The sequence below is a fragment of the Salmo salar genome, unplaced genomic scaffold (assembly GCF_965601325.2).
Source record: "Salmo salar unplaced genomic scaffold, fSalSal1 ptg000129l, whole genome shotgun sequence".
NCBI lineage: Eukaryota > Metazoa > Chordata > Actinopteri > Salmoniformes > Salmonidae > Salmo > Salmo salar.
In genome coordinates this window covers 1,523,753-1,595,841 of record NW_027675318.1, presented here as the reverse complement: position 1 = coordinate 1,595,841, position 72,089 = coordinate 1,523,753, and the positions used below count along the sequence as shown (strand labels likewise).

The 72,089-nt window shown below is 40.8% G+C and overlaps 1 protein-coding gene and 1 pseudogene across 1 annotated transcript; both read left to right on the top strand.

Moving 5' to 3' along the window:
• The first annotated feature begins 52,691 nt into the window (after positions 1-52,691).
• Positions 52,692-60,367, top strand: LOC145866117 (uncharacterized). The gene is made up of 2 exons (XM_082970973.1): positions 52,692-53,278; positions 56,504-60,367. Exons 1-2 carry the CDS (start codon positions 53,191-53,193, stop codon positions 57,829-57,831), a joined length of 1,416 nt encoding a protein of 471 aa, XP_082827099.1. The 5' UTR covers positions 52,692-53,190; the 3' UTR covers positions 57,832-60,367.
• Positions 60,368-71,615: 11,248 nt separating this feature from the next.
• The window catches only part of LOC145866081 (uncharacterized), a 3,747-nt pseudogene continuing 3,273 nt past the window's right edge, over positions 71,616-72,089 (top strand).

Genomic DNA, 72,089 nt, shown 5'->3' with positions numbered 1-72,089 from the left:
CCGTGCTGCTGCTCCAGTTTCAACTGTTCTGCCTGCGGCTATGGAACCCTGACCTGTTCACCGGACGTGCTTGTTGCACCCTCGACAACTACTATGATTATTATTATTTTATTATTATTTGACCATGCGGGTCATTTATGAACATTTTAACATCTTGACCATGTTCTGTTATAATATCCACACGGCACAGCCAGAAGAGGACTGGCCACCCCTCATATCCTGGTTCCTCTCTAGGTTTCTTCCTAGGTTTTTGACTTTCTTGGGAGTTTTTCCTAGGGAGTTTTTCCTAGCCACCGTGCTTCTTTCACATGCATTGCTTGCTGTTTGGGGTTTTAGGCTGGGTTTCTGTACAGCACTTTGAGATATCAGCTGATGTACGAAGGGCTATATAAATACATTTGATTTGATTTGATTTAAAATGCAGCCGTCGACACAGCAGTTCTTAACCTCTCTAGGGTAGGGGGCAGTATTTTCACATCCGGATAAAAAACGTACCCGATTTAATCTGGTTATTACTACTGCCCAGAAACTAGAATATGCATATAATTGTTTGATTTGGATAGAAAACACCCTAAAGTTTCTAAAACTGAATGGTGTCTGTGAGTATAACAGAACTCATATGGCAGGCCAAAACCTGAGAAGATTGTGTACAGGAAGTGCCCTCTCTGACCATTTCTTGGCCTTCTACACCCTCTTTATTGAAAACAGAGGATTATTTCATATTATTTCCATTACAATCCACCCTATTGGCAAAATATTTCACATACACTATAACACATCTATTTTTATTGGATTCGGAAATGTCACACAAAATCAAACTAGATCAAAGAAAACGAATACATGTATTTTCATTACATAATTATCAATGACTGTTCTAAGCCTATGTCCAGTCATAACTCTTCAGATTAGGATTTTTGCTATGACCTTCATTTAGAGAAACAGTCTTCCTAAACATTAAAGATGGTCTCGTCTAACATGGGCTCCTCATAATTGAATGACTCCTCCACCAGGCTCGGCGGTAGGTATTTGTCATCCCACTGGTCTGAACTTGGAATCGGTCCATATCTCACCATCTGCTCCGTCATCGATCTCTCCAGAACCCTGGAAATGAGACCTCTCGCACAAGGGACCAAACAACAACCACATAATATCAACACAGTCATACAGGTAAAAGCAGCCCACAACACCGTGATTACAACCTTTTTCCATTTTCCGAACGTACTATCAAACCATCCCGTGAGTGCCATGTCCACCCCGGAATTTTCTGCTAACTCCTGAGCTAAATTGTTTATACCGGCCAGGGCCTTGGTCATTGATCCATCTGGAGCTGTTTTCTCAGGGATGAAAGTACAGCATTCAGATCCGAACATCACACACACACCACCCTTTTCAGCCAAAATACATATCCAAAGCTATTCTATTCTGCAATACCATCAAAGTGGTCGCAGCTGTCTGTTCAGCTAACCCTTGAATTGCCTCTCTGGTATAGTTGATGAAACGCTGTTGGTTATAATAAATGTAATTTATCCAATCCACATTTTTATTGAGAGTCGACCACCAAAAAAGACTTGATTCCAATCCAGCCCATATCTGATTCCTAGCTTTAAACTCATCAGGCACCCCCCTTGGAACCCCAATGCTATCAATGTAAATTCTATCATCAAAGGACCCTGACGGAGCACTCCTCCCCTCTCTTTCACCTGGCACTAGGTCTTTGTGTTGTATAAGGGTGAAGGGCATGCCTAACTGTACCAATGCACAAATACCAGTCCAATTTGCAGGCAGGTTTGGCCACAGCTTCATACCTCCACACAACCACCAGACATCCGCTCTCGGCCTTTTTATCTTACTAAAGTCCTCGGAACTCAACCACCCAGTCAGGTCCCTCATTGTCTTGTCAGTTGTAACATTCTCTGTCCTATTGCATGTTCTTACTTCCCCAACGTTCCATCCGTGTGTGTTGTGTCGAGCCACACAATAATAGTCTCCTCCTGCGACTGTGAAAGGGGGAAGTCTGGATCTAATGGGCACATAGGATACAGATAATGCAGATCAGTGCAACTGTCTGGCTTCCTTGCCTTCATGAACAGCTTTACCATACAGGCCATTCCCCTTGGTAAATTAATTCCATCGGGTAGAAAGGGGATGGTTGTCAACTGAAGTTTGGCTGTTGCGCAGGCATAACCTTCTTCTTTAGCTACTGATCTAGCTGTATACTGAATCCATTCCAGCCATAGGTTGGAATCCCCAAACCAAGTCTCCACCTCAATCACTTCCTTAAGATCTTTCGTCTGAACTATCCTCACCGGTCCTTGGCTCTGGATGACTACACGGGTAATGTCCGTTTTATCAGGGGTACTACTGGTATTCTGGCTGCGGTAGAACTATCTCCTGTCCTAACCTCTACTACTCAGAATGGTACCGCAGTGTCGACAATGGTCTGGTCAAGGCCAACATACCATAACCCTAAATCCTCTTTCTTTATGCTTTTAATGGTCAAAACCGATAATATTCCGACAGGGTATCTCCTTTTCGGCAAACAGAGGAAAAAATCACAAAGGCGGGGGCGGTCGGGTCACGCGCATAAGCCCAGAGTCCCTTGATCGGCCACTTGAGAAAGGCGATAATGTGTTTCAGCCTGGGGCTGGGATGACGACATTCTGTTTTTTCCCGGGCTCTGAGCGCCTATGGAAGACGTGGGAAGTGTCACGTTAGAGCAGAGATCCTTAGTAAAAGATAGAGATGGAAAAGAAGTTCAAGAAATGGTCAGACAGACCACTTCCTGTAAAGGAATCTCTCAGGTTTTGACCTGCCATTTGAGTTCTGTTATACTCACAGACACCATTCAAACAGTTTTAGAAACTTTAGGGTGTTTTCTATCCATATGTAATAAGTATATGCATATTCTAGTTACTGGGTAGGAGTGGTAACCAGATTAAATCGGGTATGTTTTTTATCCAGCCGTGTCAATACTGCCCCCTAGCCCTAACAGGTTAATGGTCATTCCTATCTTCAAGCAATACTTCCCTTGCTCTGGATTGCAGTCAAAAACCCTGGCCTTCACTATACTCCATCTGTTTCTATATTGGGTGTGTGGATTGACATAGCCTTATCTCTGTGTGTGAGCTATGACCTGATTCCATGAGTTACACCGGGATCTTCACAGATATCTTCCCCATGAAGTCCGAGTCCTAGACTGCCAGGAGGTTAGGGACCCCATTTGGTCTGCATAGAACTCTATTGAGACATCCTTCCCTAACTCTACTCTCACTTCCTTTTTATCCAGATCGAGTGACCTTTTGTACCTAGGCCATAAAAACTCCTCATCTTCTACACTATGGGTCAAGTTACCACTTTCTGCCTTCTCGAGTGGTTCATGGTGTATTAGGAATATGGCTCCCACAATCAGACAGCTCAGACTGACCAGTACCCCTGTAAAGCCCCACCCCCTCCCGGAGAATATATCACTGGCTAGAGGCCAACCCACACTTTCACTTCTATGAACGCACACAGTGAGGATCGGGCGCGTTAGGGAATCTTCGTTAGAGAGGTAACCCCCGAAACTTATTGGTATTCGGTTCTTCTCCTAACTCTGTGATTGTTCGACAGTGTCAGTGTGTCTTACCCTCCCGCAATGTGTGATATGAACCCAGGTAGCTCTTTCAGCTATTCTCACCGCGAAGGCTATTACCAGGAACACTTGGTATGGGCCCTCCCACCGTGGCTGCTTCCAGTTCTTTTCTCCTCAGGGACTGGATCCACACCCAGTCTCCTGGTTGGATTGAGTGAATCATCTTCTCCTGTAATTCACCTGTTGGACACAAAGTTTCGGACATACGGGTTTGGTTAACCATGTGTTCTGTTAGTATATCTTCAACTTCTATGTCTACCTGTTCTGGCCTCCCTAACTCTGGCATTCTATATGGTTTACCTGATCAGCTAAAATGTAATCCATTATTTAAAGAGATAGATCCTAGTAAACCAACTACCCTAATCGTGTCCACCCAGTAAGTTGGGACCACTTCTTCCCATTTAATATACTTATCTATTATAAAAAATGTTTTTTTAAGTAGTTCGTTTTCCAATAGGCCACAAAGTGTTTCCGAACATGCTCTACTATCCCCCCCTGTTGACACATGGCTCTGCCCATGTGTCGATCTTGCCGCATCTCTAAACAATGACTTAGGTAGTATTGGTAACTTATCATGATACCAAATACCGTCCTTATATAAATTGCTCCTAACTTCTTCCATTTCGAAATCCCTTTCACTGGTGCTCTAGACTGACAATTTTAATATAGATTTGTCTATGTTTACTTCCTCTTTTAAGAACTGCTGTGTCGACGGCTGCGGTTTAAGACCTGCCTTTTTCGTTTCCGCATCTGCTTTTCTGTTGTTGTTACTGACACTATCTGTCCAATCTAATGTGGGCCTCACATTTACAAATAGCTAACTTTTCTGGCAAAAGTACAGCATCTAATAGATTCAAAATCAACTGAGCGTGTGTAATAGGTTTCCCAGAAGTGGTTACCATTCCCCTGTTTCTCCATTGGGCTGCAAATATGTGTACTGTGTTAACCTGTTAGGGCTAGGGGGCAGTATTTACACCGCCGGATAAAAAACGTACCCGATTTAATCTGGTTACCACTCCTACCCAGTAACTAGAATATGCATATACTTATTACATATGGATAGAAAACACCCTAAAGTTTCTAAAACTGTTTGAATGGTGTCTGTGAGTATAACAGAACTCATTTGGCAGGCAAAAATGTGAGAAGGTTTCATTCAGGAAGTGGCCTGTCTGACAAGGTGTCGTTCTTCTTGTCTCTGTTTATTGAAGAGTGAGGATCTTAGCTGTCCCGTGACACTTCCTACGGCTGCCATACGGTCTCAGAAGGCGGTAAAAAGCTGAATCGTGGCTTTGCAGGCTCTGGCTGAAAAAAAGTAGCGGGTTTGGGAAGTGGCTGGTTACAGTACTGTGAGACTCAGGTTCGTGCCCGCGTCGACCGAAAGCTTTGTTTACTTTCCTCTGTTTAGCTAAATGGACATTCCCGGTCGAAATATTATCGCTTTTTTACGAGAAAAATGGCATAAAAATGGATTTTAAACAGCGGTTGACATGCTTCGAAGTACAGTAATGGAATATTTAGATTTTTTTTGTCACGAATTGCGCCATGCGCGTGACCCTGATTTACCATTTCAGATAGTGTCTGGGACGCACGAACAAAACGCCGCTATTCGGATATAACGATGGATTATTTTGGACCAAACCAACATTTGTTATTGAAGTAGCAGTCCTGGGAGTGCATTCTGACGAAGACAACAAAAGGTAATCAAACTTTTATAATAGTAAATATGATTATGGTGAGTGCTAAACTTGCCGGGTGTCTAAATAGCTAGGCCGTGATGCCTGGGCTATGTACTTAGAATATTGCAAAATGTGCTTTCACCAAAAAGCTATTTTAAAATCGGACATATCGAGTGCATAGAGGAGGTCTGTATCTATAATTCTTAAAATAATTGTTATGCTTTTTGTGAACGTTTATCGTGAGTAATTTAGTAAATTGTTAGCGAATTCCCCGGAAGTTTGCGGGGGGTATGCTAGTTCTGAACGTCACATGCTAATGTAAAAAGCTGGTTTTTGATATAAATATGAACTTGATTGAACAAAACATGCATGTATTGTATAACATAATGTCCTAGGGTTGTCATCTGATGAAGATCATCAAAGGTTAGTGCTGCATTTAGCTGTCTTCTGGGTTTTTGTGACATTATATGCTAGCTTGAAAAATGGGTGTCTGATTATTTCTGGCTTGGTACTCTGCTGACATAATCTAATGTTTTGCTTTCGTTGTAAAGCCTTTTTGAAATCGGACAGTGTGGTTAGATTAACCTCTTGGGGCTAGGTGGGACGCTAGCGTGCCACCCGTGGTGCACTCCATCAACAGCAGGTGCATTTCAAGAGCGGCAAATTTGAATCCAAATAAATGTCAAAATTCAAATTTTTCAAAAATACAACTATGTTACACCATTTGAAAGATAAACATCTCCTTAATCTAACCACGTTTTACGATTTCAAAAAGGTTTTACGGCGAAAGCATAAATTTAGAGTATGTTAGGACAGTACATTTACAAGAGTTGTGTGTAATGTTTTGTCAAGTCAAAGACAGGGTCACCAAAACCATAAAACCAGCTAAAATGATGCACTAACCTTTTACAATCTCCATCAGATGACACTCCTAGGACATTATGTTAGACAATGCATGCATTTTTAGTTCTATCAAGTTCATTTTTATATCCAAAAACAGCGTTTTACTATGGCATTGATGTTGAGGAAATCGTTTCCCTCCAATAACCGGCAGTCAAGTCAGCGTCACAAATTAAATAATTAAAATTAGAAAACATTGTTAAAATATTATATTGTCATTTAAAGAATTATAGATTTACATCTCTTGAACGCAATCAACTTGCCAGATTTAAAAATAACCTTACTGGGAAATCACACTTTGCAATAATCTGAGCACTGCGCCCAGAAATATACGCGTTGCGATACAGACTAGACGTCATGTTGGGGAGATCTAAAATCGAAAATACTATGTAAATAATCCATTACCTTTGATTCTCTTCATCAGATGTCACTTCCAGGTATCACAGGTCCATAACGAATGTAGTTTTGTTCAAAAAAGCTCATCATTTATGTCCAAAAATCTCCGTCTCGTTAGCACATGATGTAAGCCAGCCGGACTTCTCGTCATGAACGAGGGGAAAAAATATATTTCCGTTCGTTCAAACATGTCAAACGTTGTATAGCATAAATCATTAGGGCCTTTTTTAACCAGAACATGAATAATATTCAAGGTGGACGAATGCATACTCTTTCATAACGTATTGGAACGAGGGTACCCAACATGAAGTAGCGCGCCAGGTGTCTAATGGGACATCACCGTTCCATGGCTCTTGTTCGGTCAGATCTCCCTCCAGAAGACTCAAAACACTTTGTAAAGGCTGGTGACATCTAGTGGAAGCAATAGGAAGTGCCAAAATATTCCTAAACCCCTGTGTTTTTCAATGGGATAGGTTTAAAGTCAATACAACACATCAGGTATCCACTTCCTGTCAGAAAATGTCTCAGGGTTTTGCCTGCCAAATGAGTTCTGTTATACTCACAGACACCGTTCAAACAGTTTTGGAAACTTTAGAGTGTTTTCTATCCATATATAATAAGTATATGCATATTGTAGTTACTGGGTAGGATTAGTAACCAGATTAAATCGGGTACATTTTTTTTATCCAGACGTGCAAATGCTGCCCCCTAGACCCAACAGGTTAACGAGAGTCTTGTCTTTAAATAGCTGTAAAATAGTCATATGTTTGAGAAATTGAAGTAATAGGATTTTTAAGGTTTTGAAAATCGCGCCACAGGCTTCAACTGGCTGTTACGTAGGTGGGACGAATTCGTCCCGCCTAGCCCAGAGAGGTTAAATGCATAGGCACTGTCTGTGTAAATAGTAATATGTTTTCCTGTCCCTAACTGACACACACAGGTAAGTGCTACTATTTGTGCTGATTGTGCTGAATAGTTTCTCGGTAACGGCTCTGCTTCCAAGACCTCTGTGTCTGTAACTATAGCATATCCTGTCGCATTAGTGCCATCATGGTTCTTTCTTGATGATCCATCTACAAACATAGTCAGTTCCCCATCAGGTAAAGCTAGATAAGTCAAATCGGATCTTGGTAGGACAACTTTCTCAGTTTCTGTTACACAATCATGTGGGCTGCCAACTGTTGCAATAGGAACTAATGTTGAGGGGTTCAGAGTAGTACAACATCCTATTGTCAAATTAGGCATGTTCAAAAGAATTATCATACGAGACAAATGTCTAGCTGGTGACATGTAAGCCATCTTATGTTCTAACAACATTATGGATACGGCATGAGGAATTTTTAAAGTCAAATCATGATAGAGCACAACAGATGCCGAGTCCTCACCTGCCTAAGCTGCTGCCACCACAGACTGCAAACATAGTGGCATGGCTTGGGCTACTTCATCTAATCGGGAGGAATAGTAAGCAATAGGCCTATTTTTTTCCCCCCGTGTCTCTGGGTCAGTACTGATTTACATTTACATTTAAGTCATTTAGCAGACGCTCTTATCCAGAGTGACTTACAAATTGGTGGATTCACCTTATGATATCCAGTGGAACAACCACTTTACAATAGTGCATCTAAATCTTTTTTTTGGTTGGGGGGGTTAGAAGGATTACTTTATCCTATCCCAGGTATTCCTTAGAGGTGGGGTTTCAGGTGTCTCCGGAAGGTGGTGATTGACTCCGCTGTCCTGGCGTCGTGAGGGAGCTTGTTCCACCATTGGGGTGCCAGAGCAGCGAACAGTTTTGACTGGGCTGAGTGGGAACTGTGCTTCCTCAGAGGTAGGGAGGCGAGCAGGCCAGAGGTGGATGAACGCAGTGCCCTTGTTTGGGTGTAGGGCCTGATCAGAGCCTGAAGGTACGGAGGTGCCGTTCCCCTCACAGCTCCGTAGGCAAGCACCATGGTCTTGTAGCGGATGCGAGCTTCAACAGGAAGCCAGTGGAGAGAGCGGAGGAGCGGGGGGACATGAGAGAACTTGGGAAGGTTGAACACCAGATGGGCTGCGGCATTCTGGATGAGTTGTAGGGGTTTAATGGCACAGGCAGGGAGCCCAGCCAACAGCGAGTTGCAGTAATCCAGACAGGAGATGACAAGTGCCTGGATTAGGACCTGCGCCGCTTCCTGTGTGAGGCAGGGTCGTACTCTGCGAATGTTGTAGAGCATGAACCTACAGGATCGGGTCACCACCTTGATGTTAGTAGAGAACGACAGGGTGTTGTCCAGGGTCACTACAAGGTTCTTAGCACTCTGGGAGGAGGACACAATGGAGTTGTCAAACGTAATGGCGAGATCATGGAACGGGCAGTCCTTCCCCGGGAGGAAGAGCAGCTCCGTCTTGCCGAGGTTCAGCTTGAGGTGGTGATCCGTCATCCACACTGATATGTCTTCCAGACATGCAGAGATGCGATTCGCCACCTGGTTATCAGAAGGGGGAAAGGAGAAGATTAATTGTGTGTCGTCTGCATAGTAGTGGTAGGAGAGACCATGTGAGGATATGACAGAGCCAAGTGACTTGGTGTATAGCGAGAATAGGAGAGGGCCTAGAACAGAGCCCTGGGGGACACCAGTGGTGAGAGCACGTGGTGCGGAGACAGATTCTCGCCATGCCACCTGGTAGGAGCGACCTGTCAGGTAGGACACAATCCAAGCGTGGGCCGCGCCGGAGATGCCCAACTCGGAGAGGGTGGAGAGGAGGATCTGATGGTTCACCGTATCAAAGGCAGCAGATAGGTCTAGGAGGATGAGAGCAGAGGAGAGAGAGTTAGCTTTAGCAGTGCGGAGAGCCTCCGTGACACAGAGAAGAGCAGTCTCAGTTGAATGACCAGTCTTGAAACCTGACTGATTTGGATCAAGAAGGTCATTCTGAGAGAGATAGCAGGAGAGCTGGCCAAGGACGGCACGTTCAAGAGTTTTGGAGAGAAAAGAAAGAAGGGATACTGGTCTGTAGTTGTTGACATCGGAGGGATCGAGTGTAGGTTTTTTCAGAAGGGGTGCAACTCTCGCTCTCTTGAAGACGGAAGGGACGTAGCCAGCGGTCAAGGATGAGTTGATTAGCGAGGTGAGGTAAGGGAGAAGGTCTCCGGAAATGGTCTGGAGAAGAGAGGAGGGGATAGGGTCAAGCGGACAGGTTGTTGGGCGGCCGGCCGTCACAAGACGCGAGATTTCATCTGGAGAGAGAGGGGAGAAAGAGGTCAAAGCACAGGGTAGGGCAGTGTGAGCAGGACCAGCGGTGTCGTTTGACTTAGCAAACGAGGATCGGATGTCGTCGACCTTCTTTTCAAAATGGTTGATGAAGTCATCCGCAGAGAGGGAGGAGGGGGGGATAGGAGGAGGAGGATTCAGGAGGGAGGAGAAGGTGGCAAAGAGCTTCCTAGGGTTAGAGACAGATGCTTGGAATTTAGAGTGGTAGAAAGTGGCTTTAGCAGCAGAGACAGAAGAGGAAAATGTAGAGAGGAGGGAGTGAAAGGATGCCAGGTCCGCAGGGAGGCGAGTTTTCCTCCATTTCCGCTCGGCTGCCCGGACCCCTGTTCTGTGAGCTCGCAATGAGTCGTCGAGCCACGGAGCAGGAGGGGAGGACCGAGCCGGCCTGGAGGATAGGGGCCATAGAGAATCAAAGGATGCAGAAAGGGAGGAGAGGAGGGTTGAGGAGGCAGAATCAGGGGATAGGTTGGAGAAGGTTTGAGCAGAGGGAAGAGATAATAGGATGGAAGAGGAGAGAGTAGCGGGAGAGAGAGAGCGAAGGTTGGGACGGCGCAATACCATCCGAGTAGGGGCAGAGTGAGAAGTGTTGGATGAGAGCGAGAGGGAAAAGGATACAAGGTAGTGGTCGGAGACTTGGAGGGGAGTTGCAATGAGATTAGTGGACGAACAGCATCTAGTAAAGATGAGGTCAAGCGTATTGCCTGCCTTGTGAGTAGGGGGGTAAGGTGAGAGGGTGAGGTCAAAAGAGGAGAGGAGTGGAAAGAAGGAGGCAGAGAGGAATGAGTCAAAGGTAGACGTGGGGAGGTTAACCTCTTATGGCTAGGGGGCAGTATTTTCACGGCTTGATAAAAAACGTACCCGATTTAATCTGGTTACTAATCCTACCCAGTAACTAGAATATGCATATACTTATTATATATGGATAGAAAACACCCTAAAGTTTCTAAAACTGTTTGAATGGTGTCTGTGAGTATAACAGAACTCAAATGGCAGGTCAAAACCTGAGAGATTCCTTTACAGGAAGTGGCCTGTCTGACCATTTCCGGAACTTCTTTGCCATCTCTATCTTTTACTAAGGATCTCTGCTCTAACGTGACACTTCCTACGTCGTCCATAGGCGCTCAGAGCCCGGGAAAAACCTGAATGTCGTCATCCCAGCCCCAGGCTGAAACACATTATCGCCTTTCTCAAGTGGCCAATCAAGGGACTCTGGGCTTAGGCGCGTGACCTGACCGCCCCCGTCTTTGTGATTTTTTCCTCTGTTTGCCGAAAAGGAGATTCCCGGTCGGAATATTATCGCTTTTCTACGTGAAAAATGCCATAAAAATGGATTTTAAACAGCGGTTGACATGCTTCGAAGTACGGTAATGGAATATTTAGAATTTTTTTGTCACGAATTGCGCCATGCGCACAACCCTTCTTTACTATTTCAGATAGTGTCTGGAATGCACGAACAAAACGCCGCTATTCGGATATAACGATGGATTATTTTGGACCAAACCAACATTTGTTATTGAAGTAGCAGTCCTGGGAGTGCATTCTGACGAAGACAACAAAAGGTAATCAAACTTTTATAATAGTAAATATGATTATGGTGAGTGCTAAACTTGCCGGGTGTCTAAATAGCTAGCCCGTGATGCCTGGGCTATGTACTTAGAATATTGCAAAATGTGCTTTCACCAAAAAGCTATTTTAAAATCGGACATATCGAGTGCATAGAGGAGGTCTGTATCTATAATTCTTAAAATAATTGTTATGCTTTTTGTGAACGTTTATCGTGAGTAATTTAGTAAAATATTAGCGAATTCCCCGGAAGTTTGCGGGGGGTATGCTAGTTCTGAACGTCACATGCTAATGTAAAAAGCTGGTTTTTGATATAAATATGAACTTGATTGAACAAAACATGCATGTATTGTATAACATAATGTCCTAGGGTTGTCATCTGATGAAGATCATCAAAGGTGAGTGCTGCATTTAGCTGTCTTCTGGGTTTTGGTGACATTATATGCTGGCTTGAAAAATGGGTGTCTGATTATTTCTGGCTTGGTACTCTGCTGACATAATCTAATGTTTTGCTTTCGTTGTAAAGCCTTTTTGAAATCGGACAGTGTGGTTAGATTAATGAGAGTCTTGTCTTTAAATAGCTGTAAAATAGTCATATGTTTGAGAAATTGAAGTAATAGGATTTTTAATGTTTTGAAAATCGCGCCACAGGCTTCAAGTGGCTGTTACGTAGGTGGGACGAATTCGTCCCGCCTAGCCCATAGAGGTTAAGCTTGAAAGGGCTGGTAACTGTGACAGCATGGAATTCAAATGAGGAGATAGACAGATGGGTCAGGGGAGAAAGAGAGAATGTCCACTTGGGAGAGATGAGGATTCCAGTGCCACCACCCCGCTGGCCAGATGCTCTCGGGGTATGCGAGAACACGTGGGCAGACGAGGAGAGAGCAGTAGGAGTAGCAGTGTTATCTGTGGTAATCCATGTTTCCGTCAGTGCCAAGAAGTCGAGGTGCTGGAGGGTAGCATAGGCTGAGATGAACTCTGCCTTGTTGGCCGCAGACCGGCAGTTCCAGAGGCTGCCGGAGACCTGGAACTCCACGTGGGTCGTGCGCGCTGGGACCACCAGGTTAGAGTGGCAGCGGCCACGCGGTGTGAAGCGTTTGTGTGGCCTGTGCAGAGGGGAGAGAACAGGGATAGACAGACACATAGTTGACAGGCTACAGAAGAGGCTATGCTAATGCAAAGGAGATTGGAATGACAAGTGGACTACACTTCTCGAATGATCAGAAAGTTAAGCTTAAGTTGCAAAAATTTTATTGACTAAAATGACGAAGATGATACAGTACTGCTGGCTGGTGAAGTAGGCTAGCTAGCAGTGGCTGCGTTGTTGACTTTGTTGGAACGTGTAGCTGGCTAGGTAACCTCGATAGTTTCAGTACAACACCTTATCATGATACAAAAGCAACTATGTAGCTAGCTAACATTGCACTAATCAAGACGTTCCTTTGTAATGTATTTAGTTCTACAATGCTGCTCGTCGGTAATAGTTGGCTAGGTTTGGAAAAATGGCGTCGCGGGGGACGAAAATAGCTGGCTAGCTAACCTCGATAATTACTCTAATCTACACAGTTATCAAACTATGACAAAGACAACTAACACTGCACTAGTCAAATCGTTCCGTTGTAGTGTATTAGTTTCTACAGTGCTGCTAGTCAGTAAAGGTTGGCTAGCTAGCAGTGGGTTTGATGATGACTAGGGGTGTTGACTAAGTCTGGAGTCTGGACAATGGCGTGGCGTCGCGGCGCGGCTGGCTAGTTAACCTCGATAATTACTCTAAACTACACAATTATCAGACTATGACAAAGACAGCTAACACTGCACTAGTCAAATCGTTCCGTTGTAGTGTATTAGTTTCTACAGTGCTGCTAGTCAGTAAAGGTTGGCTAGCTAGCAGTGGGTTTGATGATGACTAGGTGTGTTGACTAAGTCTGGAGTCTGGACAACGGCGTCGCGGCGCGGCTGGCTAGCTAACCTCGATAAATTACTCTAAACTACACAATTATCTTAGATACAAATACAGCAAAGACAGCTATGTAGCTAGCTAGCACTACACTAATCAAGTCGTTCCGTTGTAATGTAATAGTTTCTACAGTGCTGCTAGTTGGTAGAAGTTGGCTAGTTGGCTAGCTAGCAGTGTTGACTAAGTTGACTAAGTCATTCCGTTGTAATGTAATAGTTTCTACAGTGCTGCTAGTCGGTAGAAGTTGGCTAGTTGGCTAGCTAGCAGTGTTGACTAAGTTAGGAGGACAAAAACAGCTGGCTGGCTAGCTAACCTCGATAATTACTCTAAACTACACAATTATCTTTGATACAAAGACGGCTATGTAGCTAGCTAAGAAAAAATTGCTCAGATCAAACAAATCAAACCGTTGTAATGTAATGAAATGTAATATTACCTGTGGAGCGAAGCGAAATGCGACTACCCGCTCCAAACCCTCATCACTGATGTCATGAACCCCTCCCTACAGTCTACTTTCTGGGTAAAGGGGCGATCATATCTGGGAAACGCCAGTACTGAGCTAGATGTTAATAACTTTTTAATGTTTACAAACTGATTTTCAGCCTCATCTGTCCACTTGATCTTATCTTTTGCTGCCATAGCTTTACCATATATCAACTCACTAAGCTTCCCTGTATGTAATGCAAAATGGGGTATCCACGCACGGCAATAGTTAATAATTCCAAGAAAACTCATCATTTGTTTCTTATTGAGTGGTTTAGGTGCTTCTAGGATGGCTGTCTTTCTGGTAGAATTAAGTGTTCTCCCTTCTTGATTTATAGTGTGCCCCAAATAGATAACTTCCTCCTGCCAGAGTTGCAACTTCCTCTTGCTGACTTTATGACCTTGTTCTGGTAAGAATACTAACAGTCTGCCTTACAGCCCTCCTGAGAAGGATTCGTAAAATATCATTTTCATAAATCAAAATTTAGCTTCCCTCGGGGCTCAAATTTTCCTAAATTACTAATAAGGTATTTTAATAAAATCTATAATTTGACTTCAGGACTACTTACACTAAAATAACTCCTTTAATTAACCTGTTAGGGCTAGGGGGCAGCATTTGCACGTCTGGATAAAAAAAATGTACCCGATTTAATCTGGTTACTAATCCTACCCAGTAACTAGAATATGCATATACTTATTATATATGGATAGAAAACACTCTAAAGTTTCTAAAACTGTTTGAATGGTGTCTGTGTATAACAGAACTCATTTGGCAGGCAAAACCCTGAGACATTTTCTGACAGGAAGTGGATACCTGATGTGTTGTATTGACTTTAAACCTATCCCATTGAAAAACACAGGGGCTGAGGAATATTTTGGCACTTCCTATTGCTTCCACTAGATGTCACCAGCCTTTACAAAGTGTTTTGAGTCTTCTGGAGGGAGATCTGACCGAACAAGAGCCATGGAACGATGATGTCCCATTAGACACCTGGCGCGCGAGTTCATGTTGGGTACCCTCGTTCCAATACGTTATAAAAGAGTATGCATTCGTCCACCTTGAATATTATTCATGTTCTGGTTAAAAAAGGCCCTAATGATTTATGCTATACAACGTTTGACATGTTTGAACGAACGTAAATATATTTTTTCCCCTCGTTCATGACGAGAAGTCCGGCTGGCTTAGATCATGTGCTAACAAGACGGAGATTTTTGGACATAAATTATGAGCTTTTTTGAACAAAACTACATTCGTTATGGACCTGTGATACCTGGAAGTGACATCTGATGAAGAGAATCAAAGGTAATGGATTATTTACATAGTATTTTCGATTTTAGATCTCCCCAACATGACGTCTAGTCTGTATCGCAACGCGTATTTTTCTGGGCGCAGTGCTCAGATTATTGCAAAGTGTGATTTCCCAGTAAGGTTATTTTTAAATCTGGCAAGTTGATTGCGTTCAAGAGATGTAAATCTATAATTCTTTAAATGACAATATAATATTTTACCAATGTTTTCTAATTTTAATTATTTAATTTGTGACGCTGACTTGACTGCCGGTTATTGGAGGGAAACGATTTCCTCAACATCAATGCCATAGTAAAACGCTGTTTTTGGATATAAATATCAACTTGATAGAACTAAAAATGCATGCATTGTCTAACATAATGTCCTAGGAGTGTCATCTGATGGAGATTGTAAAAGGTTAGTGCATCATTTTAGCTGGTTTTATGGTTTTGGTGACCCTGTCTTTGACTTGACAAAACATTACACACAACTCTTGTAAATGTACTGTCCTAACATACTCTAAATTTATGCTTTCGCCGTAAAACCTTTTTGAAATCGTAAAACGTGGTTAGATTAAGGAGATGTTTATCTTTCAAATGGTGTAAAATAGTTGTATTTTTGAAAAATTTGAATTTTGACATTTATTTGGATTCAAATTTGCCGCTCTTGAAATGCACCTGATGTTGATGGAGTGCACCACGGGTGGCACGCTAGCGTCCCACCTAGCCCATAGAGGTTAACCTAAGTCTACCGTTATTATGCTTATTCTGGCTAAATATAATAATAATATTATGGCAATTTCACAACCTTGTTGTGTTAAATTCCTTACACTGCATCCAACCACAGCTAAACTTAGCTTTATAATGTATAAAAATACCACTACTGGTCAAAAGATATTCAAATAACATAATCAGATCAAATTCACTAATCTGAACTACTCCACAAAGAAACATTATTGTACCCTTATCGTCATTCTGTCTTCTCATTGGTTCAAATTACCAATGTGTCTAAGAACTTTAAACTCCATCATCATTATCAGTTCTACAAATTTCCTTAAAACCAGTATTACAAATGACCTTAAATTCATCATCCAAATGGCATGAGGCTGATCAGACCACAAAGGGGTGCCATGATAGAGGTCAAAAGTCATACCACCCTTTCAAAATGGTGTTTCTTATTATATTAGACAAATTAAAGAAAAACCATCAGACATTTTATACATGTTGGATCCCAGGTTCCCAGACATTCCCTTATCACATATTTAATTAAAACTCAGAAAATAAAACTTCAACGATTCCATGTCTGTGTATAACTAAAAAGTTGACTACAAACAAAACCTAATAATGATGATAATTTCACTGTACTTCAAATCTATGAACCTCCCCTTCTTAATATACTACGTGAATAATTTGACCCACGCTTGCTTTACAACATGTAAACCCATTCAGTCTGTAAACAGTCTCTCAAAGTGCTTGATAGGAAGCCTCATAGCCATCATCACTGTTACATTCTCAAAAAGCATGAACTTCTGAATTGAAAGAAAATATCTTAGGCAATACACTGACGCATGTCTTGTATACAGGATTCTAAATGTCCAGGCTTCCCCTCCACTAAGAACTTTTGTTAGACGGAAAACCCAAACCTTATGGCAGCAGATCCACAAGGTCCGCCATGAGAGATGACTGTTTAATTCCCTTAAGGAAAATCATCTTAAGTCAATCTGCTTTCAGTGTAAGAGCTTCCCCTTTCTGGAATACCCTGCCATTAGACACACACTACTGTGATTAATGTGCACCGTCCCTGTAAAATAAAAATTAAGTCAACCTGCAATTCAGTTTACTGACCTGACATTGTTCCACGTAATGGAAACAGATTATAATGTTAGAATACATTACTTCCTGCTTAAATTCACTATTGTTACCTAAACAATAAAAAAAATATATAACCTCTACTCCAACAACGTTCTGCCTTTCCTCTATCGTAAGAGTAAAACCAACTTTTCAACTTTCTCTTCTCTTTCGGCTTCACAATTATGAAATGTCCAAGACTTAAAAGTAACATGTAAATTGCCAAACCTACTTTTCAACTTTCTTAGTAACTTCCTTGTTCTTTTCACCCTCTGCTCTCTTCCTCGTTGTTTCTGTCTCTTTTTCCCCTTCTCAGAATTTAGGAATAATTACTATTGTGTGACTTTTGATAAGTTATTAGGTCTCACACATAGACAAGTTACTTTTAACTGGTCAGTAAACCTATCTCACACGCACATCATTTTTTCGCTGCTGATATCCTTCTTCAACTTTCTCTCTCTCTTTCTCTAGACTTGCCTTCTCACCTTCTTTTCCAGGCTTCAGACAGCCACACCCTGGCTATGTCTAACCCTCGACCTGCTGTTTCCCTCTCTTGTCCCCACATACCTTATGTATCTTTCTTATCATTAGTCCCGACTTTTCTATGTCCAAACTTCCATCAAATTCATACTTCCTTCTCCACATTGGACTGAAATAAATATTTATTTTATAACATTTAACATGCATGAAACCAAGGCTATTACAGTTACAGAAGTCATCAAAAGAGAGCGCCTGGGGAGTAGGAGTGGAGCCAGGCACTGCAGGGCCTGGATTCACCTCTACATCCCCAGAGGAGCAGAGAAGAATGAGTATGAGGGTACGGCTAAAAGCTATAAGAATTGGTCGTCTGTGGAAGGAGCAGGATTCTGGGGGCGATAAAATAGCTTCAAGGTATAATGCACAGACATAGGTATGGTGGGATGTGAATACAGAGGAGGTAAACCTAGGCATTTCGTGATGATGAGAGAGATATTGTCTCTAGAAACATCATTGAAACCAGAAGATGTCATAGCATGTGTGGGTGGAGGAACTGAGAGGTTGGATAAGGTATAATGAGCAGGGCTAGAGGCTCTACAGTGAAATAAGCCAATAAACACTAACCAGAACAGCAATGGACATTGCATATTGACATTAAGGAGAGGCATGCTTAGCCGAGTGATCAAAGGGTCCAGTGAGATTCAGACAGCTAGCCGGGCCATAGGTAGCAAGCTGGTGGAAGATGGAGGGAGGTCTGTTTTTTAGCCACCTCGTGCGTTTCCGTCTGTGGGTTAGTGGGGTTCCGTGTGGAAGGGGGGACCTGTCCAAGTTGGCAAAATAGTTAGTTATTGTGGCCCAAGAAAAGTGTCCGATAGACCTATTCAGATCGCAGCCGATAAGACAGCTAACGATTAGCCGGCCGCAGATGGGCGATCAGGTTACGTCGCGACGGAGGGGCCAGTTGGATAACTCCCTCGGGCAGATAACGTCGGGGGTCCAGTCGTGAAGGCCCGATGGGGCTCCGCATTGGCAGTAAAACGGGTCAGGATAGGTGATTGTAGCCCAGGAGACACTTCAGCTGGCTAGCTCAGGAAAAGCCCACGAGTGGCTGACAGAACTCTTCAGCTGGCTAGCTCCGGAATAATGTGTGTTAATTCCGGGACCGACGTTGCCAATAGTCACTCAGGTAGCAGCTAGTTAGCTGCAAGATCCAGGTGTAAATGTCCAGAGCCTGCGGTAGAAATCAGGGAAAGGAGAGAGAATAGGTCCGGTATGCTCGGGTCTGAGTCGCGCTGTACAAAAAAACTGGCGATAGCTTTTCGAGCTAATGGATAGCTGAGGACAGCTAACCGTGGCTAGCTGAACTCCAACGTTAGCCAGTGAAAATGGCTAACCTCTGGCTAGCTTCTGTTGTGGATTTCAGATGAGGTAAATAATACTTTATTTTTTTAAATTGGTGAGGCGGGTTGCAGGAGAGTGCTTTGAGGTTGAGTTTTTAGAAGAAAAAATGTAAAAAGATATGTGAAGAAAAATATGTAAATATACACGGGACACGACAAGAGGAGGCCTGAACTGCTACGCCATCTTGGAATTACTATGGAATTACTATTACTATTACTATACTTATTACGTTGGACCATCATGTTTATTTGTTTGAATCTTGTCTTTGTTTGTGATCAGGTTAGAAGAGAATGACTCCTCAACCCAAGAGGCCCTGGAGCAGCTGTGATCAGGTTAGAAGAGAATGACTCCTCAACCCAAGAGGCCCTGGAGCAGCTGTGATCAGGTTAGAAGAGAATGACTCCTCAACCCAAGAGGGCCTGGAGCAGCTGTGATCAGGTTAGTAGAGAATGACTCCTCAACCCAAGAGGCCCTGGAGCAGCTGTGATCAGGTTAGAAGAGAATGACTCCTCAACCCAAGAGGGCCTGGAGCAGCTGTGATCAGGTTAGTAGAGAATGACTCCTCAACCCAAGAGGCCCTGGAGCAGCTGTGATCAGGTTAGAAGAGAATGACTCCTCAACCCAAGAGGCCCTGGAGCAGCTGTGATAAGGTTAAAAGAGAATGACTCCTCAACCCAAGAGGCCTTGGAGCAGCTGTGATCAGGTTAGACTCCTCAACCCAAGAGGCCCTGGAGCAGCTGTGAGAGAGCATCACTGTGGAAGCATTTGGGGAAATTTAAAGAAGGTTTCCTGGTAATTAGGATTGACTGTTATGTAAAGGGTCAGAGCCACTGAGTGGACAATATATTAAGGTTACCTTCCTAATATTGAGTTACGCCTGGTCAGTTTGTCATGGAAAGAAAAGGTGTCCTTAATGTTTTGTGTAAATTACATAATAATTATACATTTATGGATTGTTTCATGTAGCCTATTGTTTTCTATTTATTCAACCTGCCATCTACCCACCTGGGGACTGAGGGTTATGAGAGAACCCCCACATCACTAGCTTCTCTTTATTCAACCTGCCATCTACCCACCTGGGGACTGAGGGTTATGAGGCAACCCCCACATCACTAGCTTCTCTTTATTCAACCTGCCATCTACCCACCTGGCGACTGAGGGTTATGAGAGAACCCCCACATCACTAGCTTCTCTTTATTCAACCTGCCATCTACCCACCTGGGGACTGAGGGTTATGAGAGAACCCCCACATCATAGCTTCTCTTTATTCAACCTGCCATCTACCCACCTGGGGACTGAGGGTTATGAGAGAACTTGCATGTTCTGCAGTCTTGTAAAGATAAGGAGGGGACGACTGGGAGGCAGGTTGGCATTTATTGTCATGAATCTTGTTCTGGAGGCAGGTTGGCATTTATTGTCATGAATCTTGTTCTGGAGGCAAGTTGGCATTTATTGTCATGAATCTTGTTCTAGAGGAAGGTTGGCATTTATTGTCATGAATCTTGTTCTGGAGGCAGGTTGGCATTTATTGTCATGAATCTTGCCCTGGAGGCAGTTCAGCAAAGTATTCACTAGCTGGCACAGGCACAAAGTAATACAATCAGATTTTAATCCTAACCTCAACCCTAACCACACTGCTAATCCTTCCCTTAAATTAAGACCATAAAACAACATTATTTTCCACAGCCAATTCTGACTTTGCAGCTGACATATCTAGAGGAAATCGCACAGTTCTGCCTCCAGGTCAAGAAGCAATGAAGAGAGCAATGAAGAGAAGCAATGTAAAAATCAATAACGAAATTGTTTTCACAATTAACATGCTTTTTCTTGTTTCAAGTATGTTTTATTATGAAAAGTACAATATATCCATGTATACTTGTACAACTATGGAGCGAATGTCCACATATAATTATACAATTTGTTTTTCCAACATAAAAGACAAGAAATTATCACATTGGTATTTTAACGGTGTTATTGTAAGAGTTTAAATGTTTAAACAGAGGATCCATCTAAAACAGGATAAAACAAGTGCAGTATGTTGTGAGAATGTTACTTTAACGTCGACTCATAACGTCACACTATAACTTCATGGGAGTCTTGTGGAAAGACTGCATGTTGTTTTGGGTGGATTGAGTGACGTCTTCATCAACATTTTGCAGAATATTCCGGTAATATTTTCACCTCTTGTCGGCTGCAGACATTCATAAGGAGTTCCAGTAGTTTATTTGCCATTTACAGGTATTAAAAGTAATACATACATTGTAATTCCTTGTTGGATCTCTCTCACATACAGGACAGTACATACCAGAGGAGGCTGCTGAGGGGAGGACGGCTCATAATAATGTCTGGAACAGAGTGAATGAAATGGAACACATGGAAACCACGTGTTTAAAACTATTCCACTTATTCCACTCCAGCCATTACAAGCCTGTCCTCCCCAAATAAGGTCCCACCAACCTCCTGTGGTACAAACACAAACAATAAAATATATCATAAAAAATGCAAAGTGGTAAAATATCAGAAAATATTACAAGCCTGTCATGTGTGAGTGTCCAGTGTGTGTTTGTGTGTGTGTGTGTGTGTGTGTCAGTGTTTATGTGTGTCAGTGTGTGTGTGTGTGTGTGTGTGTGTGTGTGTATGTCAGTGTTTATGTGTGTCAGTGTGTGTGTGTGTGTGTGTGTGTGTGTGTGTGTATGTCAGTGTTTATGTGTGTCAGTGTGTGTGTGTGTTCAGTGTGTTTCCAGTGTGTTTGTGTGTATGTGTGTGTGTTCAGCGTGTGTGTGTGTGTCAGTGTTATGTGTGTCAGTGTGTGTGTGTGTTCAGTGTGTGTGTGTGTGTGTGTCAGTGTGTGTGTGTCCAGTGTGTGTATGTCCAGAGTGTGTGTCTGTTTCAGTGTGTGTGTGTGTGTGTGTGTGTGTGTGTGTGTGTGTGTGTGTGTGTGTGTGTGTGTGTGTGTGTGTGTGTGTGTGTGTGTGTGTGTGTGTTCAGTGTGTGTGTGTCCAGTGTGTCTGTGTATGTCCAGAGTGTGTGTGTGTGTGTGTCAAGTGAGTGTGTGTGTTTCAGTGTGTGTGTGTGTCCAGTGTGTGTGTGTGTGTGTGTGTTCAGTGTGTGTGTGTGTGTGTGTGTCCAGTGTGTGTGTTCAGTGTGTGTGTGTGTGTGTGTGTCCAGTGTGTGTGTGTGTGTGTCCAGTGTCTGTGTTGAGTGTGTGTGAGTTGAGTGTGTGTGTGTCTCCAGTGTGTGTGTGTGTGTCCAGTGTGTGTGTGTCCAGTGTGTGTGTGTCCAGTGTGTGTGTGTGTGTGTCCAGTGTGTGTGTGTGTGTCCAGTTTGTGTCCAGTGTGTGTGTGTGTCCAGTGTGTGTGTGTGTGTGTGTGTGTCCAGAATGTGTGTGTGTGTGTGTGTGTGTGTGTGTGCAGTGTACGTGCTCAGTGTGTGTGTTGAGAGTGTGTGTGTGTGTCCTGTGTGTTTGTGTGTGTCTAGTGTGTGTGTGTGTCCAGTGTGTGTGTGTGTGTGTGTCCAGTGTGTGTGTGTGTGTCCAGTGTGTGTGTCCAGTGTGTGTGTGTGTCTCTGTGTCCAGTGTGTGTGTGTGTGTGTGTGTGTGTGTCCAGTGTGTGTGTGTGTGTGTGTGTGTCCAGTGTGTGTCCGGTGTGTGTCCAGTGTGTGTCCAGTGTGTGTGTGTCCAGTGTGTGTCCAGTGTGTGTGTGTGTCTCTGTGTCCTGTGTGTGTGTGTGTCCTGTGTGTGTGTGTGTCCTGTGTGTGTGTGTGTGTGTGTGTGTGTGTGTGTGTGTGTGTGTGTGTGTGTGTGTGTGTGTGTGTGTGTGTGTGTCAGGTTATTATTTCAGGAGTAAGTTTACTGAGGAGTAAACTTGAACCCTAAACCCTGGATAGAGGGGCTCAGTGAATGTGGAGGTGAATGTGATCAGGTGGGTCAGTGTGTCAGAGGAGGCTCTATAGAAGGACAGAGTGCCGGCTGACCAGTCCAGATACACTCCTACTCTGTGGGAGCTGGAGGAGGGGACGTCTATGGTAGTGGAGTTATTATTATGCCAGGCTCTGTATCTGTCGTCATAGCAGATCAGACTCCAGGACTTGTCATTGTATCCAAGACAACAGTCCTTAACCCTTCCTCTCCTGCTGATTCCTTTATATGTCACTGCTATACCAGCCTCTCTCCCACTCCACTCTACCTCCCAGTAACAGCGCCCAGTCAGACCCTCTCTACACAGCACCTGTCCCCAGTCCTCAAATCTCTCTGGGTGATCAGGATACGGCTGCTCCTCTGTCCTACATGTCACCTTTCTGTTCTCCTCAGACAGAGAGAGGCGTCTGTCTACTGTGTTTAGGTCCAGTGTGAGATCACAGACATCTGATGGATGAAACCAGACACAATATTAGAAATCATCATCATTCACATTAGAATGTTAACTCACTTTTCACTAATTCATTTAATGTAGATGTTTCTAGGTATCAAAAGGAGAAGTTAAGGTAACTTGAGACTTGTTGAATGATCATATGTTATACTGTATGGTAATATAATACACACTTATTCACATTAATTACACACACACACACACACACACACACACACACACACACACACACACACACACACACACACACACACACACACACACACACACACACACACACACACACACAGACACACACTGTCAAAGCAACTCTTTGTAAACTTTGGTGTCCCTGATTTGTGCTTCTGTAGAACTACAGCTGATATTTAATATGACCAAGTCAGTAATGATGGTGGTCTTTGACTTAACTTGAATTAAGACTTATTCTTAGTCATATTCTTCATAGCAGTCAACACTCACATTTTCTAAGCCCAGGTTTCATTGTGTTCTCTCCACCATGTTCCACACTGTAGCGGTAAGCAGAAAAACAGACAGTCATTGAGGGATACACCTGAACACACACACACACTAGACACACACACACACACACACACACACACACACACACACACACACACACACACACACACGCATATAACTTTGTCCAAGTGGTGGTCAGAATGTTTGTCTTAACCAGCCTGAAAGGTCAAACATGTCTGATATGAACATTGACATAAACCCTCTACATACTTGAGTTTCTCCAGTCTGCAGTGTGGATCCTCCAGTCCAGCAGAGAGCAGTCTGACTCCTGAGTCTCCTGGGTGATTGTAGCTCAGGTCCAGCTCTCTCAGGTGTGAGGGGTTTGACCTCAGAGCTGAGACCAGAGAAGCACAGCCTTCCTCTGTGACTAGACAGCCTGACAGCCTGCAAAGAGTCAAATCATATTAAAACCACACTGCTATTCTTTGGTGGTGAAAATAGTGGTAGTATATTTCTTCAACATATTCAGATACATCAGTGTCCTGAAACCTGCCATATCTATTCAGAAATGAATGTATCATTTTTAGAAATGACAAATTATCAAATTATTGTTTGTAGAGAGAAAAATGTATAGTACAAATATTTTAGCTAATGGGGATCCAATTAATACAAATACAAAAACTTGTTGACCAACTACAGGAATACTGACCTCAGAGTCTCCAGTCTGCAGTGTGGATCCTCCAGTCCAGCAGAGAGCAGCTTCACTCCTGAATCCTTCAGGTCATTGTTACTCAGGTCCAGCTCTCTCAGGTGTGAGGGGTTTGACCTCAGAGCTGAGACCAGAGAAGCACAGCCTTCCTCTGTGACTAGACAGACTGACAGCCTGCAAAGATTCAAATCATATTAAAACCACACTGATATTCTTTGTGATGAAAATAGTGGCAGTATATTTTTTCATCATATTCAGATACATCAGTGTCCTGAAACCTGCCATATCTATTTATAAATTAATGTATCTTTATTTTAAATTATCATATTACTTGTAGAGAGAAATATGTACAGATAGAAATGTATAGTATGAATATTTGAGTAGACTGACCAGACCAGTTTAAAAGCAGTATCAGTCAAAAGACAGACAGTGAGGTATCAGATTTAGATTGTATTGAGTATACAGTCCACACCATATCTATTTTGACAGTGAAGATAACATTTTAAATGTGGCTCTAAACTCCAACATTTTGAATTTCAGATCAAATGTTTCATATGAGGTGACAGTATATAATGTCACCTTTTATTTGAGGGTATTTTAATACATATCTGTTTCACCGTTTAGAAATGAAAGCACTTTATGTATCTAGTCCCCCTATTTGAAGAAGTCATAAGTATTCAGACCAATTCATTTATAGTGTATTAAAGTAGTGAATAGATTAGTGTTTGGTTGTAAACTAGTTGGTTGCATTTGCAGTTTGTTTGGGTTGTGTTATGGGTTGTGTTTTGCCCAATATTAAAATTGTGGATGGTGTAACGTCTGCTTGCAACTCTCAAAGACGTAGATCTGAATCACCTGAATTCTGATCACCTGTTCACACACCTGTATGTCATTATAACCATTTAGTTCAGTTCTTTGCACCCCCATCATTGTGATGTAATGTTTGATTTGTGACACAAGGCTATGCGGAGCGCTGAGTTTCCTTTAATTTACTCCTCCCGTGTATGATGTTTTTGCCTGCCTCCCTAACGACACCTTTTGCCTATTCCCTGCCTGTACCTTAGCCCATTGGATTTCCTGTTATCAACCTATTCCCTGCCTGTACCTTAGCCTATAGGATTTCCTGTTATCAACCTATACCCTGCCTGTACCTTAGCCCATTGGATTTCCTGTTATCAACCTATTCCCTGCCTGTACCTTAGCCTATAGGATTTCCTGTTATCAACCTATTGCCTGATCTCCCGGACCACGGCCTTTTCCCTGCCTGTTGCCTTTTTGGACCCTTTTTGATCTTCTGCCTGCCCCTGGACCTGTGGTCCTTTACAATAAACACCTGCTGAGCCCTGGACCTGTGGTCCTTTACAATAAACACCTGCTGAGCCCTGGACCTGTGGTCCTTTACAATAAACACCTGCTGAGCCCTGGACCTGTGGTCCTTTACAATAAACACCTGCTGAGCCCTGGACCTGTGGTCCTTTACAATAAACACCTGCTGAGCCCTGGACCTGTGAAATACTTACTTCCCTCATTAAAATGCAAATCAATTTATAACATTTCTGACATACGTTTTTCTGGATGTTTTTGTTGTTATTCTGTCTCTCACTGTTCAAATAAACCATTAAAATTATAGACTGATCCTTTCTTTGTCAGTGGGCAAACGTACAAAATCAGCAGGGGATCAAATACTTTTTCCCCCCACTGTATGTGGGGCTTTGGTGACAAAACGGATGGCACTGTGATAGACTGCATCCAATTTATTGAGTAGAGTGTTGGAGGCTATTTTGTAAATGACATCGCCGAAGTCGAGGATCGGTAGGATGGTCAGTTTTACGAGGGTATGTTTGGCAGCATGAGTGAAGGATGCTATGTTGCGAAATAGGAAGCCAATTCTAGATTTAACTTTGGATTGGAGATGCTTATAGTGAGTCTGGAAGGAGAGTTTACAGTCTAACCAGACACCCAGGTATTTGTAGTTGTCCACATATTCTAAGTCAGAACCGTCCAGAGACGTGATGCTGGACAGGCGGGCAGGTGCAGGCAGCGATCGGTTGAAGAGCATGCATTTAGTTTTACTTGTATTTAAGAGCAGTTGGAGGCCACGGAAGGAGAGTTGTATGGCATTGAAGCTCGTCTGGAGGTTAGTTAACACAGTGTCCAAAGAAGGGCCAGAAGTATACAGAATAATACCAATAACAGAGGGGGTCTGATCTTTGTGCCTCAGTAAATTTTTCATTCATCATCATTAACGATTCATTCATGATTATTCATAATCATGGTAGCATCCACATTAATGTAGAAGTGTTCAGAAACATCTTCTATTCTTACTGACAATACAAGCGAAGTGACTCCAAAATGCCAGGACGTTATTAACCATTCAGTTTCTATTAGGAAAAACATCATCCAAAACACAACCAAGACAAACTGCAAATGCATTCAACAAGTTAGTAGAATCACAAGCTTGATGTAATCACTGCAGGCATGGAACATGGGACTAAATACTAAACTTATGACAACTTTAAAACAATATAAGTAAATTTGTCCGAATATGTACAACTTTTTCAAATGGGAGAACTAAATACATAAAGTGCTTTCCTTTCTTAACAGTAACACAGCTATGTATGAAAATACCCTCAAATAAAAGGTGCCATTCTGTACTGTCACCTGATATGAAACATTCTATCTCAAATCCAAAATGCTGGAGCGTAGCACCACATTTAAAACTATAAGCTTCACTGTCCAAACACATATGGTGTGGACTATGTGTTTCTGGTAAACACATGTGGATCTGGTGAACAGTTATCACTTTTTGACTACCTACAGGAATACTGACCTCAGAGTCTCCAGTTTACAGTGGAGATTCCCCAGTCCAGCAGAGAGCAGCTTCACTCCTGAATCCTTCAGGTCATTGTTACTCAGGTCCAGCTCTCTCAGGTGTGAGGGGTTTGACTCCAGAGCTGAGACCAGAGAAGGACAGCCTTCCTCTGTGACTCCACAGCCTGACAGCCTGACAACGAGATCATCATGACTTCACAAACATACTGTTAATTTAATGAGTAGTGTAGAAGGACAATGGACGATGCATTTGGTTTATTCTCTCAAACAACATATAGATTTGTATGGTCATAATGTTATACTAATGTGAAAATCAATGCATTTATTCAATATGTTATTCAATATAATATTATATACATATTACACTACATATTTTTCTCTAAACTGAATATTGCTTCCTGATGATTAGTTCTTGTATGTCATTTTATGTACTCACAGAGCAGCTCTGGAGGCTTTGACCACTGGCAGCAGCCTCAGAAGACCTTTCTCTGATCTGGAGAATTTCTTCAGGTCAAACACATCCAGCTCCTTTTCTGAAGTCAGCAATACAAAGACCAGAGCTGACCACTGTGCAGGTGACAGGTTGGGTTTTGAGAGACTTCCTGATCTCAGGTAGCTTTGGACCTCCTCCACTAGAGAATGGTCATTCAGTTCATTCAGACAGTGGAACAGATTGATGCTCCTCTCTGGAGAGGGATTCTCCCTGATCTTCTCCTTGATGTACTTGACTGTGTCTTCATGGCTCTGTGAGCTGCTTCTTGTCTTTGTCAGAAGACCTCGTAAGTGCTTCTGATTGGACACCAGTGAGAGGCCCAGAAGGAAGCGGAGGAACAGGTCCAGGTTTCCTGTCTCACTTTGTAAGGATTTATCCACCGCACTCTTGTAGACAGTAACTTCAGGCTTGTCTTTTGTTTGCAGTTTGTCCATTAGATTCTCATTGTTGTTGATGAATGAGAGGAACACATATACAGCAGCCAGAAACTCCTGAATGCTCAGATGAACAAAGCAGTACACCTTGTCCTGGTACAGCACACATTCCTCTTTAAAGAGCTGTGTGCACAATCCTGAGTACACTGAGGCTTCATTGACATCAATGCCAGCCTCTTTCAGGTCTTCTTCATAGAAAATCAGATTGCCCTTCACAAGCTGTTGAAAAGCCAGTTTTCCCAGTGACAGAATGCTCTCTTTATTCCAGTGTGGACCAGTCTCTTCTTTCCCAAGATACTTTTCATTCTTCTGTTTGGTATGAAACACCACAAGGTGTGTGTACATCTCAGTCAGAGTCTTGGGCATCTCTTCTCTCTTATGTTTCAGCATGTGTTCAAGTACTGTTGCAGAAATCCAACAGAAGACTGGAATGTGGCACATGATGTGGAGGCTCCTTGATGACTTTATGTGTGAGATGATTCTGTTGGCCAGGTCCTCATCACTGCATCTCTTCCTGAAGTACTCCTCCTTCTGTGGGTCATTGAACCCTCTTACCTCTGTCACCTGGTCAACACACCCTGAAGGGATCTTATTGGCTGCTGCAGGTCGGGTAGTTATCCAGAGGAGAGCAGAGGGAAGCAGATTTCCCTTGATGAGATTTGTCATCAGAACATCCACTGAGGTTGACTCTGTGACGTCACAACAGATCTTGTTCTTCTGGAAGTCTAGGGGCAGTCGGCACTCATCCAGACCATCAAAGATGAACAGAACTTTGTACTTGTTGTAGATGGAGATTCCTGATTGTTTGGTTTCCATTGAGAAGTTATTGAGAAGTTCAATGAAAGTGTGTTTTTCCCCTTTCATCAAATTCAGCTCCCGAAAAGGGAATGAAAACACAAATTGAACATCCTGATTTGCTTTTCCTTCAGCCCAGTCCAGAATGAACTTCTGCACAGAGACTGTTTTTCCAATGCCAGCGACTCCCTTTGTCAGCACAGTTCTGATAAGTTTGTCTTGTCCAGTTAAGGGTTTGAAGATGTCGTTACATTTGACTGCAGTCTCTGGTCTTGCTTGTTTCCTGGTTGTTGTCTCAATCTGTCTCAGCTCATGTTCATTATTGACCTCTCCTGTTCCACCCTCTGTGATGTAGAGCTCTGTGTAGATCTTATTGAGAAGTGTTGGGTTTCCTTGTTTAGCGATCCCCTCAAATACACATTGAAACTTCTTCTTTAGATTAGATTTGAGTTCACGTTGGCAAATCACAGCCAGCTCATCTGAATGAAGGAAAAACACAGAGGATATTAATATTACGTCTGTTTTAATGCCAACTGTATTGAAGGACTGTTGTAAAGTTTTAAATTATAATATTTTTTTCTCTTAACTGACTGTATAAATGTGTAAATGTTTTCATAATGCATTACAGACTGGTGTGACTGATAATGTAATTATTGGTATTATTGATGGTATTATTAATGTTGTCTCTCTCTCTCTCTCTCTCTCTCTCTAAATTAATCAACACAACACATCCCTTCTGCTACTTGATGAGGTCACTAGGTGTTGTGTTAAGGCTGCTACAATATAATTGAGTTACACAGCTACTTTAGCTGTATTTTAGCTACAGCTTTTAAATGTTATAAAACAGCATTCAACACGAGGCAGACAGATCTTACATTTCTCCAGTGTGTCAGCAAGCTCCTTCTGGTTCATTTTCCTCAGGACGTGCAGTGTGATCTTCAGAGCCCCCTCTCTGGCACTGCTCTCCTGCTTCTCATCTTCAGCATCCACCACTTCCTCATCCTGCTTCTGACTCTCAAAGCCTTCTGGGAGTTCTGGACTAAGAATCCTCTTGAACATCTTCACCTCGTTCTTCACAAATGTCATCATTTTCTCTTCAAGCAACTGAAATAAATAAAGTAAATAAGTTAAGCAATATAAGAAATGCTTTCTCATTAACACAATAATGAATAATTGACAGATCAACTTTACTTGAGGAAAACAAAAACAAATGTACATAACAGGATCACATACACTGAATATAGAGTCCAGGTCTGTTTGATGACTCTGGGAAGACTGACCACTGAGAATCTCTGACTCTGATCTCTCCTGTTGGTTTCTGTGGACAAAACATGAGATTATATCTCCTCATCCAGGGAGTACACACACACACACACACACACACACACACACACACACACACACACACACACACACACACACACACACACACACACACACACACACACACACACACACACACACACACACACACACACACACACACACACACACACACACACACACACACACACCACACACACACACACACACTGTTTTAGGACTATGAAAATGGACTAAAGGATTAGCCTATGGATTATGAAAACAACCAAAAGAAATGTGAAAATGGGAGAGGAGAAATGACTAGAAACAGTGTTGTTTAACTCACTGACCATGACCCATGAGTTCTTCTTACCTTTGTTCAGTAGAAAAGTCTCCCTCTCTAAACTCTATAGGTAGACGCATAGACAGGTCACTCTTCATGGACACACAGCTGGGTAGAGGGGAGGCTGGTCTCTCCTGCTTGATTGGTCTTCAACACAACAGAGACAAACTTTACATCTCTCATCTACTCTGATCTCAGATGGGAAACATAAGAAGAGTTTCATTACAAAACGCTAGATATCACTTTCAGAAACGTTCATAAGTTAACTTTTATTGTTTAAAGAAATTATAAATGAGATAGGTCTTTTTTAACCTGTTAGGGCTAGGGGGCAGTATTTACACGGCCGGATAAAAAAACGTAACCGATTTAATCTGGTTACTACTCCTGTCCAGTAACTAGAATATGCATATAATTATTGGCTTTGGATAGAAAACACGCTAAAGTTTCTAAAACTGTTTGAATGGTGTCTGTGAGTATAACATAACTCATATGGCAGGCAAAAACCTGAGAAGGTTTCATGCAGGAAGTGGCCTGTCTGACAAGGTGTTGTTGTTCTTGGCTCTGTTTATTTAACATTTAGGATCTTAGCTGTAACGTGACACTTCCTACGGCTCCCATAGGCTCTCAGAGCCCGGGAAAAAGCTGAACGATATCGAGGCAGCCCCAGGCTGAAACACATTATCGCCTTTGCCAAGTGGCCGATCAGAGGACAAAGGGCTTAGGCGCATGCCCGAGTCGAACCCATGCTATATTGTCTTTCGTCTGTTTACCTAATTGCAGATTCCCGGTCGGAATATTATCGCTTTTTTACGAGAAAAATGGCATAAAAATTGATTTTAAACAGCGGTTGACATGCTTCGAAGTACGGTAATGAAATATTTAGAAATCTTTTGTCACGAAATGCGCCGTGCGCATGACCCTTATTTACCATTCGGATAGTGTCTTGAACGCACGAACAAAACGCTGCTGTTGGAACATAACTATGGATTATTTGGGACCAAACCAACATTTATTATTGAAGTAGAAGTCCTGGGAGTGCATTCTGACGAAGAACAGGAAAGGTAATCAAACTTTTGTAATAGTAATTCGGAGTTTGGTGAAGGCTAAATTTGTTGGGTGTCTAAATAGCTAGCCCTGTGATGCCGGGCTATCTACTTAGAATATTGCAAAATGTGCTTTCACCGAAAAGCTATTTTAAAATCGGACATATCGATTGCATAGAGGAGTTCTGTATCTATAATTCTTAAAATAATTGTTATGCTTTTTGTGAACGTTTATCGTGAGTAATTTAGTAAATTGTTAGTAAATTCGCCGGAAGTTTGCGGGGGTATGCTAGTTCTGAACGTCACATGCTAATGTACAAAGCTGGTTTTTGATATAAATATGCATGTATTGTATAACATAATGTTCTAGGTGTGTCATCTGATGAAGATCATCAAAGGTTAGTGCTGCATTTAGCTGTCTTCTGGGTTTTTGTGACATTACATGCTAGCTTGAAAAATGGGTGTCTGATTATTTCTGGCTGGGTACTCTGCTGACATAATCTAATGTTTTGCTTTCGTTGTAAAGCCTTTTTGAAATCGAACAGTGTGGTTAGATTAACGAGAGTCTTGTCTTTAAAATGCTGTAAAATAGTCATATGTTTTAGAAATTGAAGTAATAGCATTTCTAAGGTATTTGAATATCGCGCCACAGGATTCAACTGGCTGTTACGTAGGTGGGGCGATTTGGTGCCACCTGCCCTAACTCCCTAATCATGGCATGCAATTTTTCAATGACCGACATGTATATGTTTATAATGTATCATTTGATGTTTCATTTAAGAGAGTCAAATGTTTTTTTTTTCAAAATGCTTTACGTATATCTGTCTCACTCTCAGCGAAATCAGTAGTACTGCTAGGTTTAACACAGTAATAATATATATCTGCCTCACTCTCCGAGAAATCAGTAGTACTGCTAGGTTTAATACAGTAATAATATATATCTGCCTCTCAGAGAAATCAGTAGTACTGCTAGGTTTAATACAGTAATAATATATATCTGTCTCACTCTCAGAGAAATCAGTAGTACTGCTAGGTTTAACACAGTAATAATATATATCTGCCTCACTCTCCGAGAAATCAGTAGTACTGCTAGGTTTAATACAGTAATAATATATATCTGTCTCTCAGAGAAATCAGTAGTACTGCTAGGTTTAACACAGTAATAATATGTATCTGCCTCACTCTCAGAGAAATCAGTAGTACTGCTAGGTTTTATACATTAATAATATATATCTGCCTCACTCTCAGAGAAATCAGTATTACTGCTAGGTTTAACACAGTAATAATATATATCTGCCTCTCAGAGAAATCGGTAGTACTGCTAGGTTTAATATAGTAATGATATATATCTGCCTCTCAGAGAAATCAGTAGTACTGCTAGGTTTAACACAGTAATAATATATATCTGCCTCACTCTCAGAGAAATCAGTAGTACTGCTAGGTTTAACACAGTAATAATATATATCTGCCTCACTCTCAGAGAAATCAGTAGTACTGCTAGGTTTTATACAGTAATAATATATATCTGCCCGAACTTGGCAGGTGTCTGTATAGCTTGCTTTGCGGGCTAGCTATGTACTCAGAATATTGAAAAATGTACTTTCTCCGAAAAGCTATTTTAAAATCTGACACAGCGTTTGCATAAAGGAGTACTGTATCTATAATTCTTAAAATAATTGTTACGTATTTTGTCAACGTTTATAATGAGTATTTCTGTAATATGTGTGCTCATTGTGCTCATTCACCGGAAGTTTTGGAGGATAAACATTTTCGGAACAATTTCTGAACATCACGCGCCAATGTAAAATTCTGTTTTTGGATATAAATATGAACTTTATCGAACAAAACATACATGTATTGTGAAACATGATGTCCTAGGAGTGTCATCTGATGAAGATCGTCAAAGGTTAGTGCTTCATTTAGCTGTGTTTTGGGTTTTTGTGACATACAGTGGGACAAAAAAGTATTTAGTCAGCCACCAATTGTGCAAGTTCTCCCACTTAAAAAGATGAGAGAGGCCTGTAAGTTTCATCATAGGTACACTTCAACTATGACAGACAAAATGAGAAAAACAATTCCAGAAAATCACATTGTAGGATTTTTTATGAATTTATTTGCAAATTATGGGGGATAATAAGTATTTGGTCAATAACAAAAGTTTATCTCAATACTTTGTTATATACCCTTTGTTGGCAATGACACAGGTCAAATGTTTTCTGTAAGTCTTCACAAGGTTTTCACACACTGTTGCTGGTATTTTGGCCCATTCCTCCATGCAGATCTCCTCTAGAGCAGTGATGTTTTGGGGCTGTCGCTGGGCAACACGGACTTTCAAATCCCTCCAAAGATTTTCTATGGGGTTGAGATCTGAAGACTGGCTAGGCCACTCCAGGACCTTGAAATGCTTCTTACGAAGCCACTCCTTCGTTGCCCGGGCGGTGTGTTTGGGATCATTGTCATGCTGAAAGACCCAGCCACGTTTCATCTTCAATGCCCTTGCTGATGGAAGGAGGTTTTCACTCAAAATCTCACGATACATGGCCCCATTCATTCTTTCCTTTACACGGATCAGTCGTCCTGGTCCCTTTGCAGAAAAACAGCCCCAAAGCATGATGTTTCCACCCCCATGCTTCACAGTAGGTATGGTGTTCTTTGGATGCAACTCAGCATTCTTTGTCCTCCAAACACGACAAGTTGAGTTTTTACCAAAAAGTTATATTTTGGTTTCATCTGACCATATGACATTCTCCCAATCCTCTTCTGGATCATCCAAATGCTCTCTAGCAAACTTCAGACGGGCCTGGACATGTATTGGCTTAAGCAGGGGGACACGTCTGGCACTGCAGGATTTGAGTCCCTGGCGGCGTAGTGTGTTACTGATGGTAGGCTTTGTTACTTTGGTCCCAGCTCTCTGCAGGTCATTCACTAGGTCCCCACGTGTGGTTCTGGGATTTTTGCTCACCGTTCTTGTGATAATTTTGACCCCACGGGGTGAGATCTTGCGTGGAGCCCCAGATCGAGGGAGATTATCAGTGGTCTTGTATGTCGTCCATTTCCTAATAATTGCTCCCACAGTTGATTTCTTCAAACCAAACTGCTTACCTATTGCAGATTCAGTCTTCCCAGCCTGGTGCAGGTCTACAATTTTGTTTCTGGTGTCCTTTGACAGCTCTTTGGCTTGGCCATAGTGGAGTTTGGAGTGTGACTGTTTGAGGTTGTGGACAGGTGTCTTTTATACTGATAACAAGTTCAAACAGGTGCCATTAATACAGTTAACGAGTGGAGGACAGAGGAGCCTCTTAAAGAATAAGTTACAGGTCTGTGAGAGCCAGAAATCTTGCTTGTTTGTAGGTGACCAAATACTTATTTTCCACCATAATTTGCAAATAAATAAATTAAAAATCCTACAATGTGATTTTCTGGATTTTTTTTCTCATTTTGTCTGTCATAGTTGACGTGTACCTATGATGAAAATTACAGGCCTCTCTCATCTTTTTAAGTGGGAGAACTTGCACAATTGGTCGCTGACTAAATACTTTTTTGCCCCACTGTATCTTCTTGCTTGGAAAATGGCTGTGTGGTTATTTTTGTCTATGTACTCTCCTAACATAATCTAATGTTTTGCTTTCGCTGTAAAGCCTTTTTGAAATCGGACAATGTGGTTACATTAAGGAGAAGTGTATCTTTAAAATGGTGTAAAATAGTCGTATGTTTGAGAAATTGAAAGTATGATATTTTTGCTATTTTTGCCGTTAACGGGATCCTATCTCGAAGGGGTCCTCAACAGGTTTTAAGTTATATTTTGCTAATTGTAGGCCACTATCTGTAATTTGTGTCAATATATGTCATGATGTGTATCCTAACATGAACATAATGCTGTGCCAAATCTGTAATTTAGTGCATTTTTATTGGGTAAGCATTAGAATAAGCCTCCTTAATACTTGCAGCCATAGGTGATAATAGAAGCTGATCCGTGGTCAGTATGTGAACTAATTATAATGTTAAGGAAAGATTTGAATGGAGAAACTGATCTGAGAGTAGAGCTCCCTTTCTTTCCATCCTATCAGTATTGATACATGCTCCACCAGACGTGATACCTTGTAGTGCTGCTGATCCAGTTTCTACTGGTCTGACTGAGGATATGAACTCTGACCTGTTCACCAGACGTGATACCTTGTAGTGCTGCTGATCCAGTTTCTACTGGTCTGACTGAGGATATGAACTCTGACCTGTTCACCAGACGTGATACCTTGTAGTGCTGCTGATCCAGTTTCTACTGGTCTGACTGAGGATATGAACTCTGACCTGTCCACCAGACGTGATACCTTGTAGTGCTGCTGATCCAGTTTCTACTGGTCTGACTGAGGATATGAACTCTGACCTGTCCACCAGACATGATACCTTGTTGTGCTGCTGATCCAGTTTCTGCTGGTCTGACTGAGGATATGAACTCTGACCTGTTCACCAGACGTGATACCTTGTAGTGCTGCTGATACAGTTTCTACTGGTCTGACTGAGGATATGAACTCTGACCTGTTCACCAGACTTGCTACGTTGGCCTTATACCTTGTAAATTAAAAAAAAGGAAATAGTAACACAAAATAACAATAATGAGGCTATAAGGAGTACCAGTACTGAGTCAATGTGCAGGGGTACCAGGTAGTTGAGGTAATAATGAGACTATAAGGAGTACCAGTACTGAGTCAATGTGCAGGGGTACCAGGTAGTTGAGGTAATAATGAGACTATAAGGAGTACCAGTACTGAGTCAATGTGCAGGGGTACCAGGTAGTTGAGGTAATAATGAGACTATAAGGAGTACCAGTACTGAGTCAATGTCCAGGGGTGCCAGGTAGTTGAGGTAATAATGAGACTATAAGGAGTACCAGTACTGAGTCAATGTGCAGGGGTACCAGGTAGTTGAGGTAATAATGAGACTATAAGGAGTACCAGTACTGAGTCAATGTGCAGGGGTACCAGGTAGTTGAGGTAATAATGAGACTATAAGGAGTACCAGTACTGAGTCAATGTGCAGGGGTACCAGGTAGTTGAGGTAATAATGAGACTATAAGGAGTACCAGTACTGAGTCAATGTGCAGGGGTACCAGGTAGTTTAGTTAATTGAGGTAATATGTACATGTAGGTAGGGGTAAAACTGACTAGGCTATCAGGATAGAGATTATATCTCTTCATCCAGGGAGTACACACACACACACACACACACACACACACACACACACACACACACACACATACACACACACACACACACACACACACACACACACACACACACACACACACACACACACACACACACACACACACAAAGGGAGGGAACGTTGTGTTTGTTTAATATTGTTTTAGGACTATGAAAATGGATAAAAGGATTAGCCTATGGATTATGAAAACAACAAAAATAAATGGGAAAATGGGAGAGGAGAAATGACTAGAGACAGTGTTGTTTAACTCACTGACCATGACCCATGAGTTCTTCTTACCTTTGTTCAGTAGAAAAGTCTCCCTCTCTAAAGTTTATAGGAGGTTCCATAGAGTCATCACTCTTCATGGACACACAGCTGGATACAGGGGAGGCTGGTCTCTCCTGCTTGATTGGGCTTCAACACAACAGAGACAAATATTACATATCTCACAAACAGGTATTTGTTTAAAATCTATCACTTGATGGTTTCATTTCAGACAAAAATATATCTGCCTCACTCTGTCACGTCCTGACCAGAAAAGGGGTCATTTTGTTATTGCAGTTGCTCAGGACGTGGCAGTGGTGTGTTTGTTTTGTGTGTTTCGTTTTTTTGGGGGGTTATGTTCTATGTTAATATATTTCTGTTTGTTCTAGTTCTTATATTTCTATGTGTAGTTTATTGGGTTGACCTTCAATTGGAGGCAGCTGTTCCTCGTTGCCTCTAATTGAGGGTCCTATTTAGTTGGGGGTGTTTTTCCATGGGTTTGTGGGTAGTTTTTCCGTTTCTATGTACCTTACAGGACTGTTTTTCGTCGTGCTTTTGGTCAGTGTTCATTTCTTTAATACATTCAAGAAGATGATTCACATTCCCGCTGCAGTTTGATCCCATCCTTACGACGAACCTGACACACTCTCAAATGTGACCGACCGGCTCAATTTGGTAATTAACTAAATTAACTAAATGTATGGTGTTTTTGGTTTATGTCAGTTTAATTGTTTGTTATGGTATAAGTGGTTATGGTTGTAAGTGATAAAATAAACTAGAAGATTGTATATTTTGGAATTCTGAGTAATTACTTCATTAGTAAGGAATTACACATTATTCAGTAGTACTGCAGTTGCTACATAATTCCAATAGATGGCAGCATAAGACCACAATGACAATTCAGAAGATCAGTTTAGTTTTCTCCCTGGATGCACCACCACTCCCCCTCATAGGAAAACTCCTGTGTGGGCTTCTGTCTGTCCTTTCCACACTGCTAACGCAAGAGGAAGACTGCAAAAGCATTTAAAAGATTACTGTTTAGTAATATAATGATGATTCATGTTTATTATTACCTGTTTTTATTTGAAAAGCCAAGGGGCATGTTGTGGTAAATTTACTAACCGGGAGGGTTGAATGATGTAATTTATTGGAGGGCTGGAAGATGCACTCTTGTCTTTTCTATTCTGAGGTTGTTTACTCACAATATCAGATATTAAGATTTTTTTATCATGCATGTAATGTTATACTAAGGTTGAGGTTCTGACTAGTGATAATTTACCTGGGGTTCAATACCTTTTTGGTCACTATTTTTGTTGCTCTCCCAAAAGTAACACAGCCCTAACACGAGATATATAGCTAACTAAAGTAATGAGTGACCATTTTAGAGAATCATGGGACATATAGTCTGTGGTTGCATGCTATTTTATGTCAATCATATTGCTGCTTGTAGCCTATAACTGATGCTTTGTGGTCTTATGCTTCCATCTATTGGAAATATTTAGCAATTAAAAGCTATTCATTCACATACAGACATGGTGAGGTAGCTGAGAAATAAAGTGTATTTTTCCCATTAATTCCTTAGATCAGTCTCAAACCTTCCCCATCTATCCCACGCCAATTGCTGGACTTTCACATAGAGGTCACCAGGTCACCAAGTTTAAAACACATTTTGAAAATTAAACTAGTGTGTCTTGTTAATCAAGTGTTCTGCCTTACAAATAGTAAATCTAATAAAATAACAAAACAATAAAAGCAAAATGCTTAGATAGATTTTGGTTAACAAAATAATCAAAATGCTATTTAGTACTAAAATAGTTTCTAGAACTGTTCTACGCTACCCTACCCTGGAATTAGGGTTCAGGCTAAAACAGGTAATACGTAGTGTTAAGAGTTTCTGCACATCACGTTGTGACATCTGCTGATGTAAAAAGGGCTTCATAAATACATTAGATTGATTGTTAGGTTCAGGGTATTTAAAGAGATAAACTGTATGGGTTTATATCTCTCTTGCCCCTCCCTGTGGCCTTCTGTGGGTACTACATACCTCATTCACGACACCTGCTAGGCTCATAATCTGAGGTAGCAACTGTGTCAGATCTACAAATCAATGAGCTAGACATTTTACATTTACATTTAAGTCATTTAGCAGACGCTCTTATCCAGAGCGACTTACAAATTGGTGCATTCACCTTATGATATCCAGTGGAACAACCACAAATCTTTTAAGGGGGGGGGGGGGGTTAGAAGGATTACTTTATCCTATCCTAGGTATTCCTTAAAGAGGTGGGGTTTCAGGTGTCTCCGGAAGGTGGTGATTGACTCCGCTGTCCTGGCGTCGTGATGGAGCTTGTTCCACCATTGGGGTGCCAGAGCAGCGAACAGTTTTGACTGGGCTGAGCGGGAACTGTGCTTCCTTAGAGGTAGGGGGGCCAGCAGGCCAGAGGTGGATGAACGCAGTGCCCTTGTTTGGGTGTAGGGCCTGATCAGAGCCTGAAGGTACGGAGGTGCCGTTCCCCTCACAGCTCCGTAGGCAAGCACCATGGTCTTGTAGCGGATGCGAGCTTCGACTGGAAGCCAGTGGAGAGAGCGGAGGAGCGGGGTGACGTGAGAGAACTTGGGAAGGTTGAACACCAGACGGGCTGCGGCGTTCTGGATGAGTTGTAGGGGTTTAATGGCACAGGCAGGGAGCCCAGCCAACAGCGAGTTGCAGTAATCCATTTGGTTTGCAACTCAGTGAACCTGCGCAGCATTCACTCAATTTGATGCCTTTGAATGAAGATTTCGATGCTTTCGATCTAATTTCCAGCAGCCATTTAAAAACAAGATGTCGTAAAAAAATAAAAAATCTAATTTTAAAGAGTATTCTGTTGTTTAAATCGGCCACATCTTGAAAAAGAGGACATGCAGAAATAATAGTAATAATAATTTAAAAAAGATATACCCATCAAAAATCTATTCATTGAAAATCTGAGAACAGTAATATTGAAGGTACCCATAAGCAACCATTTCTGATGAAAAAACGAATGTGATTTTGGAAATGATTTTGGAAATAAACTCTTAATAATTATTTCAAAAATTGTCATCTCACCTCTTGGCTTTGGTGTCATGTTCCCTAGAGAGTCTCATTTTAGAGGCAGGGCCCCCCTCCACTCTCTCCCCAGAGAGTCTCATTTTAGAGGCAGGTCCCTCCTCTCTCTCCCCAGAGAGACTCATTTTAGAGCACTGACCCCTAAACAGAGATCCAACATGTTGGTTGTGGTTAACACAGTGACAACTAAACAGAGATCCAGGATGTTGGTTGTGGTTAACACAGTCATTCTTTAATGTCAATTGTTGTCATTTATTAATTATCTCTTATGAAACATTTACTAACAGACACATGGAAACAGTCAGGTGATTTAAAGCATCACATGAACATGTAGTTGTGACATTTCATCTCCATGGTAACTGTCAATAATAATAATAATAAGTCACTGTTTGTTAAAGTAGTTATAGACAGAACAGCAACAATAATAATAATAATAATAATAATAATAAGTCACTGTTTGTTAAGGTAGTTATAGACAGTACAGCAACAATAATAATAATAATAGTAATAATAATAATAACAATAATAACAATAATAATAATAATAATAAGTCACTGTTTGTTAAGGTAGTTATAGACAGTACAGCAACAATAATAACAATAATAATAATAAAAATAATAACAATAATAATAATAATAAGTCACTGTTTGTTAAGGTAGTTATAGACAGAACAACAACAATAATAATAATATGTCACTGTTAAGGTAGTTATAGACAGAACAGCAACAATAATAATAATAATAATAATAATAATAATAATAATAAAAATAATAATAATTAGTCTCTGTTTGTTAAGGTAGTTATAGACAGAACAGCAACACAAGGCCATGTCTCACACGTATTTGTATTCACTAACAGTAGACTATTTATTGTCTTTCAATCTGTTCTTTTCTAAACGTATCTGAGAATGTAGACAGAAGGGCTAAAACGGACATGATTGATCCGAGGAGGAAATTGTTGATCCATTCTGGAAGTTTTTTTTTGTTGCATCAAGTGAGAGATGTTATATTATGTAAAGTAGACTAGGTTATAATGTATAATAGCAGTTTGTTAGTGATATGCAGATCAAGGTCTATACCTCGGCTATAGCCTACATATCATAGATGACCAGTCTAAACCTGTTCAGATCAACATAATGTTATAGTCCTACCAGTAGCAGGACAGAGAATGTACTGTATATAACCTACATATCATAGATGACCAGTCTAAACCTGTTCAGATCAACATAATGTTATAGTCCTACCAGTAGCAGGACAGAGAATGTACTGTATATAACCTACATATCATAGATGACCAGTCTAAACCTGTTCAGATCAACATAATGTTATAGTCCTACCAGTAGCAGAACAGAGAATGTACTGTATATAACCTACATATCATAGATGACCAGCCTAAACCTGTTCAGATCAGTTCACAGAGAACATCAGGTTTGTCGGCATGATAAGTGATCATAGCCTTATAATAGTTTGTAGGTAGTCTAGACCAACAGTACGAGAGTCTGCCCGTCTTTCCTACATACCAACACATTTATTCAATGTTACCGAGAAATATGTGCCACAGTTTCATCAGCCATTTTTGTAACTGCGTAGACAACACACTTACTTTCACGTTCATATGAGGAAATCACAAAACTTCTGACAGTCACTGGTGCAGCCGCCTGTTTGCTTGCAGATGAAGTAGCTTTCACAGGCAACTCATTCAACCAGCCTAAACAACAGTAAATACAAGATGTCAAATGGTCAAAAGTGAATCTCAATAGAGCCATATACATTAGAGAGGGGTATATTGCTGCAGATGTTGGATCTTAATTTGAGCCAGTTTGCTACACCAGGAAAATAATCCTGCAGAAACAGGACATTTGAATTATTGTGTGGATTATAATTAATTATAATTAATGAACAGTTTTAAAATGGAAAAGTGGAATTTATCATCTTCAGAAACCTTTTCTAAAGTTTAATTACACTCAATTACACTACAAGTTTAGTTTTTCTGCAACAGGGTGATCAAATTAAGATCCTACATCTGTACAGAGTTTATGTCTTTATCTGAAAAGGGCAGTTTGAATTATTAGCAATAACATTGCAACTGTCAGCTGATGTAAACCTCTGTGATTGGATGTTATAGACCCCCATTCATATCCCCATGTACAATTATGTGTACAGATGTAGGATCTTAATTTGATCACCCCCCACTGCAGAAGAACTTTCCAGCAATGCAGGAAATGTAAAACTTGTAGTGTATTTGAGGTTTAAAAAGGCTTCTGAAGTTTGTAATTTCCACTTAGAAATTTCAGACTTGTGTTTTCCTTACGAAAAATGTAGTAACCCCTACAAAAATGTCCATTAATTATAATTCACATAATAATTCACATTTTCTGTTGCTGCAGGAATATTTTCCTGCTGTAGTAAACTGGCTCAAATTAAGATCCTACATATGTACGTGCAAATGTACTTGGTGATTGTGATTCTACAAAGGTTGAGTCTCCAGATTCCCTTGCTGCTCTGGAGAAATAATGAAATGGTTGTCATGGTGATTTAAACAGGGACCTGGTTACCTCCCAACTCTGATGTCATTTGTTACATTTCACCCTGTTGATAAAGGCAGCTACAAGGATGAACCCAGAAGACAACTCTAAATCAACACTCACTGATATTATCCTAAAATCCTTTCACTCATATTGTGGTGTCTCTTCGTTTAACAGATAGTCTATGATATTAATATTGTAGCAAACAGTGGTGCAGGGCAGTGAACCCAGGTCGCTGGTGAACAAGGAAAACACCCTATGCATCGCACAAATAGGGTTAACCCAGTATTTATTTATTTATTCATTTTACTAGGCAAGTCAGTTAAGAACAAATTCTTATTTTCAATGATGGCTTAGGAACAGTGGGTTAACTGCCTTGTTCAGGGGTAAACAACCGATTTTTACCTTGTCAGCTCAGGGATTTGATCTTGCAGCCTTTCGGTTACTAATCCAACGCTCTAGAGCGTTGGAGCGCAGCTACCTGCCGCCCCAAGTAAGATTAACCCAGTATCAGTATTAATATTGTTAACCCAGTATCAGTATCAATAGTGTTAACCCAGTATCAGTATTAATAGTGTTAACCCAGTATCAGTATCAATAGGGTTAACCCAGTATCAGTATCAATAGGGTTAACCCAGTATCAGTATTAATAGGGTTAACCCAGTATCAGTATTAATAGGGTTAACCCAGTATCAGTGTTAATAGTGTTAACCCAGTATCAGTATCAATAGTGTTAACCCAGTATCAGTATTAATAGTGTTAACCCAGTATCAGTATCAATAGTGTTAACCCAGTATCAGTATCAATAGGGTTAACCCAGCATCAGTATTAATAGTGTTAACCCAGTATCAGTATCAATAGGGTTAACCCAGTATCAGTATCAATAGGGTTAACCCAGTATCAGTATTAATAGGGTTAACCCAGTATCAGTATTAATAGGGTTAACCCAGTATCAGTATTAATAGTGTTAACCCAGTATCAGTATCAATAGGGTTAACCCAGTATCAGTGTTAATTAGTCCCGTGCTTCAGCTACTCAGACCCCTCACACATCCGGTCCATTCTGATGACCTCACAGACACCATACCACTTCTGACACCAATGTAGCAAACAGCTGGGCAGGGAAGTGAACCCAGGTCGCACCTGAACTATAGTATCTGAATATTGATATATTGAATTTGACTTGACCACATCCAGTCAGCTCCATTTTGTCTGATTAAACTGACACCAACCTGTCTCAGTAGTAGTAGACTGTTAGGAGTGTTTTACTGTCATTCACTATACTAACATTACACCAACCTGTCTCAGTAGTAGTAGACTGTTAGGAGTGTTTTACTGTCATTCACTATACTAACATTACACCAACCTGTCTCAGTAGTAGTAGACCGTTAGGAGTGTTTTACTGTCATTCACTATACTAACATTACATTTAATTTATCTACACACTTTACAATAATCCCTGGCAGGATTCTCACCTTGAAACTTCATTGTGATTTTTTTCTGTTCTGTTCTGTATATTCTGATGGGTGAGGCCTGAGCTGGAATGTGAAGCTAACTGAAGCTGGCTAGCTTTAGAAAACCAGTATATCAAGCCTGTATCATAGTATACCCCTCAGGCTACGTTCAGGTTTCAGCAAGAGGCAGGTATCAGCATGCCGAGTCGTAGGCGACAACCTGGGTTGTATTCATTAGTTTACTCCACAGCCAACAGTTTTAAGATGTTAAATAAAACATGAACCGTTTACTCTAAACGCTGTACAATGTGACCTAAACGGTTTCTGTTGCCAAACGTTTTGCTACGGTGGGCACTAATGAATACCACAAACTGTTTTGAGGAAGTGTAAGTTGTTGTTAGTCTCTCGAACATTATTTATTTGTCTCTCTTTCACACAACATACCTTCCTGAGTGAAAAGAGTTAACTGTAGATTATAAAGAGAAAATGTTTGTTTGTTGCTAGTTGTGTTTTAAGCCTGTTTTGAGAGGACAAGTCTATAGACCTATGATACAGTACACTCTTAGAATAAAGGGTTCCAAACGGGTCCTCCGGCCGTCCCCATAGGAGAACGCTTTTGGGTTCCAGGTAGAACCCTTCTGGCTTCCATGTAGAACCCTCTGTGGAAAGGGTTCTTCACGGAACCCAAAAGTGTTCTACCTAGTACCAAAAAAAGGGTTCTACAAAGGGTTCTCCTATGGGGACAGCCAAAGAACCCTTTTAGATTGTAGATAGTGTAGGAGCGATCACCCTGGGGCACACAGATTGGCACAGAACAAATTCACCCCACGGATCTAATTTATATCCAAAACATTTTAAAGAGAGTAGGAATATTATAACACTGTCCACCAAAAACATAATTAACTATATTAATACACACAACAATATCATCAACTATATGAATACACATAACAATATCATCAACTATATTAATACACACAACAATACCATCAACTATATGAATACACACAACAATACCATCAACTATATTAATACACACAACAATATCATCAACTATATTAATACACACAACAATATCATCAACTATATTAATACACATGACAATCGTCGTCTTACCTTTTATCTCTCAATAGAAACAGAGTCTGAATGATCATTCGGTCGTCGAAAGTTACTTTCGTTTGCTCTGCTCATTTACATATCAGGTTCTACCTGTTCTCTCCGAGTCCCTCTCTCTTTACAGCTCTTACAATGAGCCTTGACAAACATTCTACAACTGTCTGGAAGTCTATTGGAGGGATGTGACACCATTCTTCCACAAGAAATTACATCATTTGGTGTTTAATTGATGGTAAGTTTTCAATTGTGTTGAGACTCTGACCTGTCCAATGAGCCACATTGATTAAAGAATCCTACAGTACTTAAACACCCTCTCACTCACACACACACACACACACACACACACACACACACACACACACACACACACACACACACACACACACACACACACACACACACACACACACACACACACACACATACAGACTCACAAACAGTGCAGTAATTAGAACCCCTATAGCAGCTATAAGTACTACAGTCTTCTCAACACTCCCCTTCTTTGCCTCTCTCCATCACTTTCTCTGTGTCATCTGTTGCTGTCTCTGTGTCTTGTCTGGTGTCTCTCTCCATCATATCCTATTCTTCTGTTGCTGTCTCTGTGTCTTGTCTGGTGTCTCTCTCCATCATATCCTATTCTTCTGTTGCTGTCTCTGTGTCTTGTCTGGTGTCTCTCTCCATCACCAGAATAATTGGTGAGGGTTAGGCCTACTACAATACAACATTCAAAACATGAAAACACAACTACATAACTAGCCTGTCCAACCTCTCTTTCGTATCGTCTGAGATCGCTAAAGACTGGAAAGCTGCCGCGGTCATCCCCCTCTTCAAAGGGGGTGACACTCTGGACCCAAACTGCTACAGACCTATATCTATCCTACCCTGCATTTCTAAGGTCTTCGAAAGACAAGTTAATAAACAGATCACCGACCATCTAGAATCCCACCGTACCTCCTCCGCTATGCAATCTGGTTTCAGAGCTGATCATGGGTGCACCTCAGCAACGCTCAAGGTCCTCAACGATATCATAACCACCATTGATAAAAGACAATACTGTGCAGCCGTCTTCATCGACCTGGCCAAGGCTTTCGACTCTGTCAATCACCGTATTCTTATCAGCAGACTCAACAGCCTTGGTTTCTCAAATGATTTCCTCGCCTGGTTCACCAACTACTTTTCAGATAGAGTTCAGTGTGTGAAATCGGAGGGCCTGTTGTCCGGGCCTCTGGCAGTCTCTATGGGGGTACCACAGGGTTCAATTCTCGGGCCGACTCTTTTCTCTGTATACATCAATGATGTTGCTCTTGCTGCTGGTGATTCTCTGATCCACCTCTACGCAGACGACACCATTCTGTATACTTCTGGCCCTTCTTTGGACACTGTGTTAACAACCCTCCAGACGAGCTTCAATGCCATACAACTCTCCTTCTGAGGCCTCCAACTGCTCTTAAATGTAAGTAAAACTAAATGCATGCTCTTCAACCGATCGCTGCCTGCACCTGCCCGCCCATCAAGCATCACTACTCTGGACGGTTCTGACTTAGAATATTTTGACAACTACAAATACCTAGGTGTCTGGTTAGACTGTAAACTCTCCTTCCAGACTCACATTAAGCATTTCCAATCCAAAATTAAATCTAGAATCGGCGTCCTATTTCACAACAAAGCCTCCTTCACTCATGCTGCCAAACATACCCTTGTAAAACAGACTATCCTACCGATCCTTGACTTCGGTGATGTCATTTACAAAATAGCCTCCAACACTCTACTCAGCAAATTGGATGTAGTCTATCACAGTGCCATCCGTTTTGTCACCAAAGCCCGATATACTACCCATCACTGCGACCTGTATGCTCTCGTTGGCTGGCCCTCGCTTCATATTCGTCTCCAAACCCACTGGCTCCAGGTCATCTATAAGCCTTTGCTAGGTAAAGCCACCCCTTATCTCAGCTCACTGGTCACAATACCAGCTGCCTCTAATTGGAGGTCATTGAAAAAACACAACATAGATAGAAAAACCTAGAATAAACATAGAAATAGAAAATATAGAACATACATCAAAACCCTGAAACACACAAAACAAACACCCCCCTGCCACGCCCTGACCAAACTACAATAACAAATAACCCCTTTTACTGGTCAGGACATGACATTTATCCCATGTGTAACTCTGTGTTGTTTCTGTCAAACTGCTTTGCTTTATCTTGGCCAGGTCGCAGTTATAAATGAGAACTTGTTCTCAACTGGCCTACCTGGTTAAATAAAGGTACATAAAATAAGAAATAACACAGAACTCTCAACTAGTTTCATCAAACAGAAAAACAACAAGAAAGCTGGATAAACACATTCAGATTTCTAGATGCTGCACTTTTCTTTTGCGTTTTAGGGGTCATAGGTCAGATCAGTTGTCATGGTTGATATGCATGGACTAAAAAACAAACTTGAAACCATTTTTCTCAGATTCACTGTTTGTGTAGATGCTGTTTGTCTTTTCTAGGACAGTAGTTCAGGTGGCTGTTTGTGTAGATGCTGTTTGTCTTTGTAGGGCAGTAGTTCAGGTGGCTGTTTGTGTAGACTGCTCCTTGTCTTTTCTAGGGCAGTAGTTCAGGTGGCTGTTTGTGTAGACTGCTCCTTGTCTTTTCTAGGGCAGTAGTTGGCTTCCCTTGTACCTTAGTCTGCCTCCTGTCCCTCCTATCTCCATGGTTGCACCTTCCTGAAAACAATGACTTCATACTTTGCTGAAACCTGTTCTGCCAGTTCATGTCCTTAAAGACTAGAATGTTCCATTGTGGTTACCCAAAAAGATGACAAAATAGTTCACACATTCATCATCCAGGGTTACTGTCAAACAGACATGTGACATTTCTGGTTTGTCCATAACTTGTTTCCTGCTTGTAGCAGGCCGTGTTAACAGGAATCATTTTCTCTAACTAGAAGTCATGTGATTTTGTCACGCTTGTCGTCGGTGAATGAGGACCAAAACGCAGCAGGTACGTGAATGCTCATCTTGATTTTTAATTATCTTCAAAAATGAACGTACAAAATAACAAAGAACGAACAATCGACAAAAAACAGTCTGGTACGGCACAAGGCTATACACAGAATAATCACCCACCAATCACACACACAAACACACCCTCATATATGGGACTCTCAATCAAAGGCAGATAGACAACACCTGCCTTCAACTGAGAGTCCCAACCCCAATTAACCAAACATAGAAACACACACACCAGACTAACCATAGAATACAAACACATAGACCATCAACCAAAAACCCGGAAATACTAAATCAAACACCCTTTACACAAACACACCACCCCGAACCACATAAAACAAATACCCTCTGCCACGTCCTGACCAAACTACAAAAACAATTAACCTTATACTGGCCAGGACGTGACACACCACCTCTGTCGTGTACCAGTTCACCACTGGCCTGAAATAAACCCTCAATTCAGAGGTCAGGTCTTTGTCTTACGGATCCTGGATCCACCCGTGCACGGTTTCCAGCAGTTCCTTGGGACGACAGAGGCAGGTATTGAGATCCGGCTCGAAGGACCAAGTTGTCACGAGAATTTTCATCCCAATGTTATTAACTCAAAACTCACTATATGCTTTGACCAATTCCCCGGGGGTTGTAAGGCCCCGGTTAATAGAAGAATTCGACAAAGTCCCAGAAGTCAGCAAAAGGTTAGTTCTTTATTGAGAGAGCTCTTAATATCATACAATGTACACAGCCTTTTATACCTAACATTTGGTCATAACATATGTCATACTCCTTACAAATGCCCCTCCTCTTCTTTAACCTGTCTGGGCTAGGGGGCAGTATTTTCACGGCCGGATAAAAAACGTACCCGATTTAAACTGGTTACTACTCTTTTCCAGTATATTCGGATATAAAACACTCCAAAGTTTGTAAAATTGTTTGAATGGTGTCTGTGAGTATAACAGAACTCATATGGCAGGCCAAAACCTGAGAAGATTCCATACAGGAAGTGCCCTGTCTGGCCCATAAATGGCATTCTTCTGCTTCTGTGGCATCTCTATTGAAAATACAGCATCTCTGCTGTAACGTGACAATTTCTAAGGTTCCAATAGGCTCTCTGAAGGAGAATGAGTTATGAATTAACAGGTATAAATGATGGGTTATGAATTAACAGGTATAAATGATGGGTTATGAATTAACAGGTATAAATGATGGGTTATGAATTAACACATCCCCTGCGAGCCCAGGCATTTCAATACCTTCAGGATTTCTTACGGTCCATGTGCAATGTATATGGTTATCTCTGTCTCTCTCTCCATCTCTTCTTTAACAAGCAGCCATGTTGTTGTCATTCCACTAGGGACCTGTTTTCAGCATTTTAAGTCTCCAGTCAATAACCGGTACACTGGGATTATCCCTCAACACCCTTTACACATGTACTGTACTGGGATTATCCCTCTACACCCTTTACACATGTACTGCACTGGAATAATCCCTTTACACCCTTTACACATGTACTGCACTGGGATTATCCCTCAACACCCTTTACACATGTACTGCACTGGGATTATCCCTCTACACCCTTTACACATGTACTGCACTGGAATTATCTCTCTATACATGTACTGCACTCAGGGTACAATTACATGACATTTTCTCAAGAGCAATTCCTGAGGGGGACACCAAAAGTAGTGCTGTAACACATAGCCTACATTGTAATATGGTAAATGTATATTGAGGAACCAAAGAAATAAGGTGTTTGCCGTACTCCTAACTACCGGTACCCAAAACTACACAACTAATCACAACAGCAATACCATTGCCTTTAACAAATCTTAGTTCAGTCACCAGTTTAAGTTGAGAGTGGGGGTATCCATGGCATTTTCCAATTATGTTCCTATTTTACTAGTCAAAAAAATTGAGAACCTTTCATAATGTTGCCAAACAAAGACTCAACAAACTTACCTGAGACTCCCTGTCTCTGCCAGTCTGTCCCTGCATATCTGTCCCCAACTCTGCTGTCTGTGTGCCATCTGTTGCCTGCTCTGCCTAATGACATCATTGTGAAACATTTCCATTAGAATTTCATTTCTTTCTTATGAACTTTTTATCAACTAGTCTTTGAGATATTAGGCTACTAGGGATCTTACTATGCGTTTTGGTGTATTGAAAAATACTCTGATGTCCGTATTTTATTTTTCTGCCATTTTTCTACCTGGCTGGCTGGCTGGCTGGCTACACACACACACAGTGTGTAGGTTATTTACAGTAGGAGATGGGCTTCTATCATCTTCTATCATTCTATTTGGGCTTCGATCTAAAAGGTAGATAGCAAATGTGAAACGGATTGCAGTGACAAGAGTTGACAGCTGTATGAGTTCACCATTTACACAACATATGCTGCAACCTTTTGTAATTTTAATAGTTTGTTTCATATTTGCTGGCTTCCAACAATAGCTGAATTTGCAAAGCAAGCGACCACCAATTCAGTTTCAGTGGTGTTTGCTATAATCTTTGCTACCCGGGTTAAATAAAGGTGAAGTAAAATAAATAAATAAAAGTTCCCTTGCGACAATTTAGCTTTTGCAACGAGACCATTAAATATAGTTAAGACAATGGTAGAAGAGAGTGTAGTTCAGTTCAGTTTAAACTTCAGTTTATCGCTAACCTTATCACAGGGACTTCGAAGCACTAACTTACATCATCTGCATGCTGATCTTGGAATAAATTGACGATAGCAAAGATTCCATCTTTGACGACGCCACATAAATGGAATAGGTACTAGCTAGCTTAATAGTTAATATTTGCGCACTAGCTCTGCATATTCAGCTAGTGTGTGTGCGCGATTGACTGGATGAACCTCACGTCAGTTACGTGCATTGAGTGCCTTTCAGACAGTAGACACGACCCCTCTGTTACCTTGCCAACTAAGGAACTGGCAGTGGATCAAACCATTGTGAGGCAAAGGGTGGGGGGTCGCAATCTTTTGAAACTTAAAAATGCGCTATTAAGTGTCTATAATCAGCACAATTGCTTTCATTGCATATTATTAATATTATTTAAATTACATAGTTATGTTTCAGTGATATATTGGGGGGACAAATCATATTTTTCCCAGGATGGGGGAGTCGTGTCCCCCCCGCCCCCCCCCCTGGGATTTCCGCCCCTGACTGCACTGGAATTATCCCTCTTCAGTTAGAAGCACTCACTTTAAGAGTGTGCTCCTAATCTCAGCTCGTTACCTGTATAAAAGACACCTGGGAGCCAGAAATCTTTCTGATTGAGAGGGGGTCAAATACTTATTTCCCTCACTAAAATGCAAATAATTTTATAACATTTTTGACATGCATTTTTCTGGATTTTTTTGTTGTTATTCTGTCTCTCACTGTTCAAATAAACCTACTATTAAATTATAGACTGATCATTTCTTTGTAAGTGGGAAAATGTACAAAATCAGCAGGGGATCAAATACTTTTTTCCCCCACTGTACATCTACATGATGTATTGTTACACCATGTAGGAGCAGTATAGACCTAGTCTGTTCATTATATACTACATGATGTATTGTTACACCAAAATAAGGGAAATTATATTATTTTATACTAATACAATTGCTCAGAGAAAGAGATTTAGTTTAACATGTAATTCTCAAAATGTAGGGGTCTGAATTATTGCTACCCATGTTTTCAATACTCCAGCACCCTCCCCTTGGGAGGATAACGACACTGAAATGTTTAATGAGATTAGAGAACACATTGGGTGGGACCTTAGACCCTTCCTCCATACAGAATCTCTCCAGGTCTTTGTTTTATTTAGTCTGTCTTATGGACTGCCCTGTTCAATTCAAACCACAGGTTTTCAATGGAGTTCAAGTCCGAAGACTGAGATGGCCATTGAAAATGTTGATTTTGTGCCCAAATAACCATTTCTTTGTGGATGTTGATGTGTCTTGCTGGAAGATCCACTTATGGCCAAGTTTCAGCCTCCTAGCAGAGAGGTAACCAGGTTTTGGGCTAAAATATCCTGGTAGTGGGTAAAGTTGATTTATTTTATACATTTTAGCTCATCTTTATCAAGGGTATTAATAACTAGGTGCTTATTTTGATATCTAGTTATTTGACTGAGTCAGAAATACAGATGTGGAGTAGATGTAGAGTTTGTTTTAAATTCTCATAAAAAACTGAACTAATCAAACAACACTTGTTGCTCTTTATACGTGTTGATATAATATTAATATTTAATGGAGAGAAAAAAACGTTTCCCTAAACTGCTTTATAATATTATAATTCAATGAAGAATAAAAATAGTTTTCCCTCCTCAACTGCGTTTCCTCCCTCCAGACAGCAGATGGCGATATGTGTCTTTCAGGCGATGTTTCTAGTGTGACGTATAATCTAGTGGACGGAACGCTTCTTCAACAACTGCAGCCACCTCGGTAGCTCGCTAGCCAACAAAGTCGGAACATTCAAGTTCTTTAGACAATTTCGTGGTTTATTTGCCACTCTGATTTAAACATACTTATGTGGAAACAACGAGCTACCCCATTTAATTTCATATTTACGTTGTAAGTCAACTATCTGGCTGGTTAAGTTAGCATTAGCCTAGCTAGCTAACATCCCCGACCATGCGCTCACTAAGCTACTCTCCTCCTGCTAAAGAAGAGGTCTGCTGGACGGAGAAAGAGGGACTGTGGCTGAACGTTGTCGTGAAAGAGGAAGAGGAGGATGTTACAATACAAAAACAAGTAGAGGGTGAAGCTGTTACCGTGAAAGAAGAAGAGAAAGACGTTTCAGTGAAAGAAGAGGAAGCGTTCAGAGTGAAAGAGGATGAGGATGTTACTGTGAAAGAAGAGGAGGAAGATGCAGTTTTTGGAGTGGAGGATGAAGTGAAAGAAGATGAAGACGTTTTTTGAATGAAGGATGAAGAGGGGGAGATTACTGTCACATTAGAGGAGGACGAAGAAGAGAAGACTGGAGATCTGATTAACACCAGTAACTACAGTGAGTACTATCTAATAAAACAGGGACATTGATCTGATTAACACCAGTAAATACAGTGAGTACTATCTAATAAAACAGGGACATTGATCTGATTAACACCAGTAAATACAGTGAGTACTATCTAATAAAACAGGGACATTGATCTGATTAACACCAGTAAATACAGTGAGTACTATCTAATAAAACAGGGACATTGATCTGATTAACACCAGTAAATACAGTGAGTACTATCTAATAAAACAGGGACATTGATCTGATTAACACCAGTAAATACAGTGAGTACTATCTAATAAAACAGGGACATTGATCTGATTAACACCAGTAAATACAGTGAGTACTATCTAATAAAACAGGGACATTGTTCTGGTTAACACCAGTAAATACAGTGAGTACTATCTAATAAAACAGGGACATTGATCTGATTAACACCAGTAAATACAGTGAGTACTATCTAATAAAACAGGGACATTGATCTGATTAACACCAGTAAATACAGTGAGTACTATCTAATAAAACAGGGACATTGATCTGATTAACACCAGTAAATACAGTGAGTACTATCTAATAAAACAGGGACATTGATCTGATTAACACCAGTAAATACAGTGAGTACTATCTAATAAAACAGGGACATTGATCTGATTAACACCAGTAAATACAGTGAGTACACAAACCATTTTGAGAACTTGTTCTCAACTGGCCTACCTGGTTAAATAAAGGTAATATATATATATATATATATATATATATAGTAACTTTATTGACAACACCCAAATGGATACTGTCATTAATGTGGTTCTTCAATAATTACACATAATTCATAATACTGTAGCTGTTTAGTTACAGTCACATGTTCAACTATCATCAGCTGATCCAGGAAATCATTTTCTGAATGACAGTCACATGACAAACATCAGGACATGCAACAACAACCAAAGTGCTTCTTCATTCATTACTCTGGTAAAGACAGTTATGCCGTGCTCCATGTTGGATCCATCATCCCTAACAAATGGATGTTTATAATGTGTTATTGTCTGCTTGATTTACAGTAGGGTCTCGTTAGTCTGTCTGGACACAGAGATACTTAGCTCATAATGTGTAGAGAACTGTTCCTTGATGGATAGGCTATTGTACAACACACAGAGATATTTTCCTTTATTCAGGACATTTAGAATGACAACACATTACAGAGTAGCCTAGTGGGATTATTCACAAAATTATCTGGTGATCAGGTTATGAAATGTCATGACAAAGACATTTTAATTTCCATGTTTCACCTGAAATATTAAATGATTTATAGTCCTACGTCTATGTTATTGTTAGGTGAAGTTATGGGTCCTACAGTAGGTCTATGTTGTTGTTAGGTGAAGTTATGGGTCCTACAGTAGGTCTATGTTGTTGTTAGGTGAAGTTATGGGTCCTACAGTAGGTCTATGTTATTGTTAGGTGAAGTTATGGGTCCTACAGTAGGTCTATGTTGTTGTTAGATGAAGTTATGGGTCCTACAGTAGGTCTGTGTTGTTGTTAGGTGAAGTTATGGGTCCTACAGTAGGTCTATGTTATTGTTAGGTGAAGTTATGGGTCCAACAGTAGGTCTATGTTGTTGTTAGGTGAAGTTATGGGTCCTACAGTAGGTCTATGTTGTTGTTAGGTGAAGTTATGGGTCCTACAGTAGGTCTATGTTATTGTTAGGTGAAGTTATGGGTCCAACAGTAGGTCTATGTTGTTGTTAGATGAAGTTATGGGTCCTACAGTAGGTCTGTGTTGTTGTTAGGTGAAGTTATGGGTCCTACAGTAGGTCTATGTTATTGTTAGGTGAAGTTATGGGTCCAACAGTAGGTCTATGTTATTGTTAGGTGAAGTTATGGGTCCTACAGTAGGTCTGTGTTGTTGTTAGGTGAAGCTATGGGTCCTACAGTAGGCCTATGTTATTGTTAGGTGAAGTTATGGGCCAATTTCTTAAACACTTAGTGTACAAACCCTCATTGTCAGGCTGATGTTAAAGCTAGCCAAAGAGCATTTTACTGGTTGAAGTGTTTTTTAAGTATAAAGCAGTTGATTTGCGACAATAACACAAACATATTAAGCAGGAGGTTCAAACGAGCTTTACAATTATAATCCAAAAGTAATGTGAAATGCACTCATAAGCAACCTGTAAATGGAGGCTATTTTTGCTGTCAGCCTATGAGAACTCCCCTGGGTTTTCCCCCACGGTGGTGAATTAGTGAGTAGACACAGAGCTTAATGTGAGTTTCCTTGAGTAGCACTCCTGATCTTGTGCTGTAATATTCAGAATACATTGTGAAAAACTAAAATCTTTGCTCACCATTTTTGCTCCAGGCAGATATACTACATCCATAACTAGTGGTTTCCTCATTAGCAGATATACTACATCCATAACTAGTGGTTTCCTCATTACCAGATATACTACATCCATAACTAGTGGTTTCCTCATTACCAGATATACTACATCCATAACTAGTGGTTTCCTCATTAGCAGTTATACTACATCCATAACAAGTGGTTTCCTCATTACCAGATATACTACATCCATAACTAGTGGTTTCCTCATTACCAGATATACTACATCCATAACTAGTGGTTTCCTCATTACCAGATATACTACATCCATAACTAGTGGTTTCCTCATTACCAGATATACTACATCCATAACTAGTGGTTTCCTCATTACCAGATATACTACATCCATAACTAGTGGTTTCCTCATTACCAGATATACTACATCCATAACTAGCGGTTTCCTCATTACCAGATATACTACATCCATAACTAGTGGTTTCCTCATTACCAGATATACTACATCCATAACTAGTGGTTTCCTCATTACCAGATATACTACATCCATAACTAGCTGTTTCCTCATTAGCAGGGAGGTGTTTCTGCAATCAAATTGTGTGCGCATTGCCCTCGTGCTGCAATTTTAGCAAACACAGAAAGGGGCCTATATTGGAAACCAAAAGTCATCTGGCACACTGCTTAGGATTTCAACAACTTTAATAACTTATTTCTAGTTACTACTAATGTGAAAACAAGACAAAATATGATTGTTGCTAAGTTGACTGTCTTAATGGTCAAATCATTTAACAGAAGTCAATTGTTGTACAAGTTCATGGGTATGCTCTGGGCATCACCTTTTACCTCAAATAAACAGTGGATTTCTGCTGTCGTGGGCCTTTAACCATCTGTCTGACTTTGTTCTCACAGGAGAGAGACGGGACTATCGTGGATCCTCTGGGGAGCCTCAGCAACATCATGATGCTGACGAGGCAGAGAAGAGTCTCTCCAGATCAGAACTCCTCAAGAAACACCAGCGAGTTCACACAGGAGAGAAATCTCACTGCTGCTCTGACTGTGGGAAAAGATTAAACTCTTCACTAGGCCTTAAAATACATCAAAGAATTCACACTGGGGAGAAACCTTATGGCTGTGATCAATGTGGGAAGAGTTTTACTGACTCTAGCAGTCTGACTCAACACCAGAGAATACACACAGGAGAGAAACCTTATAGCTGTGATCAATGTGGGAAGAGTTTTTGTCAATCTAGCCATCTGACAGTGCACCAGAAAAGACACACAGGAGAGAAACCTTATAGCTGTACTCAATGTGGGAAGAGTTTTGTTACATCTAGCCAGCTCACATTACACCAGAGAACACACACAGGAGAGAAACCTTATAGCTGTGGTCAATGTGGGAAGAGTTTTGTTCAATCTAGCCATCTGACTCAACACCAGAGAACACACACAGGAGAGAAACCTTATAGCTGTGGTCAATGTGGAAAGAGTTTTACTAAATCTAGCAGTCTGACTAAACACCAGAGAACACACACAGGAGAAAAACCTTATAGCTGTGGTCAATGTGGGAAGAGTTTTGTTCAATCTAGCCATCTGACTCTACACCAGAGAATACACACAGGAGAGAAATCTTATAGCTGTTGTCAATGTGGAAAGAGTTTTGCTGCATCTGGCAGTCTGACTCGACACCAGAGAACACATACAGGAGAGAAATCTTATAGCTGTTGTCAATGTGGAAAGAGTTTTGCTGCATCTGGCAGTCTGACTCGACACCAGCGAGTACACACAGGAGAGAAACCATTCCACTGTTCAGATTGTGGGAAAAGATTCTCAACTTCACAGAATTTGAAGACGCACCAGAGAACACACACAGGAGAGAAACCTTTTAGCTGTGATCAATGTGGGAAGAGTTTTACTACATCTAGCAGTCTGACTAAACACCAGAGAATACACACAGATGATAAACCTTATAGCTGTGATCAATGTGGGAAGAGTTTTGTTAAATCTACACATCTGACAGTGCACCAGAGAACACACACAGGAGAGAAATCTTATAGCTGTACTCAATGTGGAAAGAGTTTTACTAAATCTAGCAGTCTGACTCTACACCAGAGAATACACACAGGAGAAAAACCTTATAGCTGTGGTCAATGTGGGAAGAGTTTTGTTCAATCTACAGATCTGAGAGTGCACCAGAGAATACACAGAGGAGAGAAACCTCTTAGCTGTGACCATAGATAATCTGATAAAAGATCTCTGATCAAATATTAGAAACTACATGAAGGAGTTGTTTCATGATATCAATGAATTAATGTCACAATGTAGAATGTTTAAACATTGTAGAAGGAGTATTTTAATGATGTCACAATGTAGAACCCTAAACGTTTGTCCCCTGTTCTATTGATTTCAACATGATATGGATATTAGCCTCAGGGGGAAATCCAGGCTCTGAAATGGAAGAGTTACTATTTATGAGATTTAACAAAAAATGACTAACAAAAAAAGAGTTGTGTTACACTCACCACGTTGGTGACGCACTGGAATCACAATGCAACACTTCAAAATGTAGATAGCTGTTTTCTACAAATTGTCCTCTAACCAGGGATGTACACATTATTCCCAGATTCCATGTGGTTTTGGAGCTGTTAGTTTTAACAGGACTTGCAACCTCATCTCCCTTCTGTCACACAAATGATTTTAGCGATGAGTTATGACAAATAAGTGTTGTGTTCCTTTGTTTAGGGACCCCTAAATTTAAATGTTTCACTCCAAAATGTAGCTGACTGTCTTCGGCAGGTTGTCCTCTAACCAGTGAGGTAAAATATATCTCCCATTTCCATGTGTTTTTTAGTTGTGTTAGTTTCAACAGCACGTACAACCTGATTTCCCCCCTAATCGATATCAGTGATTTATTGCTACTTGTCAAAACAACAGTGTTTCTGGTGCTTGTGCAGTTTATAAGGTGCTTGTTTTTAAAAAGTAATATGATTATTGTGGCAGATGTTTGTGTATATAGCACATGTTATGTTTAGGTTTTCAATTTATCACAAACTGTTTCTGCATATTGGTTATTGATTTGTACATGTTAAAACTGTGTTTTGACATTGGGGATATCCCACCTAGAAAAATGTAATTGAAAATACTTTGAAAAAAGGACTATGCAACCAAATATTTATTTATGCAACCAACTGACAATTTTTGGTACAATTATATTGACATTGTTGCCCTGCTATTAGAATATCAGGGTTCATTCTCAGATGTGCCAACCCAAATGTACTATAGCATGACATTGGGGACTGGGCCCCGATCCAACAACATGCCTATCTAGTGAACCCTGAGAAGAGAGAGAAGCTCGAAATCAGACATGTCCGTGGTGAGGACAACTTGGTTGCTGATTGTGGGCAGTTAAAAAGTTTTGCGTTAGCCAGTGCGTTGCCATTGATTACAATTTATTTTGACTGGTTTTTTGGCGATGAGTTTTATCTCTTATTCTTTTCTGTATTTTTCATTCCAAGGGGACCAGAGTTCTAGAAGGGGGAAAAAATATAAAAAATCCAGAAGCGTTTTAGGAAGACAAGGTTTTTTTCTTGTTTTTAATTGATGACAGCCAGTAGACACCATGTTTATATTGGTGAAGGTGAAGCATTGTAGTTGATTATATTGTGAAATTGAAGTTGTTTTCTGTTGGTGGTGAGCAAACTTTTAAGGTGTTAGTCTTTGGTTTTTCCATTTTGTTTTGAGGTTTGACTTTAGCACGTCTAGCTCGTTAGCACGTCTAGCTCGTTAGCACGTCTAGCTCGTTAGCACGTCTAGCTCGTTAGCACGTCTAGCTCGTCAGCCCGTCTAGCTCGTTAGCCCGTCTAGCTCGTTAGCCCGTCTAGCTCGTTAGCACGTCTAGCTCGTTAGCACGTAGGACGCACTGATTGGTGTCACCTCGTTAGTCAGTATGTGTTACACCTGTGCTGGCTTGTCCATCTCGTTAGTGGGAAGGTGTTTCACCTGAGCTGGTCCAGGTTCTATTTAAGAGTGTCTGGCCCAGTGCTCCAGTTGTCTTGATACATGTGGAGAGTCAACACCTTTAGTTGCTCCACCTTTTTGGTTTGCTTCCTGTCTTTAAGTTTGGTGTGGGTTTTTCTTTTGTTTGCCTCTTCTTGGGCAGATTTAGTGGGTCTCATGGTGGGTGTCTTTTAGGTCCCAGTTGTTGTTACTCGTCAACTTTCAGTGGACACTGAGAGCAAAATTGCAAGATTATGTTATAATACTTTTATTGCATCAAATGGTTGTTTTATGCAACAGATTAGAGGGTTCTTAGAACTATTGTGTCTGTGTTCTACTGAGGATGGGCCTCTGGGAGAAAACACTGACAGGAGATTTACAATGTCTTTTGGGTGATAAAACCTAAAGAGACTGCATTCCAGAGCATGAGATAATGTTTCTGTTCTATATGGTACCAGGGAGAGATGACCTCAGGGCCAGACCCTGGTCTCTACATAAAGAGTACTGTTTTTACAGCAGATACTGTCTGCTGAGAATTATAAGTATCTTTCATACAAATCTTAACCTTGTGACCCGTTCTATACATCTGTTGTTGGTCATTTAGGTTGAAAGGGGTGTATCTTGGCTGTAAAATACCTTTGTACATTTGTATCGTGGCTCTCAAGATTCGTCGACCAGCCATCATTTTTCGTAGAGCACTCAATTGATTCACTTTATATGTGTGTGTTGTTTTGACCTGCTTCCGTATTAGTAAGTGAATAAAGATTTAGTTTTAGAATAACTCTGACTTGTGTGATAAGTTTGTCTCAATTGATATTAAAGAAATTAACCACCACGTATGGGGATGTGAATCTTGACTTGGTGAGCGCTCCTGGTGACCTGGGTAAATGGTCCACAAGGGATTCCTCTAACTTGGGATCTCAGGGAGACCACACTTAGAGAACGGAGCAAATGGACCCACCTTTGATCTGAGAGGCAGTGAGCCGAGTGGATACCACATCTCGAACGTAGTTTAAAAAAAGAAAGAGGTGAGCGAAACACAAAGTTTAGTTTTTAGAAAATCCTCGTAGGCTCTGAGTGTGTATTCCTGTGTGGAGGTGTAAACAGGGCCCAGTCAGGAGGCTCTGAGTGTGTATTCCTGTGTGGAGGTGTAAACAGGGCCCAGTCAGGAGGCTCTGAGGCTGAGTCAGCTATCTCTGTAAACTGGATGAGAACTAGAATCTGTGTTTACTAGTTAAGACCATTTATGATATAGTATAAGATAGTAAGGTGCACCTGTAATTGTTTTAAACCTGGACCCCATTTTAGAAGTATTGAAAGATGTAAATGTATGAGTTTCATTATCCTAGGAACTAACCATTAGATAGAAATGTGGAAATATTCCTGCAGGTTAAAATATTGTTGAAAAACAACTAATTGATTAGGTATGTTTGGGAATAGCATTGTGTGAATGTGGTATGAGAGTTGTGACTGTGATATGAGAGTTGTGTGACTGTGATATGCGAGTTGTGTGACTGTGATATGAGAGTTGTGTGACTGTGATATGAGTCTTAATCTGTCGTCTGGATAGTAACATATAGAAATATGCTTAATCAGATGATTGAAATATGGATAATAAACGGGATGATATTTTAGAAAGCAGCAGAAGGTCTATAGTTCCTGGGAGGCTTGATTTTGCCGTGGTCTCTGGGAGGTTAGAGAACTGTTGAGGATCGCATGGTCATTGTCTGGGAAACTAAAGTTTATTTTTGGTTCCGCTGGGAGGATGTTTGGAGAGATGCTTCGTTGCTATGGAGAGTCCCTGAAAAAGCAAATGGAATGGTTGTCGTGACTACCTGAGAATTTCTTACGTTTTATATGGATTCTGTGAATATATGAAAATATGATGAATTGTATGTGTGTATAATGATTACTAGAGATTTGATGAAGTAATACTGGGAATATAATTAGATACAATTTAAACAACCCATATGTAGACGAACGTAGGTTTTGAGTTGGTATCTTTAATGGATCATTTGATAAAGATGAGGTTTAAGCATTATTAAACTGTCTACAAAGTCTGAGCAGTTGTCTCAGAAACTGATGGGAGTGTGTCCACTTTAGGGTAAGTTACCCTAACGATGTAACTATAAAACGCTTATTGGATTTTCTCCGTCCGGGTACTATATTTCAAATACATGTAAATCTACATTTGAAATGGGGGGGGGGTTCTTCCTGGTATGAGAGGAGTTGGGGGGGAGTTTAGTTAGTTAGTTAACGAAGCTAACGTTAGCTAGTTCATTATCACAAAAGTGAGAACTGCTCTAGATTGGAAACTTACGTTAATGAGTGTAAAGCCATGTTGTCTTTATGGAAACGATATACAATATATGGGAAAGAATATAGTTGAGGAAATAATCCAAACCTAGTTGTGCCTAGTTAGGACATAACGTTAGCTAGCTAGCTAACGGTACTGTACTGTAGCTCATACAACGCCGACGGTCAAACCCGGCTTTCTAATATTTACGTTCATTAACTATAGTAACGTTATGGAAGATATTCACAGAAAACCATCATTGTCTTCGTTATTCATTATTACTATGTTATATTATTATAATAAATTATTTCGAGACATATTCAGAGCCAAACATCAACCCAACGTAACCTTTTTAACTGTTGTCGCATCCAAACTTGTCACCATCGTTTTCAGTTGTAATTGCGAAGTTCCCGGAAGAAGTCCAGCAACAACGGAGGTTCCTCGATGAACCCACCTTCTAACAAGTTCTTTGAAGAACCTTTTGGGGCTGTTTTTCATTGACCAAGAACCCTACGGTTCTTAGGGGATCTGACAACAACTCCAGTTGAACCCTTCATTTTTAGAGTGTAGTCGACTCTATTTACTCTCAGATTCAAACATGATGATTAGCATCAACGATCAAGTCAGCTGCTGCTGCTCCAATACAGTATGAGGTGAGACGGTGAACTGATGTTGAACCGGGCAGTCAGCTGCTGCTGCTCCAATACAGTATGAGGTGAGACGGTGAACTGATGTTGAACTGGGCAGTCAGCTGCTGCTGCTCCAATACAGTATGAGGTGAGACGGGGAACTGATGTTGAACTGGGCAGTCAGTCATTTATTCTGTACTATGAGTCTGGTCTAACATTGTGGTGGAAATTCTAACCAATCAGGAGAGACTGTCATTTCTTCAAACAATCAACCTTTATTTGATAAGAATTGCAATAATGTAGCTGGTCAGCCCTACACTCTGAGGTGGAAGGCCGAGAGCTCGATGACACAAGGAGTTCAGAAGCCCACAGTTCCTCCAATAGCTGTCCCTCAACCCTCCAAGATCCCCCCACAGTTCCCCAATAGCTGTTCCTCAAATCCTCCAAGATCCCCCCACTTCTCCCCAATAGCTGTCCCTCAACCCTCCAAGATCCCCCCACAGTTCCCCAATAGCTGTTCCTCAACCCTCCAAGATCCCCCCACAGTTCCCCAATAGCTGTCCCTCAACCCTCCAAGATCCCCCCACAGTTCCCCAATAGCTGTCCCTCAACCCTCCAAGATCCCCCCACAGTTCCCCAATAGCTGTCCCTCAACCCTCCAAGATCCCCCCACAGTTCCCCAATAGCTTTCTCTCAACCATTCGAGACCCCTCCCACAGTCCCCCCTAATAAAAGACAATTAATTCCATTCCCCACCTTCAAGAACCCCCCCAACGCACCAACAACCAAGAGAATGAACTACAGAGACAAAAGGAAAAGACAGAAGAAAACAGCAAACAACAATGCAAAAAACAAAATATAAAACAAAATAATACATTTAAAACAAAGGACATCAAGGACAACTGAAATCATAACAGCAATGCCAACTGTATATGTTTGTGTGCATGTCTGGCTCTATTACATGTATGTGTGTGTTCTTGTATGTGTTTATTTGAATGAGAGTGTGTGTATATGCATGTACCAACACCTGCACGGCATCAGCCTCAGGCAAACCGGCATTAGTTGTAAAAACACTGCCACTTAGTGTCATTCAAATGTACTTTTTATTGTGTTTTATTTGAACTTTTTTAAATTTAATTTTTACTTTTATCTTTTGACCATCATTCTATCTCCTATCATCTATCTACCATGAGGTAGTCACCTGGAATGCATTTCAATTTACAGGTGTGCCTTGTTAAATGTTCATTTGTGGAATTTCTTTCTTTCTTAATGCATTTGAGCCAATCAGTTGTGTTGTGACAAGGTAGGGGTGGTATACAGAAGATAGCCCTATTTGCTGAAAGACCAAGTCTATATTATGGCAAGAACAGCTCAAATAAGCATAAAGAAAAGACAGTCCATCATTACTTTAACACATGAAGGTCAGTCAATGCGGAAACTTTCAGGAACTTTGAAAGATTCTTCAAGCGCAGTCGCAAAAACCATCCATCGCTATGATGAAGCTGGCTCTCATGAGGATTGCCACAGGAAAGGAAGACCCAGAGTTACCTCTGCTGCAGAAGATAAGTTCATTAGAGTTAACTGTGAAGACAACAACTATGCCTATGCGATGGTTTGGGATGAATCGGACCGCAGAGTGAAGGAAATGCAGCCAACAATTGCTCAGCATATGTGGGAACTCCTTCAAGACTGTTGGAAAAGCATTCCAGGTGAAGCTGGTTGAGAGAATGCCAAGAGTGTGCAAAGCTGTCATCAAGGCAAAAGGTGGCTACTTTGAAGAATTTCAAATATAAAATATATTTTGATTTGTTTAACACTTTTTTGGTTACTACATGATTCCATATGAGTTACTTCATAGTTGTGTTGTCTTCACTATTATTGTACATTTTTTACATTTTAGTTATTTAGCTGAAGCTCTTATCCTTACAGTAGTGAATGCATACATCTCATGCATTTTTTTTTTTTTGTACTGGCCCCCCGTGGGAATCTAACCCACAACCCTGGCGTTGCACACACCATGCTCTACCAACTGAGCCACAGGGAAGGCCAACTTAGACAACAGTTAAAATAAAGAAAAAACATTGAATTTGTAGGTGTGTCCAAACAATTGACCGGTACTGAATATGCATTGTGGAGGAGAACTGATCCTAGATCTGTACAAAGGCATAACATCCACAGCAGGAACAACTGTCTGTGTTAAAAAGGCCCAGCTGGATTGAATTGAGCCATTTAAAATTACATATTTGAATGTCAAATGATTTGTTCTGTTTGTCAATACAAGACAGGGTCTGTGGAGGCTTGGCCTATTAGTGGTAGATTTGGGGGAGAATTTGAGTTGGAATAGTGATAGATTTTTGGAGGGACCCTTGTCACGACAGCCAATCAGTGAGCAGCGTCCCTTCCCCCACACCGTAGGCAGTTCTGTTACTCACAACACTTCCCCTGCTTTCCTCAACAATGGAAAAGCCCACTGAACTAAAGCCTTGACATTTTTTACAATTAGGAAATAATATTTCATGTTTTACTCGTACCTCAGCCAGCATTGTGAATGGTTAGGAAATAATATGTCATGTTTTACTCGTACCTCAGCCAGCATTGTGAATGGTTAGGAAATAATATGTCATGTTTTACTAGTACCTCAGCCAGCATTGTGAATGGTTAGGAAATAATATGTCATGTTTTACACGTACCTCAGCCAGCATTGTGAATGGTTAGGAAATAATATGTCATGTTTTACTCGTACATCAGCCAGCATTGTGAATGGTTAGGAAATAATATTTCATGTTTTACTCGTACCTCAGCCAGCATTGTGAATGGTTAGGAAATAATATGTCATGTTTTACTCGTACCTCAGCCAGCATTGTGAATGGTTAGGAAATAATATGTCATGTTTTACTAGTACCTCAGCCAGCATTGTGAATGGTTAGGAAATAATATGTCATGTTTTACACGTACCTCAGCCAGCATTGTGAATGGTTAGGAAATAATATGTCATGTTTTACTCGTACATCAGCCAGCATTGTGAATGGTTAGGAAATAATATGTCATGTTTTACTCGTACCTCAGCCAGCATTGTGAATGGTTAGGAAATAATATGTCATGTTTTACTCGTACCTCAGCCAGCATTGTGAATGGTTAGGAAATAATATGTCATGTTTTACTCGTACCTCAGCCAGCATTGTGAATGGTTAGGAAATAATATGTCATGTTTTACTCGTACCTCAGCCAGCATTGTGAATGGTTAGGAAATAATATGTCATGTTTTACTCGTACCTCAGCCAGCATTGTGAATGGTTAGGAAATAATATGTCATGTTTTACTCGTACCTCAGCCAGCATTGTGAATGGTGTCTGATGCAGTGACATTCTAGACCATGGTAGTAAATCTAATACTTAGGTGTTTTTAGTCATGCATGAAAGGTCTGGGGTGGTTCTGTGGTTATAAGTTACTAACCTTGGAATACATTTCTGGCCATGCTGGCAGGGTCTGAATCAAACCCAATGTCCACCTGGTACACTGGCAGGGTCTGAATCAAACCCAATGTCCACCTGGTACACTGACAGGGTCTGAATTAAACCCAATGTCCATCTGGAACACTGACAGGGTCTGAATCAACCCAATGTCCACCTGGTACACTGGCAGGGTCTGAATCAACCCAATGTCCACCTGGAACACTGACAGGGTCTGAATCAACCCAATGTTAAGGGGAGGGAAGATTGGTCAAGAGGGTGATGATTATTGTTGTTCTACTGCCTGATTGTTATGCAACAACACTGTTTACAAAAGCTTTGTTAAATCAGCACAACAGTTTTCAGCTGTGCTAACATAATTGCAAAAGGGTTTTTCTAATGATCAATTAGCCTTTTAAAATGATAAACTTGGATTAGCTAACACAAGTGCCATTGGAACACAGGAGTGATGGTTGCTGATAATGGGCCTCTGTACGCCTATGTAGATATTCCATTAAAGATCAGCCGTTTCCAGCTACAATAGTCATTTACAACATTAACAATGTCTACACTGTATTTCAGATCAATTTGATGTTATTTTAATGGACAAAAAATGTGATTTGCTTTCAAAAACAAGGACATTTCTAAGTGACCCCAAAATTTTGTTACACCATGTAGGAGCGGTATAGACCTAGTCTGTTCATTATATACATCTACATGATGTATTGTTACACCAACAAAAAAAAGGGAGATTATATTATTTTATACTAATACAATTGCTCAGAGAAAGAGATTTAGTTTAACATGTAAATCTCAAAAGGTAGGCGTCTGAATTATTGCCACCCATGTTTTCAATTCTCCGGCACTCTCCCTTTGGGAGGATAACGACACTGAAATGTTTTATGAGATTATAGAACACATTGGGTGGGATCTTAGACCCTTCCTCCAAACAGAATCTCTCCAGAACCTTGATTGACTTTGTCTGCGCTTGTGGACTGCCCTGTTCAATTCAAACCACAGGTTTTCAATGGAGTTCAAGTCCGAAGACTGAGATGGCCATTGAAAATTGTTGAGTTTGTGCCCAATTAACCATTTCTTTGTGGATGTTGATGTGTCTTGCTGGAAGATCCACTTATGGCCAAGTTTCAGCCTCCTAGCAGAGAGGTAACCAGGTTTTGGGCTAAAATATCCTGGTAGTGGGTAAAGTTAATTTATTTTATACAGTAATTTTAGCTCATCTTTATCAAGGGTATAAATAACTAGGTGCTTATTTTGATATCTAGTTATTTGACTGAATCAGAAATACAGATGTGGATGTCACGACAGTGACGGATGGTGGCGCCCCTCCTCGGCCGGGCGGAGCTCGGCGGTCGTCGTCGCCGGCCTACTAGCTGCCATCGATCCCTTTTTGTTTCACTTTCTGTTGTTTAGGTCTAGGTAGGCACGCACCTGTTTTGGGTTAGTCATTAGTAGGGGGGGGGGGGGGGGTTATTTAGTTTAGCGTAGGATGTCTGTGTTTGTGCGTGATTGTGTTTCTTGTCCGGTTTTCGTGCAATAGGAACGTGCACTGGTTTTTTCCTCTGCCTGTGGTTTGTTTTATTGTGTACACCACCGCAGAATAATTTAAGGGCTGCGCCCCTATATTTTTGGCGACCACATCCAGTTTTCTTAAATAAAGAAGTGTGGTCAAGAACTCTCTGTCTCCTGCGCCTGACTCTACCTCTCCTGTTGTTTTTTCGAGCCAGCCCGTGACAGTGGAGTAGATGTAGAGTTTGTTTTAAATTCTCATAAAAAAATCTGAACTAATCAAACAACACTTGTTGCTCTTTGTACGTGTTGATATAATATTCATATTTAATGGAGAGAAAAAAACGTTTCCCTAAACTGCTTTATAATATTATCATTCAATGAAGAATAAAAATAGTTTTCCCTCCTCAACTGCGTTTCCTCCCTCCAGACAGCAGATGGCGATATGTGTCTTTCAGGCGATGTTTCTAGTGTGACGTATAATCTAGTGGACGGAACGCTTCTTCAACAACTGCAGCCACCTCGGTAGCTCGCTAGCCGACAAAGTCGGAACATTCAAGTTCTTTGGACAATTTCGTGGTTTAATTGCCACTGTGATTTAAACATGCTTATGTGGAAACAACTAGCTACCCCATTAAATGTAATATTTACGTTGTAAGTCAACTAGCTGGCTGGTTAAATTAGCACTATGCTAATGCTAACTAGCTATTATCTCCGACCATGAGTTCACTAAGCTACTCTCCTCCTGTTAAAGAAGAGGTCTGCTGGACGGAGAAAGAAGCTCTGTTGAAAGAGGAGGAAGAGGAGGCTGTTACAATACAACAACAAGTAGAGGGTGAGGCTGTTACAGTGAAAGAAGAAGAGAAAGACGTTACAGAGAAAGAAGAGGAAGACGCCTTCAGAGTGAAAGAGGAGGAGGATGTTACAGTAAAAGAAGAGGAGGAAGATGCAGTTTTTGGAGTGGAGGATGAAGAGGGGTCAATTACTGTCAATGATGAAGAGAAGACTGGAGAACTGATTAACACCAGTAAATACAGTGAGTACTATCTAATAAAACAGGGACATTGATCTGATTAACACCAGTAAATACAGTGAGTACTATCTAATAAAACAGGGACATTGATCTGATTAACACCAGTAAATACAGTGAGTACTATCTAATAAAACAGGGACATTGATCTGATTAACACCAGTAAATACATTGAGTACTATCTTATAAAACAGGGACATTGATCTGATTAACACCAGTAAATACAGTGAGTACTATCTAATAAAACAGGGACACAAACTCTGCAGTTGTTGAACTAATGTGTGATTTTTAAAAGGGCATTCTACACTCGAATATGTTTTTGTACTGTATGAATTGTTCATGACGTCCTCCAGGGATTTTTAAACGTTTCCTGTTGAAAAGTGATATAAATGCAGTAAAGTATAAACACACTAATGGGAAACAAATAAATTTTTTGAGCAAAATAGTGTTTTTTTAACAACTGCAAACTAGACGGAGTGAGTGATGTCATAGTAAGGCCTTCAAGGAGTTGGCTTGATGGGAAGTCATGATGTCATCCAATAGGAGACTGATCTTCATGTGAATATTCATTATTCTTTTTAAAATCCTTCCTGTTCTGTCAAGTTGGTTGTTGATCATTGCTAGAAAGCTGTTTTCAAGTCTTGCCATAGACTTTCAAGATGATTTAAGTCCAAACTGTAACTAGGCCACTCAGGAACATTCAATGTCATCTTGGTAAGCTCCTCCAGTGTAGATTTGGCCTTGTGGTTTAGGTTATTGTCCTGTTAGGACAGTTTTTTGTATTCAGATTTCTGAAATGCTCTCTAACTACGTAACACTTAGTGTCTCCTTATATGACGCTGGGAAAATAGTTTTCATGGGCACAGAAATCCTAAATCATTTCAGAGTTTGCTAAATCCAATGGTTCTAACCGAGAGTCACCTTAACTTTATTGACAACACCCAAATGGTTACTGTCATTAACGCGGTTCTTCAATAATTACACATAATACTGTAGCTGTTTAGTTACAGTCACATGTTCAACTATCATCAGCTGATCCAGGAAATCATTTTCTGAATGACAGTCACATGACAAACATCAGGACATGCAACAACAACCAAAGTGCTTCTTCATTCATTACTCTGGTAAAGACAGTTTTGCTGTGCTCCATGTTGGATCCAACATCCCTAACAAATTGATGTTTATAATGTGTTATTGTCTGCTTGATTTACTGTAGGGTCTCGTTAGTCCGTTTGGAAACGGAGATACTTAGCTCATAATGTGTAGAGAACTGTTCCTTGATGGATAGGCTATTGTACAACACACAGAGATATTTTCCTATATTTGTTGTTATGGGTCCTACAGTAGGTCTATCTTATTGTTAGGTGAAGTTATGGGTCCTACAGTAGTTCTATGTTATTGTTAGGTGAAGTTATGGGTCCTACAGTAGGTATATGTTGTTAGGTGAAGTTATGGGTCCTACAGTAGGTCTGTTATTGTTAGGTGAAGTTATGGGTCCTACAGTAGGTCTATGTTATTGTTAGGTGAAGTTATGGGTCCTACAGTAGGTCTATGTTATTGTTAGGTGAAGTTATGGGTCCTGCAGTAGGTCTATGTTGTTGTTAGGTGAAGTTATGGGTCCTACAGTAGGTCTATGTTGTTGTTAGGTGAAGTTATGGGTCCTACAGTAGGTCTATGTTATTGTTAGGTGAAGTTATGGGTCCTACAGTAGGTCTATGTTGTTGTTATGGGTCCTACAGTAGGTCTATGTTATTGTTAGGTGAAGTTATGGGTCCTACAGTAGGTCTATGTTGTTGTTAGGTGAAGTTATGGGTCCTACAGTAGGTCTATGTTATTGTTATGGGTCCTAGAGGACACTATGTATGTCATGCAACAACAACCAAAGTGCTTCTTCGTTCATTACATAGGTATGTTTGTTGTTAGGTGAAGTTATGGGCCAATTTGGCAAACAGTGTACAAACCCTCATTGTCAGGCTGATGGAAAAGCCAAAGAGCATTTTACTGGTTGAAGTGTTTTTTACGTACAAAGTGGTTGATTTGCGATGACGACACAAACATTATATTAAGCAGGACATTCAAATGAGCCTTACAATTATAATCCAAAGTAGTGTGAAATGTACTCATTAGCAACCTGGAAATGGAGGTTACTCCCCTGAGTTTTCCCCCATTCACATTCAGAATACATCGTGAAAAACTAAAATCTTTTCTCACCATTTTTGCTCCAGGCAGATATACTACATCCATAACTAGTGGTTTCCTCATTACCAGATATACTACATCCGTAACTAGTGGTTTCCTCATTAGCAGATATACTACATCCATAACTAGTGGTTTCCTCATTACCAGATATACTACATCCATAACTAGTGGTTTCCTCATTAGCAGATATACTACATCCATAACTATCGGTTTCCTCATTACCAGATATACTACATCCATAACTAGTGGTTTCCTCATTAGCAGATATACTACATCCATAACTAGTGGTTTGCTCATTAGCAGATATACTACATCCGTAACTATCGGTTTCCTCATTACCAGATATACTACATCCATAACTAGCGGTTTCCTCATTACCAGATATACTACATCCATAACTAGTGGTTTCCTCATTACCAGATATACTACATCCATAACTAGTGGTTTCCTCATTACCAGATATACTACATCCATAACTAGTGGTTTCCTCATTACCAGATATACTACATCCATAACTAGTGGTTTCCTCATTAGCAGATATACTACATCCATAACTAGTGGTTTCCTCATTACCAGATATACTACATCCATAACTAGTGGTTTCCTCATTACCAGATATACTACATCCATAACTAGTAGTTTCCTCATTAGCAGGGAGGAGTTTCTGCAATCAAATTGCCCTCGTGCTGCAATTTTAGCAAACACAGAAAAAGGCCTTTATTGGAGACCAAAAGTCGTCTGGCACACTGCTTAGAGTTTCAACAACTTGAATAACTTATTTCTAGCTTACAATCATCGATGTTACTACTAATGTGAAAACAAGACTAAATATGACTATTGTTGCTATCTTGACTGTCTTAATTTGCAAATTTAACAAATGACAATTGTTGTACAGTTTCATGGGTACGCTCTGGACATCACCCTTTACCTCAAATAAATAGTGGATTTCTGCTGTTGTGGGCCTTTAACCATCTGTCTGACTTTGTTGTTCACACAGGAGAGAGACGGGACTATCGTGGATCCTCTGTGGAGCCTCAACAACCTCATGATGCTGAAGAGGCAGAGAGGAGTCTCTCCAGATCAGAACTCCTCAAGAAACACCAGCAGAGACCCACAGGGAAGAAATCTCACTTCTGCTCTGGCTGTGGGAAAAGATTCAACTCTTCATCAAACCTTAAAATACATCAAAGAATTCACACAGGAGAGAAATCTTATAGCTGTGATCAATGTGGGAAGAGTTTTACTACATCTAGCTATCTAACAATACACCAGAGAACACACACAGGAGAGAAACCTTACGGCTGTGATCAATGTGGGAAGAGTTTTACTCAGCTAAACAGCCTGATAGTACACCAACGGACACACACAGGAGA

Excerpts from the sequence above, each read along its gene's own strand:
- LOC145866117 (XM_082970973.1), top strand. The coding sequence starts at position 53,191 with ATGAAGGATGAAGAGGGGGAGATTACTGTCACATTAGAGGAGGACGAA. Across the intron at positions 53,279-56,503 it reads GATTAACACCAGTAACTACA|GAGAGAGACGGGACTATCGT; the intron begins GTGAGTACTATC and ends TTGTTCTCACAG.